The sequence below is a fragment of the Athene noctua genome, chromosome 16 (assembly GCF_965140245.1).
Source record: "Athene noctua chromosome 16, bAthNoc1.hap1.1, whole genome shotgun sequence".
Taxonomy (NCBI): Eukaryota; Metazoa; Chordata; class Aves; order Strigiformes; family Strigidae; genus Athene; species Athene noctua.
In genome coordinates, this window is record NC_134052.1 from 4,329,906 (window position 1) to 4,401,682 (window position 71,777).

At 43.7% G+C, this 71,777-nt stretch overlaps 2 protein-coding genes across 2 annotated transcripts; one reads left to right on the forward strand and one right to left on the reverse strand.

The window, feature by feature from the left end:
* Positions 1–5,031: 5,031 nt before the first annotated feature.
* Positions 5,032–34,422, reverse strand: ARHGAP40 (Rho GTPase activating protein 40). Its single transcript, XM_074920003.1, has 15 exons — positions 34,193–34,422; positions 24,648–24,850; positions 20,104–20,324; positions 16,909–16,984; positions 16,164–16,315; positions 15,386–15,551; positions 14,946–15,037; positions 14,737–14,814; positions 14,318–14,477; positions 13,469–13,551; positions 12,097–12,303; positions 11,701–11,841; positions 9,945–10,105; positions 8,874–8,929; positions 5,032–7,655 (listed from the first exon to the last, which is right to left on the reverse strand). The coding sequence occupies exons 1-15, from the start codon at positions 34,297–34,299 to the stop codon at positions 7,549–7,551; spliced, it is 2,010 nt and encodes a 669-aa protein (XP_074776104.1). The 5' UTR covers positions 34,300–34,422; the 3' UTR covers positions 5,032–7,548.
* A 20,532-nt stretch (positions 34,423–54,954) lies between these two features.
* Positions 54,955–66,166, forward strand: ACTR5 (actin related protein 5). Its single transcript, XM_074919860.1, has 9 exons — positions 54,955–55,604; positions 56,469–56,698; positions 57,542–57,711; positions 58,557–58,774; positions 59,114–59,296; positions 61,882–62,004; positions 62,505–62,644; positions 63,565–63,697; positions 65,080–66,166. The coding sequence occupies exons 1-9, from the start codon at positions 55,221–55,223 to the stop codon at positions 65,335–65,337; spliced, it is 1,839 nt and encodes a 612-aa protein (XP_074775961.1). The 5' UTR covers positions 54,955–55,220; the 3' UTR covers positions 65,338–66,166.
* Positions 66,167–71,777: the final 5,611 nt, after the last annotated feature.

The window sequence follows — 71,777 nt, forward strand, 5'->3', positions numbered from 1 at the left end:
GGGCTCTGAAACCTGACCACTTCTCCAGCCTGACCTGGAGATGCAGTAGCAGGACCACCCCCTTCTGTACTTTACTCTCTAAACAGGGCTCAGAGGGAAGACGGAACACCCTTCTCACCTGTAATAACCAACATGACACCAAGGAGGGCTCCCTGGAGATGCCTTTACATCAGGTCTGAAGGGAGCAATGAAATTTCCAGTCCTCATCCCATTTTGAGCCCCAACAAGACAAAAGGATGAAAAACAGCAGCTGAAAACACAAACAGAGCCTAGATTGTCCCAGGTTCATTTAACTCGTGAGTTTGCACCTACATGATGCTAAATCGAGGCCAACACCGTCTGCCATCTCTTTACGAGATGTAAAACCTAAGTGAATCCTTTGTCAGTAATGAATTCCTGTTTGCAATGCCTCTAAATTGAAGAAAATTAGTATTTCTTTTTCCTCTCGGAAAAGCAGCACGGTACCCCAATCGGGGTTGCTACGCAACCACCTCCTGCACATGGCTGATAACACTCACGGCATTATTTCCCCGCCTGACTGCACCGTCAGAACAAAGCCCAGCTAATGAAGCTTTCAAATGCTCTTGGCTCTGCCTTTGACGGTTCAACATGGGTTTTCCCTGCATGTATGCGACAGTTACAGCAACAACTTGCCGTCCCCTCCAGCCAGGGATGTCTCTGGAGCTGGGTGGAGGAAACGGCCAATGGAGAGCGATGGACAGGGTCGGAGAAGAGCAGCAAAACACCCGACAGATGAAACCAGCCTCCAAGATGGAGGGCAGCCACACACGCCACGAAACAAGGTGACAATGGTGAAACCCTCTGAAACATCGAGCCGCTGACATTACACACCAAGCCGGACGTTCTCCAGTACCCATTTATCCATCAGATGTAATACCCTTATCACAGCACAGCTGCTGCCTGCCTGCGGGTATGGGTACAGCAAGGATAAACCTTCCCACTGGTGTATGCAAAAAGGGACAGGACAAAGACAACTGTTCACGTTAAGCAGTTCCAGTCCCTTGAAGTACTTACAGACTACTTTTTTAACAATCTACAGAAATAAATTTGACTGTGATTTTTCTGACACAGCGTGTGTAGGCTAACCCCTCTTCTGCTAGATGAGTAGGTGTAGCAAGAACCACCATCACTGGCAAGGAGTGCCAGCTTCTGCTGTAGATGTCCTCCTCTAAGAGCAACCAGCTGACACTAGAACAGTCCCATTTTGTAACTGAGACACTCTCCCTCCATCACTGCCAGATCTGCCCTTCATAGAGTCAATCACAGGGACAGCCCCTTTCTCAGAGAAGGCACTTAGTTACCTTCCCCATTTCCATACTGATAGACAGAGCTAGTTTCTTCTTCTATAGCAGATCTACCCTTTATCAGTTAATTTCACAGGAGAACAGAATACACTGAAACGGAGAGCACCTCCTTTGCCCTCCAGTGTCTTACCTACTTAACAGGATCATTTCAGACACATGTGTGGATGCCACACAGCCCTGAAGTGACAGGGCAGTGAGGATGCAGTGACAACATGCAGAGTGGGCTTGCCAGAGTGCACAGACATACCTCAAAAGCTTCAACAGGGACAAATCCCTGTAGCTGAATGCTTTCTAGACAGCATGTGGCTCCAAGTGGTGTTTTCATTAGGAAACTACCATGAACTAAGTCAGGGCATGAATTCAAAGCCCAGTGACTATTCTGCACCCTGTGCTATTTCAACACACTCGGGACATGCTAAGTGAGGCTGAGAGATGCCAGAGTAAGGTGGGTGCCTGTCCAGAAATCCAGGGCAAAACTGCAGCTACAGAACAGTTATTTAAATTCCCTTCCTGTGTGAGCAACTGCTAGCAGGTATCAATTACCTGGAAGAACCGGGGACAGGTTCTTCCCACACCTGAGCTGGGCGGATTGGCTGTAAGGGCACAGACCCTCCGACAGCAACGTGGCACAAAGAGCAGCAGCTGAGGGAGTCGGCGCAGGCAACATCTGCCGACCAGAAGACAACCTGAGGAATTAACCTTGTTCTCAAAGAGGTTAAGTTCTGCAAACAACCAGGTAAGAGTCACAAGAGAGCACAGAACACAGGGAATCCAACCCACCCCTGCTCCAGGTTTAGGCTGCAACAAAACCACCCACCTGGCTATTCACCCGCCGTGACTCTGGCCTTGCTGGGCTAAGCTGAAGAAAGCACAGCGTGAGTGCTTTTCCTTGGAGACAAAATTATCTAACAAGAGACAATTATGTGACAATACCATTAAAAGCAGTGTGGGGGGGGAAAAAAAAAAAAAAAAAAGCTTTAAGCCTGTGTATCCTGAGGTCTGCAAAACCCCTTTCTCTACCTCTGTACTAAATAGGTCTCATTTAGCCCATTTGTTCTGTCCCAGCTAGGCAAAGTGAAAGTAGGGTTGATCGATTTGTTAATTACAGTAATTTTATCTTAAATACAGACAGCTGAGTGTTCATCAAGTCACAAATTCGCCTGTTAGTAAGAGACCTCCCCCCTGCTAAATAATTAGGGATAATAAGTGGCTCATAATAAATGCAACCCACAACAACGCGCTCCAAGAGCGCAACGTAGAATCAGGAGGGCTATTAGGGAAGCCCCAGGTCTATTTCTCCTTTTGAAGAAAACAACGCAATATCTTTAATTGTCTCTCTTGAAACCCTGAGCCAGCTCTGCTGGTTTGTTATAAGTAAAAGGCAATTATTCCACTTTAACTGCCTCTTGTGTCCAGAGAAGGCTTACTACTGAGACATCAGCACAGATAAAAGCAACTTTTTCTGCCTGCACTGACTAGGCACATACAAAAAGCTGAGAAAAGAGGTAACACAGGTTGGTACAACCGTGATCCTCGGGCCTTTTAAAACCATGGGTAAGGCTCAAAAGATTCAGTTTCAACACAAGTCACCAGCAGTCCATGCACAGCTTGGAGCAACATGAAGTACACTCGGTACCGAAAGCTCACGTCACCCTCTCAGCACAGAAAGGGCAGGCTAGGGAAAGCTGAAAGTAAGGGAAACCAGACTTTGGTTTTCAGCCTGCAAAGCACAGGAAACCACTGCAGCAGGTTTCTATTGCAGCCTGCCAAGAACAAGGTTTGGGATGAGTGAGGACAGCAGAGCTCGTGTGCTTCTGCATCTCTTCGAAACCCTGCAAAACAAAGAAACCACACAACCCGCACAGGTACACCTAAACCCTCCCTTTCTGTTGGTTTTCTGCCTTTATCCCCTAGTTACTCATTCAACTTCACCAGCCAAGGAAGTAGGGGCAGCCAAGAGGGTCAGATAGGTGAAAGCATCACCACTTCAAGTTCCCTTCCAAGGACTAAGGAAAAAAGGGATTTCCTCCCCTCATCCCCATTCTTTAGGCCAGCCTGCATGTAGAGCTAATAACAGAACATAGTGTGGGGAAAAAAGTTTCAACTCCTTGAGCACAGTGAACCCTGCCAGGTCGAGGTTGGGGGGAGAAGCACCTCAGCAGGTGAGGGCCCCCACTGTCCCCCGGACAAGGAACCAAGGACAGCCAGTGCAGAGCCTCTTTGAGAAAGAAAATGTTGTCATGACACCTAAAAAAAAAAAAAAAAAAGAGCACACAAGCCTGAGTTTGTAGGAAGTAGAGAGAACTAGGAAAGACTATAGGAACTGATCCTGCCATGGCCATTTCCTAGCTGGTAAGTCAGTGCAGCTGCAAATTTTCTTGTCTAATAACTTTAACTACAGCCTCTTATTTTTTTTCCCCAAGGAAAAGACATATGCAACCCTTGTGTGCAATCAAGACCAGAGAGGATTTGGAGAGGACTTTAAAGTTCCATTCTCTCAGCATACAAAAACGCAGATGTCGTATGTCTTGTTTACAACACTGGGGAGTGCACTAGGGGAAAGGAAAAGATTTAATCAAATGCAGCCACATTTTGTTTACAACAGTATTTGCTGTCATTTACTTACTTTGCTCTAAGAAGTGCATTTAGTTGTTTTCCTATGGCGTTTCCCTCCAAGAGCTGAAGCTTTGTGTGTTCCCATGAAGACCCTGTATTTCTGCAAATAGTTTTTCCTGAAGCAAATTGCTTATTTTTTAAACGTGTGGTATTCCAGTTCTACTTCATGCACAAATATGTTTAACCAGCATTTGCAAGATTCTTTTATGCTATGTCCTGTTATCTCAGCACACCCAACTCCAGGTTGCATACAGAATAAATACCGGGCTTTTGTTCTGAGCAGGGGAGATAGCTGTGAATGATCAATCAAAAAAAGCCCTTGGGGATGGGAGAGATTAGCACTTTGATACTACTGAAGATGAATGGGTGAAATGAGTTTGATAAGCTGGTGTTTTCCTCAGATAATTGCTCTGAAAGCTTTCTAAAGCTGCTTGGATCTTCCTCCCTTTCCTTTTGTTTCTGGATAGGATAGCAAGTCCTGCTTTTCTACCAGCAATACTGGACAGGCTGCTGCAGTTACTGTTTTTAAACAAGTAGCAGTGGATTTATGCCACATTTCATCACTGGCTATTGAACACTAGAATATTAATTATAATGTAACCAGAGATTCAGACTGGATTCCTATTCTTGGATAACTTGGCTGGTTCTCCCAGCATATACGTCATTGAGCACAGCTCAGCTGAGAAGGCCTGAAGGGGTGGGAAGGGGACTTCTCATGGGATATGGACATCCCTCCTCAAGCTTAACCTTTAACAGCACTGTTCTTCATTCAGAAGTCACTAATTCTTGGTGCTCACAAACAGACCTTCAGCCCCCTGCCAACCTTTCTCTGGGCTTTCTGTACTCAAACACTGACCTCCTCCTTCCTCCTGGATCTTTCACAGGATCCTCTGAAGAGGAACGTGTGAAGCTGTAACATGAAACTCCTGTCAAGCTCACTTAGAACCCAGGTGCATCCCTCTTCAAGTATGAGGCAAATCCTGCAGGCATTCACAGACATGGTGCCATTTGCCTTGTTAACTTATTTTCAGCCACTAATGAAACTGGAGCCAAGAGATAGTTACTATATTTTTATTGTTTTATTGAATAAATGAATTTTAAATACAGAATTAAAAATTTGTAAAAAAAGTTATTAAAAGCCAGTATTCAAAAGTAAGTTGCACATCAGTGACTGAAAAATTCATACTTACTTTCTGGTACAGATAGAAAAGAAAAATAAAAAAGCATATTCATCATCTGAAAAGAGATGTTTTGGTGTCTTTTTTTTACATTTCCTTTCATATTTGAGAACTGATATTTATATCTCATGAGAATCTCCCACCAACTTTGTTTTTCACAGCACTGATTCACATTGATTGTTGTTAAAAAAACCCCACTCATTTGTTTGCTACAGTAGTGATGTAGTGTTTCCCCCTCGTACGTATGGAAGCCAGTATTTTTAATAAAACATCCAGCATATGAGGAGTGGAAAAAAATGCAGCATTATGTGATTTGCAGGGATGCAATTTAGCTTACACAGCATCTTTGAGCAGGAACAGTCATCTCTCCCACAGATACCTTTATGTGTTAGGCATCTGTCAGGATATCATACCTCTGGCATTTGCTCTTTGCTAAGCTCCATCACTACAACAAAGATTTCCAGAAGTGATGAATAAATAGGTACCATTGATTTTTTTAATGCCCAATTTTAAAGCAGCCTGATCTTTCAAGAGACACAAATCACGCATCCTCAAAGACAAGAATCAGGGCTTTTTAGGCACAATTTAAACCCTATAAAACAGAGGTACTTCAAGAAGTCTTGACATTAGGGTTCTGGGTCAGGGTTGGGAGGTGGGTTTTTTGCAAGTTTCTATTACAGGTTCTTAAAAAGACAGCTATGATCCCTCCAGTCAGTGCATCTGCATCACTTCAACCGACATCAGAAGACACTCTCTAATATATGCATCATTTCAAGACACCAGCACCACACACAGTATTCACAACAAGTTAGTAGGAATATGGATTATGGCTCACCTGTTCCTCAAGGATCTTAACCACCAAGAGAATTTAACCACACAGGCAGCCAAACCACAGAATGAAGTGCCCTTACAACAGAAAGCAGGACTTTGAGATAATGAATAGGGATAGCTACACACCAGCCCAGGGAAAAAAAAAGCAGAGGAGGGAAAGTTCAGACTGTAATGGAAACAAATTCATTTAACAGAAGAAATAATACTGGAGATTGTCACTAGTGCAGCTAGGATTTAGCAAGTTAAATACTTTGAGTATACACTTGCAGGGCAGCCCTGCTTCTGCCACATGAATAAATATCCAACAGTGTTTTTAAACAGTATATAAAAAAAGATGTCAGGAATTTCAGAAATGATGCATGTTCCATCCCCTGTAACTGCATAGTAGGTTCCCTCATGTGAGGTATTTCAGCATCACCACAAAGGAAAAAAGTACTTCTGCACTCCTCTTCTACAAGGGCAGTCTCATTTGAGCCGAGGTCGTATGACGATTAGGCAGCGATGTGAGGTGCAAGCGCTCTGCTCTACCCTCGTCTCTCCAGACCACAGCAATCACACTGTGCTGTGTGGGATGAAAACGTGCAGTAAGAGCAGTAAAGGCTCGGTTCAGTACCGCTGTGTGACCGGACACAGGCACGGAACTCTTATTTCAGCCACTGCACATCTTGGGGGATTTTTGCTTTGTTGTTTTAAACAGACATGTTCACACTGAGCCTTCCAAAAGTCAGTTTAGTTCATGTGGCCAGGTCAGATTAGTAACCTCAAATTAACTTCAGAGTATTTCCTTGGTTATCTGTTGTCCAATATATGTCCTGTATACAGGCTGTCCAGAAAATAAATGCATGTTATACCCTCATCAATGGCAACTCGTTCATTTGTTTCTGCATTACCAGCAGAGCTGTACGGGACAGGCATCTCTCTGATCACACTGTACATTTGAAAGGCTGCTCTCCATCCCATACTTTTTTCCAAGGAAAGTTATTTTCTTGTGTTGCATGTATGTATTTAACTGTAGACATTAAATACAGGACATTGGCCTCAAATCCCATCTGGCCTTTTTGGAAGCATCCTTTTTAATTCTTCAAAGAACGTAACAGTATCATCAGTGAAACCCGGGATCACAACTTCTGATGATGTGCAACACCCAACAGTGGATCTTCCCAAAGGGATGTCGTTAGTACCACTGCAGCATTTGACTCCTCCAAAATGTGCATGTGATCAAAAGAAAGAGCAAATCCAGAAGAAACAGATGTCTTCTACCATCTTCAAGACAATGTTTCTTCTCTTACATTCTGTCTTTGCTGCACAGTCACTACAGCTTTGTTTGCAGGGTTTGTTTTGGGGCTTTGTCTAAGAATAATCATACCCCCTGCAAATTCTGCTACATAGTGATAATTGCTGCTTGTTATCAACACCCCTGTTAGCATGTAGGCTGGTGAATGCTCACAGCCAGCTGTCATGGAAGTTGTACATAAAGCTGTTTCTCCTTCGAAGACACAACCACTGTCCAGTCTGTGACTATCCTAGGAACACCTCAATAGCTTTTCCATGCCTTCCAAAAACTTCAAATCAAATACTTTATTTTGTTCATGCTTTCCTTAGAACATCCGAGGATGAGAGGGGTTTTGCTTAATTATCCACTCAGCATGGGGATTGATGTGGTACAAGTCTAAGAGGTAAGTGTCTGGGTCCAGGCAATGTTCACCTATCAAAATAAGAGATTGAGAGAAAAAGTGTTTCTTATATACTTAGACCTATTGTTGCTAGGTTTTGGGGTGGTTTTTTTCCACCCTAAAAACTGGTATCTGTTCACATTCATTTCAATATCACAACCATTCAGAAGTGTTTCCACAAATCTGGAAAAGTTCTGGTGAATGAGTGTGTGTTTCTTAAAACTAACTGAGCTCAGGCTTTGACCTTTGTGGAAAGGTACTCTAACACCCAATAACTTTAGCACTTGCAAACCATCATGAAATATGCTAGGGATCAAATCCAGAGACTGATTTTTTTTCCAGTAATAGAGCTTTTCTTCTACAGATGCTAAGAGATATACTAAGAGGCAGCCAAAGCACTCCAGTAACCAACAGTCTCCAGAAGCAGCTGCAGCAGGGCATAAGAATTCCTTTCTATTTTCAGAGACTCCTAATCTGCTGCTGTAATCATATTAAAGTCTCCTCTCCATCTGATGACATTTCCCTATTGACAAATGAAAATCAGTGACTAATGAACATCTCAAACCATAACTACATGGTTTGAGAAACTTCCCCCCAAGTTAGTACGGGTACTTTTTGTCAGAAAGTTGATGAAGGCAGACAGAATTCACACCTGGAGCAGGCAGTCATTAGTACAGATGCCATGGGCCAGCCTACCACACTTAGAGCCCAGATAAGAAGCACACGATTTAAAAATAGCGTCATAGGATGGAGTTTCCCTTTACTTAGATGAATGTATTTTATGGTTTTAAGTCCTACACTTAATTGCAAACGTGAACCTTTATCATTGAGGGGAGAGGGAGTTTAACATGGTACGTTTAACAGAATGGAAGCTTTGCTTGTTTAGAAGACAGACAAAGTTTTGCATGTTTCTGTTCTCAAGACCTCTGGAGTTTCCACTTTTCTTGACAGGAAGCTTCTGAATAATATCCATTAGAGTTAAGTATTTGTAGAAGTCCAGGCTTCAACCTTCTCACATACTTCCACTATAAAGGCTTTGTAGTGATGGCTGGAAGACACATGAACCATCAACCCAAGAGCTTTGACAGGTGCCGTTTGCTGTGGGTGAGGTTAACCCACACTTGTTTATCTGTCTTCTAACTTTTGGAACCCCCTCCAAATCTCATTCTTTTTACAACTCCCTCCTAAGACAAGTTATGCATAAAAAATGGTTATCAGACTCCTTATTTTCAGTTACCATCCAGACTTACCAATATTGCCTCCCACTTCATACAGGAGCAAGTTTGTGCACTCCATTGAGTTGTTGCTGCAGAAAGAAAAACACACTGAAGTTAATAAAGCTCTGTGAAAGGCAGGTTAGGTAGTTTAGTAATATTTGTTCAAAAAAAATGCTTATGTTTCAGAGGCCAGCAATGGTCAAGGAAGATACAGGCCGTATTACAGAGACCTTGCTGATCTTCCTGAACGGTGCAGCTGTTGAAAAGGACACCCGAAATTGGAAAAAAGAAAACAAGGCAGGTATTTCTCACAGGTGGCAAGAAGCACACTATACGCAAGCACTAACTTTTCAATAGGAAGACAACAGGCATAAATACCAAAGTTCCCTGGCAGCATTCCTCCACAACTGATGGCCTGTTCATGAGAAGCTCATCTGCAGGAAGACACTGGCAGCTGCAGTAGCTTGTCAGTGAGATACCAGCTGACCCATATTCAGCCAACCTCCCATCCACCCTTCTTGTCTAGACATCGGCTGCCCAGGGACACAGTCAGGAGAGGCTGAACATTTACCTATTAAATATGGTCTGCAGGCATGGCGACAGAGGGGGCCAGAATTTATTCTGTTAATTTTTTAGGTTATTTCATCAACTCACCACTGGAGCATAAGAGGGAGTTGCAGAGCTTATTTTAGGAAATCCCTACATTAAGATATGCATGTCTGAAATGCTACTCCAGGCAAATAGTTTGCACAGGTGATGTTTTTCTCCAGGAGTGCTAGAGAGAGTTTGTTTTGCAGGGTCAATGTTATTCCACTTTCCCTTCCCTTCAGCAAGGCTGCTAAAGTTCACTTGTCACCCAGCAGCCTGGAGGGGACTACTGACCTCCTGAGAGCCTGAGCACAGTGATGAAATCACTCAGTTCAACTAACATTCGCTTGCCCCATCCAACACACTATGGCCAAAGCATAGAATAGAGGAGCAGAGAACAGTCTCCTAGTCGCTCACTGTGCTGCCACATCAGCTCTGCCAGGAGACAGAAAACAGCAACTAGACCACCTACTACTTTTTTTCCTTTCTCCTTAAAGCAGAGAAAAAGCCATTTACCACTTGAGGAGGTTGACAGTGTTAACAATATTCCAGCCATTCTGGCACAGGTTCTTCTGAAATTGCCTCAAGACATCAGCAACTCTGGTTGCATTGTTCAAATGCACCTCTAGAGAATCCTTCAGGAGAAGCGAAGCATGGACTTTCACAATCTTGGAAGGCTGAACAAGACAGGCAAAAAGAATAAAGTGCTTAAAGAAAGACGTTATCAGCTAAAACATCAAGTTTCAAAATAGATAGGAGAGTGTGAAGAATGAAACCTATCTAGCCAGCTGTTCACAGAATTTAGGTTTGTTTCCTATCCCCCACACACTACAGACTGGAAGCTTACAGAAAGCATCAAGGTGAGCATTGGAAACCAATCATTAGTGTTTCCGTCTGTGGCTGGAGAGAAAAGCACCCCTCTCCATCAGGGTGCACTGGTGCTCTCTGCTGTTCAAATACAGCACCGCCACTACAAGCACCACAAGCTTTGATGAAGATAGGGTTTGTCAGAATTCTAACAAACTGTTTTGCACAGGTCTGATAGACTTCTCTGGAATTCATTTAAATTACTGAAAAAGGAGCTTAGACAGTTGAATTGCAGACTACTGAGTTTCAGAAAGTTAGTTTCGAAAACATTCCAGTGCTATTTTCTCAATACTGTTTTTATCAACTCCCTTGTGAATTAACTTCTTAGAACTTTTGCAGAGAACACTGAACTGTGCTACCAGGGTCTGATCTACCGCAAGTTAATTTTGCAATCCCAAATCCTCTGCACAAACAGCACAGAACACCAAGACAGTGCTAACGGTACTTCCTAAGCATCAAGCCACCTGTTTGACTGCCTAAACAGTAGTTGCCCTCTCTGAAATAACAGCACCTTCAACGGTGCCATCACACCTTAAGAAGCCAAATTTTAGGCAGATGTCATCACAGTATCCCAAAGGTGGGGATGTACTAGCTTGTGAGAACACAAACTCTTCTTCAGGTATGCAGATTTAAGCTTTTAATGCACTGTTGCTACTTCAGACTTCATCTAGCTCATGTCCTTAAAGCATCCCAGTTGCAGCACCACTGCTACCCAATACTTAAAATCCATCACTGAATGATGTAATGCAGCTTCTACAGATCTACATTTATTCAATTAACAGTGGCAACAAAAAAAAAACGCAAAATGATTCCAAAGATCTTTTCCCAACTTTGATCCTCAAGTAGATCTGGTAGTAACATGTTTAAAAATCTCAGCCTGCAGCAACACAAGAATAAGTAGAGCCATTTCATTTATCAGGGAACTTCTTTCCTTTTAAGTGGCAAGAACCTCGTCCTCAAACCCTCCTGTACAGATCAGCAGCATTATGGAGCAAAAAGAAAATTGGATGCAAAACGTGCATTTATGCTCCTGTAATAGCCTAAATTTTTGCTTTAAGTTCATGAAAATAAGTCTGCCTTTATCACAGCAGACACACCAGTCTAAACACAAGACACCGAAAGCCATGGGAATTCTGTTCTTCATGTGAGGTAAAGACCAGCATTTCTGCTCCTGGTCTCTTCCCCCCTTGCCTGCAACCATGCAGCATCTTAAACAAATTATTTGTTATTGGGATCAGTTCTTGCCACAACCTGGCCAAAAGGGTCTGGGAAACTTTCTTGTTGTTCTGCAGATTTTTCTCCATGTTTCTCTTTAAAGACCATCACTCCTTACAGTTATCCAAGTTCTCATGAAAGCATTTGACAACATTATGAAAGAGCTTGTTTTTTTCAAGCCCTAACTCACCTCTGTCTGGTTCTTTTCCACCTTGTCTTTATCAGCATGAATCTTCCGCAATAAATTTTTAATTCGCTTGTCACAGAACTGGTACCTTTTGCTATTGCTCTCATTCAGCTTCCTCACTTGAGCCACCAGAAAAGAGGAGACCTGGGCAGGGGAGAAGGAATTAAATCAAGCAGAGATGAGGTTGCCATTTAAGAACCTAAGCATCCCTCTATGAAGCTCCTTAAATAGACCAAATATTTACATACCTTCAAAACAGGTAATCCTGAAATCAGCCAGAGGTTCTGCCTGCAGACATTTAACTCCTCTGAAATTCCCAAGACTATCCCTTCCCCTATTCCAATTCTAACCAGAACAAGACACTGCTACACCACACCGCAAAGCACCTGCACAACTTACCGTCCAGAGCAAATCCTGGTAATGGATCATCATCCGCACAACATCAGCCGCCCCCTCTGCCAGCTGTTTCTCCTTTCCTTCGGGGATCTTGTTTGGCAGCCCCTTGTGCATGAAGAGGTTCGGGGCCATGACTGTGGAAACGTTCCAGAGGTTCATTTTGTTGTTGTTTTCCTTGGCGACCACTTTGCTGAGAAACTCAAGTAGAGCCTAAAGAAAGAGGAGGAGACTTAAGACATCCACTACTAACAATGCTTAGAAACTACCGTGGCAATTGCTGATGAGATCATTTAATTAACATTTTTTCTTTATATCCATGAGCAAATCTTATTTCTCCAGTCAGGAAGTTCAGTGACCAATTTCTAATACTAGGATAGCAACAAATAACCATACCAGGCAGAGAGATAGTTTGTCCAGCATTCATGCATCAGGAGACACAGTCTGTGTGGGAAGCAGATGAGCTCTTACTCCTTGGCAGGTGGCATTTTACAAAATCCAGTCATAAAAGCTATAGAATCCAAAGACTACCCCCTCTTTACCCAGTAACCCCCTCTAGCTTTTCCCAGATGTGGAAAAATAAATGCTTTTGGATTATCTCTTCTGCCTCACACCTCCACCAAAGCCATGATGCACAACAGAACATCTTTGGCTGGATTATGTATTCCAGCACTTTAAATGAAGTTTTCAGAGTGCTAAGTCAGCCTTGCCTCTATCACCTGGAAGCTGAACTACTCAGAAGAAGAGAAAAAAAAAAAGCAGCAGCAACCACCACAGTTCTCATAAAGCACAGAAAGGCAGAGGTTGTGCACTGCCTGCAAAGCTGATCTCAGCAGCATTTATTCTTTCAAAAAGTAGTAGGTGAAAGGATTTGAAATTAATTCTGATTAGAAAAGGGTAGGAAGTTATAAGCTTAGTAGCTTTTTTTATCGTTTTAAAATTGAAATTATCTTTCACAGATGATGACAATACCACAAACCTTGAATCAAAAGACTTGAATTTCTTTCCCTATACCTTCACATGCCCACGAAGTGGGCGAGTGAAAGTGAGACCTATACACACTTTCACTTGCATAGCGAAGCGCTTTAACATGCTGAAGAAAAACATGTTTCTAAACAAGATGATCCAAGACCACACGGATTCCTACTGCTCTTATAATAAATTTTTACCCAAAAGGCAGACTGTGCTTACAGCTTACATTCACTGCACAGCCTTAAGGTTTTGTCTGCTCTCCTCATCATGGCTTTTCGTTCCCCAGTCAGTGACATAAACCTAAATATCACGATGTATGTTATTTACAGAAGCTGATAAAGTGTCCTCGAATAAAAACCTGGAACGAGATTGTGTTTTTCTGGTTAAATCCAGAACAGGCAGTTACCTTTAGAGTGTTTCTGTTAGGCTCTGGCAGGATCAGGATCAGGAGGTTTAGAGCTTGCAACCTTTGTTTCAGGTCTGGAATATCTAGAGAGGGAGAGCGACAACAAAACAGAAGATTCAGGTTTCTGACTGTTCTTTCTGAGCATGAGAATCCCCCAAGGTATAAGGCTATTACTTATTACAGCGTTTGTCATCTAGGACTTGAGACTTTGTTTTACAGAAGTAAATCAAGCTCATACTGCCCTTAATAAGCAAACTACCTATGTTCGAGAAGACTGGATGATTTGCTTCGGAGTACCCAGTCTATCAGCAAGTCACTGAAGTTGCCTTTGAAGGACAACAGAAGACCCCATTATTCTCCATTTCTTGAATAAAAGTTGCGCACTTAAACAGTTAGCTGAACACATTCAAACTGTCTGTTGAGGCACAAACCTCAAAACAAGGTGCTTGCAGAACACTGCATTGCCTGCAGTGTAGCCAAGACCATGCCCCCTGGCCCAGCTGCCACCGCTCAGCCTGCATGTCATTATTTATCAGGTTGTCCTAATTCATGGTAACAACCCTGCAGCCTCAAATGACACAATAAAATTTAAGACCCCAGGACGGTGTTCCTACACAAAGATGTATGCAACCAAGCACCAGTGACTATGACTCTCGGGCTGATATATGACAGTACATATAGCACCCAGCACACAGAGTCTGACCACAGTTCACATCGTTCTCTGAATTCCCATGGAATCCACAGGCTCCCAACACACCTGACAGGAGAGTCCAAGACCAGCAGAGGTTTGAAAAAAACCCCCAAGCACAACCAGCAAACTAATGCTAAACAGCCAAAGCAAGGACTCACTTTGTACAGCAGCAAAGGCAGGGAGGTACTCTGCTGTCAGCAGTGGGGCTGGCAGCTCTCTTATGAATCTTTTCAGCAGCCCAGACACATCGTTCTGGTGGACTTCATCCCAGCGGAAGAGGCCAGTATAGAAGTCTCTTTCTAGCTTCTGTTCCAGACTCTATTAAAAAAATGAAATTTATTACATGCGTTAATAAGCAAATACAAGGGAAATTCTGCAGCTGAACACTAGAAGGGCAACCCATCAAGTTAAGAGTGCAGAGACCCTCACAGCAGACACTCCCAGATTTCCCAGCAATGGACATTTCTAGTTGTACTGGGAAGACAGGCAAGACAATTCAGGTTAATCAGATACTTGCTTCAGTAACATGCTCCCTGATCATCTCTGACACATTCGAACACTACTAAAGAGATCATACCTTGATTCTGGTCTGGGACCCAGAAACTCTCAAAATGCCCTCTGTTTCAAGTCCTCTCTTTTCCAGGCAGGACAGCAGCTATTAAAGAGGGGAAAAAAAGACAGCTCTTAGGCATAGAGGATGAGAAGTCAGCCCTTCCTTATCACAGGCCTCAAAGGCTTTCTGACTCAATGGATCAGAGGTTTGCATGAAACCAGAAGAGAACTTACTGACTGCAGTAACAGAGGGACCTTGGTGTTGGGGAGCAGTTTTTGGTCATTTTCCAACAGAGTGTTGAGTGGAACTCCGAAGAGTCTTTTCTCTACAACAGAAACAACATGTTATAATCTGTACCACCACTAATACAGGTGTAAAGGGTATATCCCCCACTGCAGACTAAGATGGCACATTTTGTAAGGATAAATACTGGAGAAAAAGAGAGGAACAGTTAAACAGAACCAGTGCATTTGACAGTCAGACAAAGGTGGTGCTAGGTCTTGATGTCATGATCCAGTGATTTCCAGAAGAAATTCTGATCAAGGAAAACACACCTGTCACAAGGTTTCTTATCGCAGACCCTCTCTGTTCTAATATTTCAAAACACTAACATATGAGAACATCAGTTTAAAAAAAATTTCACCAAAAAAAGTTAAGATGACATACAACTAACCTGTTGTTTTCAGTTTTGCTGCTTTGTTTCTCTTCAGCTCAAAGCCCAAAATATCACAGAGCGCTGTTAGTTCAATAAGTGCCAGTGTGGGGATCTTCTTCATGTCTTGAGCAGATAAATCTCCAATCCTGGTCACTCCTAGTCTGCCCTTAGGGATCTTAAATTTCTAAGGGAAAACACACACACCCAAAAGGTTCAGTGCAAGTTACCACTACTAATCCCTCTAGTTATTTTTATCATTCTTTACCATAACCAGCAATGTATTCATTCTGCTGTTTTCAACACCAAATACCCAAAACTACTCCTACTCAGCCCACAGTTGAATAAATTTATTTTCCCTTGCCAGTACTGCTCTTTAATCATATTGGATATCCCAATTTATCTAAATTAAAGACAGCCTGACACCCACTCTAATCTACTTGAACCTCGGAAGCAGTCCAGTACATTTGCAGAGAAGAAAACTGTTAGAATTACAAGTAAGAAAGTCCAGTTATTCTTTTCAGTGGAAACAACACAGATCTGTATCAAAATAGCAAGCTTCACACATAAGCCCTACTTCTTTTGACCCTCCACAACACAATGTTATCCTTGGCCAACACTGCAAGGATAACAGCACTACCTGTCCAAAAATAGCTACCTAGTATAGACCCACTGCAACACTATCCACAGAGGACATTTCCAAGAACCGATCAAACATTTGAACCAAGTGTCTTGTTTCCTCATCAACAAGAAGAGGTTAGTAAGTTCTAACAGGAAAAATAAATCCTTCAGTTCTTACAGTTAGGGCACTTCCATCATTTAACTTCCTAGATTCAGACAGGAATGATCCCTTGAGCAGGACAGCTGCTTGCTCCGAATAGGCAACATCCATGTTGAACATCTCCTCTTTTCCAGGGTTTCGAACTGTGAAGGAGTAATCCTGGGTTTCTGCTACAGAGGAAAATTTGTCTTAAATTTCAGAAAGCCAGAAGGATGAAGCCTCAAAAACAAGTGTGCTAAAAAAGCAGTGTGAGACAAATTTGGGTACCATCTTTTTAAAAAAATCCTTCATTAACATTTGAAAACAGTGTTCTCACAGCATGGTCCCGAAACTAATCAGTAGGGTAAGATTAAAGCCATAACAATCCCACTACAATCACCAGATCACAGGTAAACAGGAGCATGGCCTTAAATCAAAGGACATATCTATGGCTAACTTCTCTTTACCCAACTGCGTATGGTGTTTATAGGATTTCATCATATGAATTTTGCTAGACTGATTTTATTTGCATCTTCTAGCTGTTTTCTTAAAGAGTTACGGTTATCGGTTTGAGTGGCAATTCCTAACAACACTTGAGCCTGGAAAAGTTTACTAAATCCACAACCGTGAATAACCATGTATTTAAAAAAGCCCCCCAAAAAACCCCCAACAAACCACAAATAAGGCCAATGTTTCAGAGCCCAGATTACTTCTCTTACAGTTCCAGCCCTACTTCAGATCCTATTTCCTGTTCAGCCCTACTCTGCATTTAAAAACTCCTTACTTCTTTGTACATTTGAAGTCCGTAGATTGTGCCACAACTGATCCGGGCTGGACTCCTCTTTTTTTGCTGCTGTCTCCTGAAAAATAAACCAAAATATGTTTACCTACACAAAACAGAAGTTATTATAAGACAACCCAATTCTGGCAGAAAACACACACCCCTGACATTGTCTGTTAGTCTATGAAAATGTTCCTCAAGCTCAGAGCTACAAGACTGTTCTAAAATTAAGAATCATAATTAGAGGATTTGGTAGGCAGGTTGAAATTAGATTATTATCTCACAGACAGTATTTGTGATAAATTTCCAGATCACTGGGCCAGTTCTTCCTTTCACACAATCATTAGCCAATTTCCCCCCTTTCAAAGCTGCGTGGGATCTACCCATTGCCTGTGATCACGAGATCTTTCATGAGAAAGAACACACCAAGTAGACATTAGCACCTAGAACCTTCCTTTCATGGGCTTCATAGTGAGAGAAGCGAATCTTTAAAAGTATAAGGAGGCATTTAGCAGACAATTCTGTTAATAAAAATCTTACTTTTGCTAGAACTAGTTACAATATAGGAAAGCTTATTATTCTATTATCAAAAGTTAGCAAATTTCCAAGAACATGCCTTTGACATGGAGTTGTGGACCGTGGACTGAAAGTTAAAAGGAACCTGTGCAAAGTCAGTGTAAACAGACAAAACAGTTCATCTGCACAGAAGCTGTATTATATCTTTAGAGTGGGCGCACAACTGATGGGCTTGCTACGAAAGCAGAACCAATTTTTTTAGCACCTGTATACAAATCACAGGTCATGCAGTGAATAATGCCAGAGCACCTTCAGATCCAGCTGCTGTATAAACAGGCCATACTGAACAGTAAAGCAGGGGAAATACATGGAAAGGTTCTGATAGAAATGCCAACAACTTTGATGCTTGAGAGTAGGTCATGACAGAGGTGGACAGGAGGAAAACTGCAAATCCATCTTGAAACACTGATAGAAATAAAAATCCAAGCGACTGACAAACCACTGCCTGCATTCTTACTGCCTGAACTGCTTCCACTCAACTCACAGCTGAACTGAATTAGCTTTAAGCTCAGTTTGCTGAACATAGATTTTCCACAGGTAGAGCCCATCCAAAAGTTCTGTTCCCAGTGTACCGAGAGCAGTCAGTAGTGGAAAGCATCCAAAACCTGACTGAGCAGTAAAGGCACAGATATTGTAGCTGGGTTCCAAACCAGGAATTTATGAGCCTTGGGGAAAAAAAACCTTCGCCTTTCCACATTTCTGTTTCCTTGCTTACAAAGTGGAGGTTTCAAATATCCTTTTGTGCAATAAAGGATTTTTGCTACATGCCTTGAACGAGTGTTATAGCAACATCAGGCATGCTGTGGCATATGGTTCCTGCATATGTCCTTCAGAGCCCCAAAACTGGGCTTGGACCTGGGACAACACAGCAAACCAGTATGGAAAATTAACCACAAAGCCTGCTTCCCTCTGGGATTGCTCCAGAAATTACTCAAGGGTAAAGGAATACTACTGCTCAGTGCCTATATCCAGTGTCATAGCCTAACAGCTCAAAAATTTACCATTTTACATAGAAATCCATCCTCATTTGCCTAAACTGAGCATCTATCACTTCTCATGAAGTAAGAGAGCCAACACCACCCCTTGGTGGTGTAAAAGGCAAGCATAGAGATTAAGCTGATGGCCATTCAGCAAAGAAGGAATAAACAGTCAAACAGCCTCATGTAAAATACATTTTCTTACTATCTTTAATTAAAAAGAGAGGAAAATAAAACACCACTGTTTTTTGTTTCAGTGACCTCCAGTAAAAACTGTAGATCTCAGAGACAACTGCAAAGCTTAAAAAAAAGTTTAAAAAAATTGAGCCAAAGAAAATACTAATAATTCCAGCAGAGTTATTGGAAAAAGAGTTCAGTGATCTTGCCCGAAGTAATGAGACAAAATGTTTCACGTCTAATCAAACTAAGGCTACTTTAAAAGACAATATTAGCATCTTTGTACATGACTTCATTAAACAAAAATGTCATTTTAAAACATCAGATTGGATCTCAGTTGCCTATCAAATGCAAATACTAGCAACCTAGTGAGTGGACACATAAGATTTTAAGAGCTCAAAAATCTCTGTTCTTATACAATAGGAAGTAAAATTATCTTAAGAGCTATAATAGGCTTCTATGCAATCTGCAAGTTTAAGAACTTGCTGAATTTCAACTGAGGCACCTAAAACAACCCTGCAGTATTACTGCTTCCAGAAATGTCTTCTTTTTGTCACCCATTCAAGGAGGAATGCAAGTAATGCTCTGCAAAAGAGAAAAAACCATGACACTGTCTTTCCCAGTGCAATTCACAGTAAGGAAGCAATCTGCACCTCATCACTGGGCAGTTACGAAAACAAAACCACAGAAGTTTCCAGTGATGTTGCAGACTGCTAGTGTCACTCTCTTAAGGCATTCAAGGGATTATTTGTGTATAATTCATCTCATTATAGTAAAAGAAGCCTCAAAGAGGCTCAGGCTGAGGAAAAGGAGTAATCAGTTCCAGAAGAGAACAAGGGTCCCATGTTACTGAAAAAGGTAGATCTTGGTCTACCTTGTCTGACGACACAATTGACCAAGTAGAAAATGTCACAAGGAGCCCTGATTGAGATACATTCCAGCAGCCTCTAGAAAAAATAAGGATACTGTACCTTGCAGCCACAACCAAAAGAGGAACAGCACAGCACAAAAGCAGCTGAAAACCTAGTGGTTATGTATTCTCCAGTAAAGAAGAAGAAAAAAAAGGCAGTGGCCAGTTTTTCTCCATAATTACCAGCTGTACAAGGCTCAGTTCTGATAAACTGAATATACAAGGTTCTCTCTTTTTTTGGTTAATAATGATTTAACATGTCACTGGAATAAAGGAAACACAAGAGGGCTCCAAATGATACCAGCGCTCCACCAGGCTGCCCTGCCGCAGGCACTACACAAGCGTCTTCCAGCAGTCTCTGGGAAGCTTACAGATCTGCAGGTTTTGCAGCAACTTCTCAATGCTGCAAGCTGGATGCAGAATTCCAACTATCTCGGCTCCATTTGACCTCAAGAGAAGAAGTCATCTCTTTGGAAATGAGAGTAGCCCTAGACCCAGAAAGCCAAGTCAGCTACCACAACACAAAGTCTTTCAGGAGATCCCACTAAATCAACTTACCTCAGAACTGACCACCCCAAAAATGTCTCGGACATCACGCACAGGATGCTTGTTCTTCCTCCTCCGAGACCGGGAGTAGGTATCCAGCCGCCGCTGCACAGCAGCAGCCTGGGTCCTGGTCAGGGTGGAGAGCAGCACGATGTTGTCCTTCTCCGAGGCACCGTCCCCGAGGAGGTCAGACAGACCCGCGTCCTGGAGCCACTCAGCCTCAGCTTCCCCCTCTGCGAGGCAAGGGATGAGAAGAGAGAGTGAGAAGAGCAGGGCTAACAGCAATATGAGTGCTTGTAACACTTCACAGACAGAAAAGCAGGCACCTGAGCCATCCCCCTTCTGGGTCATCACTGGGGGGAAGCCACTGCTATTCTCAAAATCTTAGTCCTTTTCCCAGGTACCCAGCTCAATATCAGGGCGAAAGTGGAGGAGACAAAGCACTTCAGGCAGCTGTAACTGCCCACATACTCTTTCCTCCTCACCCTAGGTGAGGAAAAAGAAGAAAAAAATAAGGAGGCACGGACCCTGCCAGGAACACAGGCTCCCTCAGAAGCCGGGGCACAAGTGTGACTCTGCACGGTATTCAGCCCAAGGATTGCAACAAGAACTGAACCCAGTGGGGGCTTTCACAGGACACGGGAGGAAAGTCAGGTGCATCTGTCTTTACATGGACTGCCTCTGCAAGGGGAGCTCTGGCAGCAGGCAACAGCACACAGCAAACTGAACGAATGGCAGTGCCTCCCTGGAGCACACCCGACCCTCCAACAGCTTTGAGAACGGACAAAAGATCTGTGAAAAGCCACAACATACAACACTGCACATTTGGCTTTTGAAATCTTCCCAATTATATGGCTATTTATTTTAATTTTTATTTATCTATATCCATGCCTATGTATCAACAACTTTTTTTTCTTAAATATCCAGACACTGATCTGGTAGATTCAAAAGTATTTTGTTTAGTATACTTGTAGAACTATGTGTATGCATCATCCCTACTCTTTATCTTTTGAAGTGAAATGGTATCCATACAGCCATTCAATAAAAGCAAAAATGTTATTCTTACTCTGTGCATTCGCTTTATGTCTGTGCCTATTCAAAATCACTAAAATTAAAGATCATTCCAGTTCCAGAATGAAGTGTGAGAAGCCTGGAGACAGCACAGCAGCATTACTCAAACAAGCTCAATTCCACTTCATTCTTCACTATATATAAGTTGCACTTCAAACACAGAAGACAATTTTTTCCTTATAGGATGCACCCTTTGTGCAAGTGAGAAAGTGCCCTGAGCAAGGCAGCGACTTGAAATCCAAGGATAAAAGAAGCAATTTAACAGGTAGCTTCAACTTTAATACAGTGAACACCACAAAGCCTTTATCTTTTCAGTACTATTTACCACATTCATTCACTGTAGGCAGCTCCAGCACAGCTCTACGAAAAGTTATACTAGGAAAAACAAAAATCACAGCTGAACTGAGTGAAACAGAACAGTTCATTCCCCTCTTCTTTTCCTGTTTAAACTGTTATCTCTGCAGTTATCGCAGCTGCTCAGGCAAAGTTTTATTATTGCTGCATTAATAATAAAAAAGCCATGCAGCTCTTCTTGAGAGATTAAATAATTTAATTTTTCTGGGGAAACTTCCGTGTTCATGTAACTTGCAAAAACATATTGGGACGCCATCAAAACTCTTTTCAGCCTTTGGAGCATACTCTTTGTGTTCTTAGGTGCTGTAATGAAACAGAACTTTTTCAGCATCACACCACAACAAATGGAGTTGGACTTGAAGTGAAGTATTTCCTTTAACAAATCGTCTAGCATACTGGCTAGCTTTCCTGCATGGTCTTAAGTTCTGGTCTTTTCCCATGTCTAGTTCTACAGAAGCTTACAGGTAAGAACATCCCCCCAGTACTGCTCACAGTCTCGTGGTCCCATGACGACTCCTCACTGTATAGCTATTTGTCCTACATCCGTCCTTTGACAACAGCACAGCATGCAGAAAAACCTGGTTTATTTTGTCTTTGGGAACTAAAGGAAGTTAAGTGTATTGCTTGCAAATCTTGAAAATACCCAATTCCAGTCATAACAGGAAACTAATCTAATACACAATACTAAACAGCAGGCCCTAAATCGGACATCCGTGTGAGCCTACTGCCCCATCTGATGCCAAAGCACCGTATCTTAATTTCTCTACTTAATATTTTTGGCCCAGTTATGTTTGCCAGTAATGCAAAAGGAAAAGAGTAAAATAGGTTATTTACAGGGAGAAAAGGCAAATCAGAGAGAAACAGGTCAGAGCTGAGAGGTCCACAGAAGCTGAGCTGCAGGTTTAAGCCTGAGGAGCTGCTAAGATTTGTCTTGTGAGTTCCAGAAAAGCAGTATTTCAGGGGGGCACAACTAGGAATAAATTTGCAAAACTAAAGAACGTCAGTTTCAAAATCTTACTTGAAACATAAGCTAGTCAAAACCAGAATTCATAATAAAGCATTTAGTTTCTAAAAAGTTAAAGGACAGCTACAGCATCCTGCCATCTCAGACTAAACATTAAGCAGAACTTCCTATATAGTTTTCGAAGGCAGAGAAGAACCACTCTTTGAAGACACTTCTCAGATGTGATTACATGCTACAAGGATGCTATCAGATATTTCCGTGGCACTACCGCACAGAGTGCGTAACGTTATCGGTCTGCTGTACTGTCAGACCTTGGAGAGAGCTGGATAAACAGCAGGCAGCATGGAAAGGACAACGCTGCTTGTATTTCAAGAAAAAGCTGCTTTCTGCTCCCTTTAACTGTTAGTGAAGCACAAGTATCATCAGCACCTTTCAGCTGACCCAGTTCTGCAGTTACATGCTGGCCTCCCATTAACACCAGGTCACAAGCAGCGTCCCATTACACCACCCTTACACAGGGCTTGAACAGGAGACAAGTGTACGCCGACCGGGTCAGCATTTTTGCAATGTCTTATCTACTCGTAGCCTTCACGCTGTCCCTGTACTGCAATTACAATCAGCTATTTGACAGGTTGAGCCAGGCTGTCTCCAGGAGCCCCGAAGCCTCCGTGCTGCATTGCCACCTCACGGTGCTCCGACCATCAGTTGCAGAGACATGAAAGCCAAGAGGCACCAGCCAAATCCTGCACCCACACCACGTGAAGCTTCCTCTCACCACTAACGCTTCCAGCACAATGCTGATTTGACTAAACTCCTTCGCAGAAGGCACCAGGAGGCCAAGCATGCCACACCTCCCTCCCCAGTCTGCTGGGAAGGCTTCAGTACTCAGAGCTTTATTTCAGGTTTGTCTGGTTTCAATAGCCAATTAAGTAGTCAGCTCTTGCCTGCTATATTAATATACAGCATTAAAAGACACTTTTCCTTGTGTCCCTCCTTACACACAGTAATCAAACTGCCTCTGGCATATCAGTCTTTTGGATACCCCAGACAGCCTTTCATCTCATGGCATGGCCTCTTTTCCAGAGTCTCCTTCCTGGCACGCTCATTTTCTGAGTCACTTTTACATCTCTTCCAGTTCTAAAAAAAAAAAAAACCAACTTATGACCTTCATGTTCACTGTGTCTTGCCTACCGTGGCAGACATGGATGCTGATCTTCCCACCCTGTTCTCCCAAGCCCCCTCTACACACCCAGGACAGCTATTTACCCTTCCCAAGCATCGTACCACACTGGGACTTTCACTCAAACATTTCCCCATTACACACATGGATCCTTCTCAGTATCAGGCCAGCACAGCAGCTGTAGGCTGTACAGGCTGCAAACCCGACCATTCAAGAGGATGTACTGCCAACTAAATCACACGCTTCAAAAAGGGCCCCAAAAACGTGTGATCCCAATCTGTGGGATCGCTGGGTGCTTATCACAGTTCACCATCCTTCCAACAGCCCAGGATGTACCTCCCATGTCAAAAGGGCAATCAGTCCAGGTTCCAGTTACCCCAAAATACCGGATAACAGCAGTGCTACAGAAAGCCCATTAGAAACACCCCATGCATATGAAGCAGTCTTCAAAAGAAAGAGAGGGGGAAAAAAAAGTATATAAGAAAAACCTTGTGTGGATGGACTCACATCATTCTGAATGTTTATTATGGTTTCTTGAAGAGTGAATCAGAAGGAGAAAAATCTGCCTTCCACAAAAGCAGCTCTCATAAAAGCCACTATGATGAAGTCCCATAACCACGTACACAAACAAGCCTTCCAAAACACCATCAGCTATCACAGCATGTTTACCATACAGCCACCTGCACAGGGAGAGAGGGCCCCCACACTTAGTGGGGGCTGTTTGAAAAAATCTGGAGCCTTGAACTTACTCCTGCCTGACCTTTAAAGTCAGCTTTGTTTCAGAAGCTGAAGCCAAGCCAGGACAGCACTCCCCTTCTGCAGGGTATTATCTACCACCCAGTGAAAAAAATTTATATATCTCTGAGTTAACCGGTAATATTCCAACCATATTGCAACACGCTTCTAATTCATTCAGGTGCATAAGCAAATTCTCTCTCTAAGATGTTAATCTCCCTCCCCTCACTCCCAACATTTTTGACAACTTACCCTCCTGTGTTTTGACATCTGCAAGGCTGCATTCCTCTTGTTCGCCTTCAGTGCTCTGTTTAATGTTCTCTACTTCCAGCCAAAAACTGTCCATTGACAAGTTGTCCAAAGACTCTATCCTGGAATTCGTGCCCTCTGACACCGGGGATGGCAAAGGACTCCTCGGAGGAAGCTGGCTCATTCTGCAAGGGCAATTTCTGGTACTGAGAAGGGAAGAGATAAGGAGAGATTAAACTGTATGTATTCAGAGATGGCATGCATCGGTCTTCATTGATTAATGACTGCAATAAAAGCCAAACAGAGGTAAGTGCTAGACTTCCTTTGGTTAGTGTTTAGCAATAACAGACAAGGTTGCAATCAAATCGCCTAGAGTAGGAGAAAAACTGCTGTCCAAACACGCGAGAGGATCAACACAAGTTTTCCAATGCTGTCCTTCCAGTGACCTCTGAGACACCACCTACCACTCCCACACTTGCTTCCAAGACTCCCCTGCAAACTTGCACAGATACCCTCCACGTTCACAGAACACAAAAATGTTTCAAGTTTGGCACATGTGCTCTGACAATCTGGCACACGCCACAAGTCCGACAACTCCCAGCCACAGCGACTGAACCCAGCAGGCTTGTCCTCTGCGTGCAAAAGCTGGCACAGCTCCATCTCCTGCACTTCAGCTCACGCAATAAACAACTCCAATGTTTGAGGCCCCCTTTTCCTGCCCAGACCAGGCTTTTCAGCTGCGAATCAGAACAAGTGTCCCAGGAAACCCAAACATACAGAATTTTCTTGTTTCCCTGTTTTTCCCTGAAATTTCCCTGTTGATTAATTCATGGACAGCCAAAATTCCAGACTGGCCTTGTTCAGCTTTCAACCTCTCTGCAGAAAGTTGTGAGGGTCTCATCAGTTCGTAAAATAATGCCTCTTTTAAAATTAGTTTTAATTCACTTCAAAAGTGCAAGCCATTTAAACTCTGTTGTATATCTTTTACAAAGACTTAAAAAAAAAAAAGAGGGATAAGTGGAACCTACTTGTGAAAACACCTCAATGGTTCAACTTACAAACACAAAAATTAAAGAGGCTGCATATGAATACAAAAATTAAAGAGACTGCATATGAATACAAAAATTAAAGAGACTGCATATGAATACAAAAATTAAAGAGACTGCATACTACACTAACTCAGGATGGTTTGAAGACACCTGGGAACACCTACCACCGCCAAACACAGACTGGAATTGCTTTCTAGTCTCATGACAAAAAAAAAAAAAAAAAAAAAAGAAAAAAAAAAGAAAAAAGTAGATCAAATCTTGTGCCTTGAAAACCACAACAACAAACCAACCACCAAATGCAATTTAGCCTCCCAACTCTGGAAAGGCTTAGTTATAGATGGCAAAATACCTGGAAAGTTTTAGCTCCCTTCATTCCAGAAAGCCATTATTAGCAGTTTTGGCATTAACTTCTGTTCTAAGAAGCATTTCAAGTCATAAAAGACTTAATTTGAAGATCTACCAAGAGGCCTATGTTGCAGGGTATTCTGCACTTGGATTTACACATGTGCATGCATATTATGCTCATACCTTTCTAATACGCACATAGGCAGCCCTTCTCTTCTAAAGGTCAGGACTAAAGCTATAACCATCATTCCAGGAACATCTGGAGCCAGCAACAGCATTGAGAACAAAAATAAGAAGGATTTTGTTTGTTTGTTTTACAGGAACACAAAAGTGAAAGATTGAAAAGAGCTATTAAACCACCCAGCCCACCCCTGACAAGGGCAAAGGTCATCTGCTTGTTTAGCACTATCCCCACCTTTCCTACCTCTGGATATCCAAATAACAAGCCTCCAGTTGAGATACCACTTAAAGCCTGGCAGAGCACTTAAATAGTCAATCTAAGTTTTTTAAAACTTTTTTTTTTACCTTGATAGTTCATGCCCATCTCTCTCAGTTCTACTACAGCTACCATCCCAAATCATTATTTCCCCTTTCAACTTTTTACTTTTATCTTCACCCACTGGGAGTTAAAAATGTAGATCACACCCCTCACATTAACTCTTCTTTAGTAGTCCTCTCCATTTTCTCACATTTGCTGACAGCCTTCTCGTAAGAGGATTAAACAAAGCCACCTAGCTAGCATCAAAAATACTGTTTAATACCTTGCCATGACATCTCACTAGAATTCTACTACAGGCCAGTCAACAGAAATAATCATTTGCAACATGAAACTAGAAGGAGGATTTTACATTACCTTGAGGGACTTGGTTTTGGCCATATCAGTGCCAGAAACACCGGCAGCCAAACTTGCACTAAAGAGCAGTCCCCCAGCGCACACCACCACACAGGCTAAGGAACCATCTTACAAGATCTCCTAATTGCTCTACTAGAGGCATTCAGCAGGCACACAACTACTCTTCTTGCCCTAAGTTACTGCCCTGTACTACTGTGAGATCTAGGCTATAAGGACCAAGGCAGCTCTGAAATGTACCTTTCCTTTGTGTTCATCTTGATTTATGGAATACACCTTTCCTTCATGTTCAGCTTGGTTTAGAGCTGGCTCATATAACATCCCAGAAACCTCCATGGACTCACACCAAAACAGAATTTAGGTTTACAGATCCAGCAGAACCTACCCTAGACCCGAGCAGCAGCTTGCACCCAGCACATGCGCTCTGCAGCAAGCCTGTGTCACACATAGCTATGACAATCCCTTCCCCACACCTGCCACAGGCCTGCCTGGAAAAAAACCAAAATTTTAAGCCAACATAAATAGTCTTCAAAAGGGTGACTCTTGACTTAGATGTTCTGCATGATTTACCCAGGTAACAGATCCTGAATGCAAGTTTCAGTCCAGGAGATACTACGACCGAGTGGAGTAATACTTACCTAAGGCATTAGGGCATATTCCTGGTACACACCTGAGAACCATCACAACATCCTTACAGTTCAGGTTTCAGGCTATAGCCTTGCCAGCAGCTATTTTTGATCCAGCAGCACCTTCCGTTCCTAGCAAGACAAGAGTACTGGTGCAAGGATATAGTTTTGCCAGACAACGGCCAACTGCTGAACCCCTACCACACTCTAACTTGTGCTTTCATACCACCCACAGTTATTTTCCTTCTTTTCACAGCTGGAAATACAGACGATCTAGTAGGGCTTGCATAAAAAGCTCTACCACCAGTCACATTATTTGCCTAATCTAGGAGTGTCATACTAGCACTATTTGTGTGTCAAACAGCTGAAAAGCCATCCTAATTTTTCTCTCAACAACCCCATGGACTGATGCACTAACTATTTCACCAAGGTGCAGGATGCCAATGTCACACAGCAGTTCTACACAGCAGCAGCAGGATCCAAAGCCCAGCTCTACAAGTCCTAAACTAGTGCTGCTGTTACTGTCTCACAGGACAACACCAAATCAAATTCAGGCCTTTAAATTTAGAAAATGTTTTGTTTTCTGGTCTAAATATTTTTTTCTTGAACACAGTGCTTTACAAATCCAACTACTCAGGTGGAAGGTTAATTTTAGATTCAGTTCACCTAAAAGACTGTTCTTCCTCCCTGCATTCCCAAGTCAGCAGAGGGCAATGAGTGACGTATAAACACAGCAACAGTTTAGATTGAAAGTGTAGATTGTTGGCTTAAAATGTTAATCACTCAGTTGTAACTGGGCAAAGATTAGGTAGAATAATCAAGTTCACCCACGCTGTCAATGTAACAAAAACCTTAAGATTATAAAGTTTTAAAAATTAACCCAACAAAAAGCAAACTTGCATAAAGACCTAGTTAAGGGCAACCATAAAGGAATGACCATCCTAATGCAACCTTCTCCTCTTGTTTAAGAGCAGAGCCAGTTTTAAAGGGGCTCAAGATTCATTCAGCTGACTTGCCTAACACCTTCAGTCTAACCCTGACTTAACAGTATTAATGACACAGTTATGAGAAATTAGACTGCCATATAGAGTTCCTTTTTTTATTACCTTTTCTATAAATCCCCTCCATGTAAAGCATTGGCAGCCCTTAGCAAGATCAGCACACCTGCAAAATCTGACTCCGAGTGATGGTGGCTCACCAAACCTGGGCTAGAATATGCAGTCTCTAGAGTAGGTTTTGATCTGTTCCTAGATACTGTCAACACAGGGCAAATAAACTGTAAACACTCATGCAACTCTTGGCCCTCTTGAATATCAAAATAAAATAAACACTGTTGCTATGCATTTGCTCATGCCATGCTTGAATCACTCCTGCTCGAGAGCTTCTCAAAGGATCTGTAGCTGCCTAGACCACTGCTTGCTCAACATCCTTCCCTCCTTGAAATACCTATCTAACAGATGAATAAAGAGGCTCCTTCTCAAGCATTTCAAAGAGAACAGGAGGCAACAAGTGTAAGCCAAGAAAATGGAATTCCTTTAATACTGTTTCCAGAAAAAACTATGAGAAAAACTATGAGAAAAAGGCAACAAGAACAGAAGAACTAAGTTACACAAGGCAGTCCTCCCACACAAGCAGCACCTAGATTTAGACATTTCCAAAGATCTGGAGCAAGTACAAAGGCACACATGAAACAAAGAAACAGATGGAAGGAGTCTGAACTAACCTCAAGAGCAAGTTAGGAGCACACCAAGTACCATAGCAATTCAGACCACTATCATGAAACACAAGTGCTTTTGAAAGAAAGACAAAGTATGTGAGAAATTATTCTATCAACTGGTTACAGTATTTTGACAGATAAAGACACTAAGTCAGAGAACAGAAATGTATTAATGTCACAACACACACATCTTACCAGCTCTCAATTTACTTCAAGGTCAAAAAACAAATGATGGGTACAAAAGAACAAGATTAAAAGAAATTAACAAAAAAAAAAAAAATTCATGCAGGAGAAAGTCCCTCTTCAGATTGCTTCGAAGTTCCTGCCCTAAGCAAACAGTTTAAACCAATGAAGAGCTGTGTTGTTAATTCTGAAGAGAAAGATTCCCCTAAAGATCAGCCCACCACAGGCTTTCTTGTTTAAAATCATGTAGTAGGATAAAAGCATCCAGAAACAACATATAGGAGTATTTGAAAAACTGGAGAAAATCCTGAAGCAGTAAGTTACATATCTATCTATCTATCTATCTATCTATCTATCTATCTATCTATCTATCTATCTAATACAGATATAGCCATAGATATTTTGCTTACTGAAAGTATTGGAAGTTTAAACCTCAATTTTTCAAAGATATCAATGTTATTATAAGGTCCTTGTATGGAAGAACTCAATCTATTTATTATCAAAATCTTAGATGAAATATGCATAAACAGCTATTTCATTCAGACACACAGAACCACACAAAACTCTATTCCCAACACTAATAGCAAATTTATCCAGGAAATGCCTTGTGGACAAAAGCTCCACAACTTTTCTACCAAAGGTCTAAACCAAAAGAAAGCTCTACTGCAAACCTTTGAAGTCTGGTTTTGTTAGATTTACAATTCCCCAAATATTATACTACAAACACCACAGAGTACCAATTCCTCCCTTCTCCCCACAACAAGAAAAGCACTACTGAAGTTTACTCTTAGGAGAAAATGAAAAGCATATGGCTGGTTCAAATTCCTTGGACCAGACCATAAAGCAAAGACAGACTAATTATCAAATTCCTGTGGCAGCGATGAACAATAACTTACCCAATATACTCTTACCATGCTTTACTTTCCCTGGCTTAACTAAATCGAAGCAACTAAAGAGCCAGAATTAAAGCAATCTTAGAAGCAGGCTGCCACTGCTGACATACGTCTTTGCGTCTCTCTGACCATAGGGGATTTGCTCATATACCTAGTAGTTTCACTGAAAGCATCCCCTACGAGAAGTTACAGTGCCTTTAGCCCAGGCTATTTTATACAGCACTGCTGCCAACCGCCACTTATGTTCGCATTAAGGCATTTTATCGAGGACTTCGCACCCGTGGAACAGCACACTTGAAGGTCTGTCTCTATAGCACCAGCAAGAATAACGAAGATGTCACTACTACAATTTCCTAATAAGATTACAGCTTGTTTTCAGTAACACAGCAATCAGTTCATCAAGATCTTCCATTATGCAAGCAGCTTGGGGAGCAGCGTCATTTAAGGTTGTTTTGAAGAAGCCTGTTCTGCAAGTGATAAAGAGGACGTGCCAGAGAGCTCCGCATGTGTGGAGTAATTCATACCAGCTCCAGCTTTCCCCCACTCCAACAACAACAAGGCACTCCCCAACTCCTGTCCTGGCATCCCTACTGACACCAGAAAGACAAAACAGCGAACCTTTGCCCAGTGCTACGGGGAATGAAAGATGAATCCTGACACATTTGTGTAACGTACTGCACCTCCATCACTTTCTGTGCTGGACCCAAACTCCAGAGATGACCTCCACCACAGGACTGGGAGTTTTAAATAACTGATACTGTCAGGTTATATTTAAATAAACTTAAATAACTTATATTTGCAGGTTAGAATTTACCTGACAATAAGTGTTTCTATCACCGTATTTAAGGGCAAAGAAACTGCATCCCAACATCTGTCTCAGGCCTTCACCAGGAGCAGGCCTGTCTCCACTCTGTCTAGTAAGGGTCTAAATAAGCAAGCTAAGGAATAGTCAAATTTGCCTGTAATTACAGATATGCCTGGAGGTGTCTCAGACCGAAACCCAGAGCAGAACAAACACCAGATTGATGAGCCCATGTAGATACAACCAAATTAAAAATATTCAAAGCCACGTTTAGTTTAGTCTATTAGCTGGGTGTCTGTCCCATCGCACTAGGGTTTGTTTTGGCCTCCAAAGACATAAGCCATGTTCTCTGTATGTATTTTTTGTTTCACTGCAAGGTCACTGCATACAAGCCCGTAGTTCACTTGCCCCGTGCTAGCATGGTAACCCAAACAGGAAAGGGCTTTCATTGACACAGAAATCCAGCTGCAAGAAAGGGGTACCTGGCCAAAACAAAGCTTTAGGAGTACTGCAATCTTCAATGAAATTGTGAATCGATAAGCCCGATCTACTGGATGATTCTACAAGAATCGTCAGTTAGAAGGTGGCACTCTCATCCCTATTTCCACCCTCACACACTCCACTGAATCCACGTGCATTTAAACACGCAAGCAGCTTTGTCCACTCAGCAGCCACAAAGATCCCGTCTGACATTCAAGTTCCACCCTCCAGCACGACACCAGGATGCCAAAACCCACAGACCAGTTCGCACGGGGTTGCCATCCCCCCAGACCAGCAGCACAGGCTACAGACAGGAGCTCCCGCACACTTGCTCTCCCCGCCACCCCTCCTCGGCAGGGGAGCTGCCCTGGGCTTGCTCCAGCCGCCGCGAGGCTGAGCCTGTGCTCCGCATCCCCACGAAGCAGCTGGCACAGACCGACAGCCCTGTAGCGACTTGGCTGTCACAGCCCTGTAGCGCTCGCTGCCAGGGATTTTGCCAGAATGAGTCAATACCTCCCAGTTACTAAACGCATCCTCAAAACATGCTACCGTTATGTCAGATGAGACACCCTTACTTTACTTCCATCGCTGCTGTGACTTCAGGCAAGATGTTAAACCCCTGCACACCTCAGCTGCCCAACTTAGGGTCAAAGGGGGTGCGGAACCACATGGCTTTCAGATGAAAGGCTGCTAGTATGTTTGAATCCTTTACAAAAAGGCTGTGAATTTTTGTGTGATCACTCAATGCCAAGGCTTCTTACAAAAGCACAGATTCACACACACTAAATATTTGCCCTACAAGTTCTTTAGTGATGAATTTAGAGTACATCAGGACTATAGAACTCATTCTCATTTCTTGTTGTAGCCCATTCTAGCACCCATACCTACACCAGAGCTGAGAACAGCAATTCTAAGTGATTGCTCAGATGTATGGGAACAGGCAAGAGACTGTTAAGAGGTCACAAGAGTAAACTGCTGACCAGCACAAAGTAAGGAGTGGTTGAGAGATGTGGTGGAATCAAGCTATGCTTCATGCATGAGAGGTTTAGGGATGCAGGAAGATGGGAAGAACAGTCATAAGCTCCTTGCTTGGGCTTCTCAGGTAAGACAAAGTGCTTACATTGCCATGAGAAGCCTGGCCTTGGTTGAGATTTATAAATAATTCTATAATTAATAACTGGAGTGCTGCCTGCAAGCCCAGGGCCACTGAGCCCAGCCACAAGCCACCTCAGGTACCACAAGCTTTACAGCTCTGAGAGGAGGAGCATGAGGGAGAGAGAGCCAGCAATGGCTTTTCCTCAGCAGTGCTTTGGAGGCACATCACTGCTACCGGGTAAGCCCAAGTGTCTTAATGGGAACCCAACGAGCATGCCACAGTCACTGCTGCAAAAATAAACAGTCATTATAGTCAATTAATTAGAAGACCAGGATGGCTGGCGTATCATTGCCTTATTGTATAGGCATGTTTTAGGTTAGCCCTGGCAGAGAGGCTTAGTTACACATACAGGACATGCTTCACCTGCCAGTGCAGCCTGAATGAACAGATACCAACTGCCACTTGCTATGAGTTAAGTGTTGTGGTCAAAGTTAGTGAGCAAATTCAGGGTTCCTGCCATAGCACTTCTTCAGACCTGACCACAGAGGTGTTCTGGCACCAGTACAGACACTGGAACTCAACTAACTTGTCTAACGAAAACCCGAAGTTGTTACTAAATATTTTGATTTTTATCAAAGAATACTCAAGGTGCTAATCTAGTTCTCTTACACATAGGTAATTTTAAAATAATTTAATATATTACTCCTGTCACTCCCACTAAGATTTTTTTTTTTTTGTAGCTCTCAAATTTTGCCTGTGATCTTTTAAAGATTTCCTTTCTTGCTTCTACATACAAGGTCAAAGCAGACTAGGAAAAATAAATCAGAAACATGAAAACGTGAGCTATGACTAGAAATAAAATCACTTGAATACATTCACACAAAACCAACAGGTTAAGATTACTGCAGCAGGGAGTTCTGAAACTTGGTGCAGCTTCTAAGCTGATGCAAATACATGTTAGATGAAGTTTTAAGTCATTTAATGTCATTTAGGAGAAACACTGTACTCTGTGTGTGCAAGTAAAGCAGATCGATTTTCAGTTGTATCCTTTAGTATGTGGGCTTTGCACAGCATATATCTGAAGTGCTTACCCTTATGGGATTTTACAAATCACTGAACAGCCCTCAAAGCTCACCGGCTGCCAGGGCAGCGTTATTTCTGAGTCACAAGGAAACACGCAGTCTGCATCTCACCCTGCCAGGCACGCACGCACCCCCGGGTCCCACTCCCACTGCTTGCTGCACTCATTCCAGTTACAGAGTTAATACCAAAAAACCCCAAACCAAGGGGGTGGGGTGTTAAAAGGTTTCCTTTTAGGACCAAGGCAGTCGAAGACAGGGGTGTCCTTTTTAAAGAGCATATTATATGTATCCTCTTTAAAGAGCATATTATAGCCTGCTCACCTCTAGAAATTTACCCTGTTTCCACCTGTCCTGCCCCAGGTGCTGCCCTGCCCTCGGGGTGGAGGGGGGCAGCGATCACCCCTACCCACCGCCACGCTCCGTACCTGCCGAGCCGGGCACAGCGCGCTGGCCAGACTGGTGCCAGCACGCCCCGGGCGCTGGGGGTCCCACTGCTGGCCACCCCCGGGCCACGTGTGCCACGCTTGTCCATGTCCAGCTGGGGAGGAGCGCGGCCGTCAGTCCACCCGCGCCCCTCCGCTGTCGAGTCGAGGAGCGGCTGCGAGCCGCGTGGCTGATAAGGAAGAGCCACTCCTCATCACCCGCAAGGTGCCAGCCGGGCGGCCGGGAGCATCCTCCCCTCCCTCCCCACATCCACCCGCCCGCGGAAGCCGAGCAGAAGTGGCAGCAAATCCACCTGCGCCTGCCCGGGAGCGGTGCCCGGGGCTGAGCCGCCCACGGCTGGGACGCGGGCTGAAGGACACGGCCCACAGCCAGCACCCAGCGCCCACGGCAAGCAGAAAATAGCAAGGAGTTATTTCGAAGCCTGGACTGAAGCTAAGGCTTGCTAAACATTAACTCAAGCCTCAGCGGCGTGAAGAAGTAACTCCCAAAAGGAGCACTGGAAAGGAGGAGTCAAACGGTGTATTTGCTCCTCGAAACTTCTCTGAAGTAAGAGAACATCAAGAAGAGCACAAAAGATCTCCTGGGGGACTCAGGGGAGGCAGCAAAAAACCTGAATGCTTATTAAAAAAAGCAAATTCAGCATTTCCTCCCGTAGCTGAGCAGTGAGTAAATCCCAGCTGGATGTCAGACGCTGGTGTTGAAAGAGCAGCGTAAACCCGTAACACCCACAGAGAATATTTTGCAAGATCCAGATCCTTTAAAATCTCAACAAGAAGCAACACACAAGCAAGCTAAGGGTTAAAGCAATCCGATTCCCCAGGACCATCGTAACAGGTTTCGTTCGTTCTTTGTTATTCCCTCCACTAAACCTCCTTTCACAGTGTTTCTGTAACTTCCCTCTCCTCTTAACATTTACTCTCCTAATCCTGAAGTTAAAGGGACAAACCAGTCATTTATTTAAAGTTTCCTTAACAAAGACATGTAAAGCTTCTCCAGCACAGGTAATAACCCTGCTCTTCTTTTCCAATATTCCCAGTAAAACTGGATCTATGGCTCAGCCTGCTCCGCCTGCAACGGCTTAAAGGGCAGCACCAGCTATTTTAGAGACAATCCCTCATAAAAGCATGCAAAGAGGCCATCTCAGTTTTGTTCCCTCCCCATGAAGGCAGCTATTTTTCCAGCCACTTTCACCCCACCTTGCGAACATGCAGCCGATCTGCTGCAGGAGGAACGCTGCCCGACTGCCCAAACGTCAGCCCCCGGGCAGGTGGAGGGAGGGTATTTGGTCCGGGATGCTTAAAACTCCCCAAGCTAAGTATGCAAAAACAATCATGGGAATTTCCCCCCACACCCCCAACTTTCTCTCCTTTCTCCCAATTCTTGCAAAAGTTTATTCCTCTCCCCAAAATTTTAGACGCTGGGAAGCAAACCAAGGGGACAGCCCCCCAGGGAGGAGGAACCTCCCGGCCGAAGGTGGGTCTTTCTCCAGGTGACTGAATGTGCCCGTGGGAAAGCTCCTGTGTATGGTGGGAGCTAGAGCTGGCTTCTCTTGGCTCACTCCTCTTCCCAGAAAACCCACAGGCTTTGCATATACATCGTGTATGTTTCTTACTTAGCTTATTCACTACAAGTGGTCCTTATGAGAATCATAAGGGATCGATTTCAAAACTCAAGTTATCCATATAGCTCCCTCCTCCACCAGCTCCAAACCAAGATAAACCACAGAATGTACCAGTGTGTGAAATCCACAGTTAGAACCAAAGCCCATCCATGAGCCACAGCTTTTACAACAGCACTGAACTATACACAGGCGGCGTATTAGCACAGAATGGTTTTGGTTGCAAGGACCCTACAGATCATCCAGTTCCACCCCCTCTGCCATGGGCAGGGACACCTTCCACTAGCCCAGGTTGCCCAAAGCCCCGTCCAGCCTGGCCTTGAACCCTTCCAGGGAGGGGGCAGCCACAGCTTCTCTGGGCAACCTGTGCCAGGGCCTCACCACCCTCATGGTAAAGAATTTCTTCTTTATATCTAATTATATGCATTCATCCAATAATAAAGACTCTAGCAATGTGCAAAAAGCAAATCAAAACAATTCTGATGCTTTCATTCAGGTATACAGACAACAGTTGCTGCAAAGCTACATCAGACACACAAACCGCCCAGGGTTTGAGACACAGGAGGGAAGAGCAAGGAGGGATGACAACAAAAACATCTATGAGAAGAGATGAGGCCGCTCTAAGCTTTGCTGTGTTTACAAACTCAGGAAAGCATTAATTCTCCCCAGGGAGCACCCAGCCTTTCCAAGAAGCTTGCCACCGAGCACACCTTGCCCCGAAACAAGCGGTTGGGTTTCAGGGCATTACTTCTCTGTGCAACAGCACATCTGAACTGCCATTACTGCAAATAGCTGGGCACAACAGGCCACAACTACGTTTCTTTTACCCCTCAGCTATGTTCCTTCTTATGACATTTCTTTTAATAACTTCTGCTTGTCCTCTTTGACCAGCAGATTTTCAGACAGGCTGACAGTCAAGTCACTCATACGAGTGAGCTTCATCATTGCAGGTTTCCAATGCAGCAATAACAATTCAGCCAGGCACATTGCACACTGAGGTGAACTTAAAGTATTCAGAATGAAAACAGGATTCTTTAACAGTACATTCAGCTTTGATTACTCATATAAAGCAGCACACCAGCATTACTGAAAGTTTAAGATCTCTGTGGATAATAATAACTGCACTACCATCTACAGCCTTTCATGTATTCACTCCTGTCTGGACTCTGGTTATTCATGAAATTTGAGAGGAATAATCAGCAAGTTCATTTCCTAGCTTGTGAGAAAAGAGATGGAGGAATAGGATACGAGGCCAGCTGAGTCTGCATTTTCAGATGGAGTGAACCAGGATAAATATTCCAACTCCAGCTTCAAGCTCTCCAGCATGTTTCATGCTCCAGGACAATCTTCCTGGCGTCATTAGAGATGGACCAAGCTCACAAGGACGAGATCATCTGGATCACAGGAGCTGAATCTTACTCAAATATGGAGACAAAGGGACATACCAATGCTCTCAGCAGCCAATTAGTTCAAATGAATCACTGGTACAGACCCAGCACTGCTATCGTCACAGCTTCAGTGCATGAGTTATTTCTGAAGATATCTACACGTCCTGCCAAGCTGACATGACTTGGCTCGCTCAGTAAACCTGATTTTTTTCAGGACCAAAAAGGAGAGGCAAAAACATCCAACACACTTTTGGATAATTGGGAATTTCAGCTGGTCAAAACATGTGCAGGCTGGAGACCTGAAGACAACAGGAATCCTCTGCCAGACCACAGGGACCCCACAGCTGGGAGACCTGCCTCTGAACACTGCCTGACAGGGCTCCGCATCAGTGCCTTCAGGTCGGCTTGAACACAATGTTCATGAGCTGCATCGCAAGATCTTATGCAGCATTACATTTTTCAAGCATCCCCTAAGTAATCTGTTACCGTAAAAATCAAATGCAAGTGAAAGACACTGCAATGTAAAGTAGAGTGGAAAAACCTGAACAGAGATGAAATCTCTAACATGCGATTCTTTTTTCTCCTGCAGGTTTATTCTTACAGACTATGTAACATTAGGAAAGCCTGAAAATTTATCCCCGCTCCACCCCATCACATACCAAGAAAATCCTCAAGTAGCGTTACCTATCCATCACGTGGACCCATTAAGAGGAAGAGATTATTACAGTTTCTGGAGTCACTGAGGCGGTGAGATTATCCAAGTCCCAGCTTGTTCCCAGTCTGCCAGGGAGGCAGCACCCAGGCTGTGGCCTGGGGCCAAGAACTAAGTTGCAATCACGTCTGGGTAACAGGCACCAGCTCCAGCAGCCGCCCCACAATGCCGGCTGGCTCTGCTCTGTCCTGAGCTGGGACATCAAACAAGCATCTCTCAGCTCAACAGCTGTGAAGAAACAGCCACAGCAACACTCAGACCCTGCAAAGTGCTTCCGCCCGTGACTTTACTTCACAAGACAAAACCTAATTTGTCATCCTACTGGGAGAGATACAGGCATGCCACGGGAGCTGGGGTATCAACCCAGTGCAAGTGGAGAGGTAAAGCATCCCCTTCCCCAACTGCCCAACATCACCCCTTGGCTCTCTCTGCTCCACCCACGCTTAGGGTGGCTCAGACCCCGCAGTGAACTGTCAGACCTCGATTACTGTAAAACCCAACCTGACTGCAGCCACAATCTCTATGTCAGAGCACATAATCTGCTTTACTGCACCCAGGAGTTGTAACAAACAAAGGATTAAGACTTCAGGCAGTGGACAAACAGCAACAACAGATGCTTCCTAAACTGAGACTGTTTGTATGCAGATGGCTATTAATCTCACATTTAAGAAAAAAGAAAAAAAACATTGGGCAAAGGAGGAGCCACTGATATCTGGCGGGATGCGATGCTGTAGTGGAGTGGGACTAGACAGCTGCCAGTCAAAGACAGAGGCACTTCATCACGTTATCATCAGAAGCAGCAGCTCTGAGCAGAGATCGCCAGACACGGGCCAGTGGCTGGGTACATGGCTGCTTCCCTCTGCCCACCCTGTTCAATGCTGTCATGGCTTGGGGGAGGGAAGGAGGAGGGGGAAAAAAAAATAAAAATCATACACTCTTTAGACACAGATGTAGATTTAGATAAGTGAACTGCAAAGTTACTTAAACCTAATTGCTACTGTAAATGTAGTTTAAAACACCCAAAACATTTCCACTGCTCAAGGAAGAGATTTAACAATAGGAGGAAGCACTAAGACACAGCAGCTATTCTTAATACTCAAAAACACTTATTCTGATGAATAACCAAGACTTACTAATTTAAATTGAGTATGTTTCTGCCTCCTGGGCATTTTCAGACTGTATAAAATTAGAAGTCTTAGTGGGTTTCTAAGGATGACCTTGTTTACCTCCCTATTCAAACACGTGCCCGAGATCTACTGGGTGCTGTGCCTTGCCAAGCCCTGTCTTCCTTGCTGGACACTAAAGGCAGGAAGAAGTGACAGGCACCAGATTAATAACCACCAAGCTGCTTGTTCACTTCCTTCAAACACAGGGACCTTTTACCACTGCAACCAGCTGACAATGTGCTATACATCACTTCTAAGGTGTGATAGAAGAGAGGCAGATGGGGCGAAGGACCAGCAGTCAGTTCCCTCTCTGGCTGCAGTGAGTAACCAGCACCTCATGCCAGTCCAGCTACGTCAGCTGAGCTCACACGGGACTGGAGCCCACGCTGCAGAACTTCCCTCAGCACCACCTTCACGGAGCACTTTGCATCTCCTTAATTTTCATAGAGAAAGAATATGCAAAAGCTCAAATTCCCAAGCTCTCGTCCCAGCCCATTTCACAATCCCCATTTTGACTTTTGCAAGTTGGATTTTCTGTTGCCTTCAGGGAAATGGATGAGGCAACAGAGCTACAGATAGGAAGAGTGTCAGAAACGGACTATTTTACTCTGCTGCCCCAGGTCTCAGCCGAAAGATGTGATGGATTAGGTTGTCATCTTGTTTATTTCCTGCACCATAATCACACGCAGCAGGATAGGCTCCATGGGCTGAACTCACCATGAGTCAGTGTGTTTTCGGGCATCCCACAGGAGTTACTGCCCAAAGAACGCCAAACATCCACTCCTGGCAGAAGAGAACTCATGCACATGGCACGGCCCCACCATCAGTGCAAAGCAAATGGTTCACCGCTACCAAGGTTATGAGACAGCTAAACAATAGCTACTGATAGCTTGACTCATAAGCTAGAGTTTTAGCAAGGATGGTAAAACAAGGGGAGGAGAAAAGCAGGAGTGACCTGATCAACTAAGCTATTTATTAGAAGTGAAACACCTGAAGACCAGAGCATGGACTAAAACCAAATGCAGTCTTCAAAGCAATGTCTCACTTAGGGGTTTTTTGGATAGATTTTAGCATCTCACAGTTTTAAAAATGTCCTCGGAAATTTTTGTATTGGGTCAGACTAGCTGAAACTACTTCAGAGATTAGGCTGGAACCCCCTCTGCGTTACTGAAGCATCTCTTGTTGAATGATTACAATAAAAACTAAATCCACTTACTAAAATACTCCAAATTCAAGATCCAGAGAAAAATATTACCAAATAGGTCCCCACACACTGTCCCTACACACGTGGATATAGGGCATTTACTTGGGAGTGAAATGCCACCGTGCAATCTGTGGGTAGGGCATCCATCAGCCTCTGAACAGGGGAACAGAACAATACCCCACTCCCAAAGGGAGGAACATTTTTACAGATCCCAATTGCTCAATCAATTATTTACAAAATAAAAAGAAAATTTAATACAGAAGTCGCAGAAGTTCTTATTTAGCAGTCAGGCAACAGTAAGTGCCAATTATTCCACTCATAAGCAACAGTTACGCTTGTACTCAAAAGTGCCAACATTTATCTTAACAGGCTTCTGTTCTGTTCTATTTTGTCATCTGGTAACAGGTCCATCAGCAGGAATCCAAACTCCTCTGTGTGTGGACAGATTACAAGTGGCCCATAATTTATATTTATGAGCATTGTCCTCATTTGTCCTCTAGAAGAGAATGAGAACAGAAACAGAACTGGGCTGCTGCTTTAAAGGCTCAGAAGTTGGGGTTTTTCAAAAAAAAGTCAGCTGTCACTATTTTTGCTATGCTGGCAACCTGCTCTGAAGTCACCACACACAGCTTGTTTGTACTAGTTTCGTCTATAAACGATACAACAGCTGGAACAAAACTGCTTGAGATGCTGAACCTGATTGCACAATACAGCTCAACGCTCTTACAGAGCTATTAGTAGCCAAGAGTTTGTTAACTCATTAGGAGAGGACTTGTTTTTCCAAATTATTCATGACAAAGTTTAATTACACAAGTCTTCATGAAAACCAGAATCGGAAGATTGCAGGCATCATTGAGGATTTAGAGGACAGTAAGGGGATGGAAGAGCTTGCTATAGACATTTCCAAACAGCTTTGTAGTGGGGGATTTAAAGGAAGAAGAACACAGGGCAGGTGAGGCTAGCAGTGCAAGATCATCTCAAAGGTCGGTCAGACACTACAGTAGTGCCCATAAATCCCCACATGCTGTTTACTCTTGTATAAAACCCCACCGCTCTAACTGCAGGGCCAAAGAGGAGATCAGACATATGAAGTATCAGGTATCAACGTCAAGTGATGTTGCAAGGCAGATTTTTATTCTTCAGTTAGGACCCAGTGTGCAAGTTCAGAGACATATGGTGCTGTTGCAAAGACAAAAAAAAGACAGCACACAGATCACCCACTGAATAAGCACAGTGAATCCAACAAGCAAAACAATTCAGCTCAGACTCGCAAGTGAGTTGAAAACTACAAAGAGTACATAAAAGTCCACCTAAAGACATATACACAAGCAGATGAACTACAGCAACAATGTTTTTACCTCACAGCTCCGCAAGTCTGATGAACTCTTAAAACCAAACTGACATTCAGGACTATACATTTTAACCAGGCTGGTCTAAGCAACCAAACTTCTGTACCATGGACATTTTCTGACACGGGCATCACTTGACTGTGGCTGCTGACTTGGCCCCTGCTCAGGTTTTGGCCCAACACACAGCTCATGCTGATAGAGCTCAGCCTGGTCTATGCTGGGAGCAGCATCACTGGGGTAAAGCAAGAGCTACACATATGCCAGATACTGAAGAGAGTTAAAGGTAAGACCTCCTGTCCTTGCAGCTGTGCAAAAGCAACTGATGGGCAGTTTCCGGTAAGACTGAAACTCTTCAGAATTAACTGGAACAACCCACAGGAATGGTAGAAACCAAATTTCCATGATGGAAGGTGTAAGTACATCACCTTGCCCAAGAAGCTTTCAAGCTGACGCATCTGCAGTGCTGAGGCTCCCAGGTTTCCCCTGTGGTACTGGGACACCTGCACCGTGACAGAGGAGGAAGGATGAGCATTCTCACCATCAGCTGGGAAATGGGCTTCCTCATAAACACATGAGTTGGTGAATTTGTGAATTAACGAAGTAATGAATTAGACAATTAACAAATTACACCAGCCCACTGAAAAGTGACTGAGCCCTTGTTTGATTTTTACTTAATGAGCTCATGTAACAAAGTTGGATTCACAGGATACACCCTCCTGTAACTGAGAGGTCCAGATGAACCATGACACTTGACTCAGTACTATTGGCAGAAAAAGTACTTGGATAGGGTTAAATGATATTCATAGATCCCCAGCTAGCAACCAAGCAGCAGCTTCTTGACTAGTTTGTCTTTACCATCTGCTTTGTTGACACTGACAATGAGATAATGCTAATCCATTACAAAATTGCACAGATCTGACTCACAGAGTTCACAGGAAAACCTTAAAGTAGTAATTCCTTGGTCTTACTTACAGATTTGCCCCATGGTTCAGTTTTCTTCCAGCTAACACATCACTGCAGCTAGAATAAGCTTCGCAAAAAGCCATTCTCCAAAAAGCTTTTTCCAGAACACATGCTGGTATTTAATAAAGCTTTGAATTCTCCCAACTGACCTGGCAGCTCCACACTCTTTCTGGCCTGCAAACATCCGGCTGCTTCACTCGTGCTTTACACTGGCCAAGAGCGCGTAGGAAGCACGAAGTGAATGAACTCTGAAACTCCTGGATTAGGGATATCATTAGAAGGACTGCTCCCAGGAGGTATCCTTCCTCTCCCATTAGTCAAAGGAAACACTGCATCTAAATACAGCTGTTACCTTTATCTACTTTACCCTTCTTATGCACAAGCTGGAACGAGTCCAGGATTCTGGAATATTTGACCAAAACAACAGTATCTCAGATCAGCTGCAGGGATGTATATACTGCAGCCTCATGTCTACCTTCCGCTATGAGGCATGCAAGGATTTCCTTTCACTGTGTTAGCCCTGATGTTTTCAAACACTAACATTGTCTGAGCTTTACCTTGACCGAGAAAAACAACTTTCATCAGCAAAACTGTATTTATTCGTTGCCTAAAGAGGATATCCTTCCAGTTCCATTATATATTGGCCACCTGCTATGGACCTTGCAAGAATTACAGCTCCTGGTCACTCAAGAGCTTACACACACTCTCAAAGAAAGAAATACTGCTTTCAATTCCAGTGTTGGTCACTTGGTTAGGGTTGTCAGGAATATGATCAATGGAGATCAAAGGAGAAATGGGTGTTCAAGCACTGGCAGCATGCTCAGTTGTGTACATACAGACACTGAGAAATCTGAGCTCCCAGGACTCCAGCATAACTGTTAATTTGGCAGCACTGGTGAAAAAGTTTTGAGAGCAGTTGAACAGCAACCACCACCAGCAAGACAGCCTCATGCTCAAGCTTCAGAGCTGTCACACAAAAGCCATCTTCCCAAACCAGCAGTGCCATGGAACAGCCCTTCAAATGCCCCAGCACCCCAACAGGCAGACCTCTTTTCCTCATCTCTCTGCATGCTCTCCACAGCCACCACAGGCTAAGCCCAGTGAAGGTCCAAGAACTGAATGAAGATCAAGGAAAAATACATCTGTTATGCCATCCCCTCCAGGAAACAGGCACTCAACTAATTCATAAATGAGACCCTCCAGAGAGAAGAGTGCAGAGGCAAGGGAGTGAAGAGTGCTCTGCATTGGTGCCGTTCCACTGTTCCTTGGTTACAACAATGTCTCTCCCATGCTTCATTAGGTGGCCCAGGCAGGGATAACTGAGAAGTATAAAACGGTAACTATCGGTCGCTGCTTCACCCATGCACAGCCTGCCCTCTATGGTACCGCTGGACCATCAGTGTAAAACGGTCGAGCAGGCTCCTGCTGCTGCCCTCACCACCTCCCAATATACACAGAACAGCAGCATGCATCAGTACCAACCTCCACTGCTAACAAAGTCCACCATTCTAGAAGGAACCTTCTGGAAAAGGGCAAAACAGGTCAAATGGATAAGTACACTAGTGCCAGAAAATCAACACACAGGAATTCAGGCACTAAAAGTGTGCTTGGCTCTGAGCTGTTTACTGAAACCCTCAGGTCTCAGCTTATTGTTGCATTCAGGGTCATTTCCTACGCTCAGGCTCCACCATATGATGGAAGTATGTATGTTCACACGGACATCTCACAGACCATAAGCCACACTATTCAACTCGAGTAGCCAGGAACATTGCAAGATACCATAGGTGACAAAATTTCCTATGATATAAAAACTAAACAACTCTCAGACAGCTAGTGAATTAATAATAGGCTTGCCAGACATTAAGCAAGAAGATTCAGTCGTGAAACTTTTGCCTCTAAAAATTTAAAAGGACATGAAAGAAAAAACAGAATATTGTTTATATTAAAGAGTCTCCCAGTGGGGGTTGCCCTATTATTTTTCTGTATGACAACAGTGAGGTTGCCTTCATACCTAGCTTGCACAGAGGATTTAGTGGGATAGATCCTCATTTTTACAAGAGACCTGAATTTTGCAGCCAGCACTAGCAGCCCTGGGGCTGATGGAATAAGCTGTGCAGATGGAAACAATTATTTAGGAAGGGAAGGACTTCTACATGTATGGAGCAACATCTCACTAAAACTGAAGCCTCCCACCGACACATTCCAGACTCCTGGAGTAATCGACTTTGGGGAATATGCTTTAAGCTACATCAGTTTTTGTATTTCTTTCTCCAGACTTCTTTGCAATCACAAAACATACTCCCCTGCAAACTGATCTAACGGTCTTACCAAATGGCAACAAATAACAGAAAGTATTATAGACACCTGAATCTAAAACCTATTTAGAGACTTTTCAGGCAACAAATCCTGATTTCAGACAAGCTTTTCACTATGCAACACACCTGGAAGGACTTACCCACACGATTAACAACGTTGCAGTGAATCACTTCTACTTAAAATCCATGGCATAAAATAATGAATAAACTATACAGGCCATATTTGATATGCAGAATATCAAATCGAAGTGCCTTATATAACTCAAAACCATGTTTTTTAGAAAGGAACAGCATTATAGAAAGGAATAGCACTAATTGATTAGAAATATCTAATTAAGGATAGTCCTTTCAAGCCAGCTGCATAAAGAATATTTCATATAATATGTTGCAGGAGAAAAATAACTCCATCGGGTTTCAATTAAGACTCACTGCCATATGGATTTTCCATCTGCAGCAGGAAGGCTCAAACACCATGTCACAACTAAGACATTTTTATGTCTCCAACTGAAAGCACTTAAACTGCTTGGAATAGACACATATGGGCCATAACATCCCCAATTAAGCAAACATTTTGCTGAACTGAGAGCCTAAAAGACACATGAAGCGAGAACATCGTGCTTGCTTGGTCATGCATTGTAGCCTCTAACTTTTAAAGGATAAAAGATGCTAAGAGTGTATAGCATGTACTCTTGTAACCTTTAGTGCCCTCCTCACCCTGCCAAAGCAGAAGACCCCAGCACAAGTCTCACAGTGGCTTTTAACAAGGCACTAAGGAGGTGGGGGGTCCTTTGCTCCCAACAGACAGAGGGCACTGCTCTCTGGAGCAGTTTACACACACTATCACAAGGCACATGTGGAGGGCTCCTCAGATCACCACCTCACCCAACCTCCTCCTTAAAGCTGGGTCAAAACAGAAGTCAGAGGAGGGTGCTGAAGCCGTTGGCCAGCCGGGTCTCGTAAAGGGCTGAGGTGCCACAACCTCTGTGGGCCCCTGTACTCAGGGGATACTGATATCCTTAGGGGATATTTTCCCCTAAGGTAAGCTGAACCCCCACCCATTGCAATTTATAAAGTTTTGACAAGTTGACATGATTCTCCATCCAACTAATCAAAGATGCTATGAACTGGAAAACAACATTTACAGGTTATCCCTTTCAGCATCAAAACCACCATCTCAAAATCCATGTCTTGATCAAACCAAGAACTGTGCTGCTGCCGTTGCAACCTCTTGGGGCACAAGGGACCATAAGCCAAATCTTCAGAATTATTTTTCTACATGCAGCTGGACCCAAGAACCCCGATTCCTCTTTACTAAAAACAGATGTCGGCCAAGTTAAATCATCCCATGACTCCTCCAGGAGAAGGATGTAAACAGCCACAGCTCACCCAGCTGTCACCAAGAGAGGCCCCACTGACAACTCAGGGATCCCAACATGCTGCAAGACCTTATCCCAAAATGCTTTGACATACTATGTTCAGACATGTTTATCGCTTAAATCCAACAAAACATGTTAGGTCACTTGAGTTTACACTAGATTAGAGTTTGGTTCTTTTACCAACTTCTAGAGTTTTGAGCTCAGAGAAGGAAGAAACCAATACCTACGTTTCTCAATGTACAATGCTTCTCAAAGTTTAACAAACCCCATCCCAAATGCTTTACAAATAAGTAAATTTATATTTTTTATTTACTTTATATTTACTTAAATTTATATTTACTTATGCTTTACAAATAAGTAAATTTATTTATACTTTACAAATAAAGTAAATGCTTTACAAATAAGAGTGAAAAAAAAGATTAAGTGATGTGCAAAAGGTTATTAAAAAATTTACAGTACAGTTTGGTATATAGAAATGCAGGCTTCTGCCTCCCAGGAGGCTTAACCTCAGGCAAAAGAAACTACCAGAGAGAAACTATCACTAAAAAGCTGTGCTCAAAGTGTTCAATCCAGGTTTTAGTATCAAATTTTTGCAACTAAGAAAACTACATACTTGCTACAACATCAAAGCATCATGGGATGGAGGTGCATATGAGAAACAATGCTTTGCTCCAGGGGAACAAGAGACCTTAACAGGTGAATTAAATCCAAAACTACAGAAGAACCTTGATTTAAAAAAAAAAAAAAAAAAAAAAAAAATCTATTTGCAGTCACTGCAAACAATCACACTGGAAGGAGTTCTACTACAATATCCAAGTCTGCAAGCTATAATGCTCCTGCTGATGACCAGAAAACAGCTTTTGCACACAACAGCAAAGGGGAAATTAAAGCACAAATTCACTGATGCTGTGCAAGCGCTTGCAGACTACAAGGCAGTTGAGAGGTCATGGTACTTTCACACTGTGAACTCCAAATGCTCAGCAAAGCCAGGCACAGGAGCAGGCCTTACAGCTAGATTCAGCAAGGTGGACCACAACATCAAGTCTACGGCGTTCAAACTGAGTGCCCAGATCTGCAGGTCTGGGCCCATTCTCCAGGACAGGTCCACACATCACCAACCTCCTGCAAGAATCACGGACCCACAGCTGAGCCCATTCCATACTACTCTTAGCAAAATCCACACACAAAAGTTTTATTCTTAACAGACAAATATTTAGTCGTGTATTATTTCTCATAGCTCAGCGACAGGAAACCCAGGTATAAACCACTACGGCCATCAGCATAGCTGTGGCACTGGGGAACTCTGCAGGAAGAATCCTCAAAGTGGGTTTCTCAGGCAGGTTTTGCATGCTGGCACCAGCCTCCCCGCTATTACAGTCCACAGCCAGCCTGGCCAAGCTAAAGCTATTCCGAGCATATTTACACAGACTAAAAAACCACCCAACACCAGGCTTTAAAACATCCCCATGCAATATAAGAAGCAGCAATATTCTACTAGACCTTTAGATACTTTACCTACTCTCCCCAGTTCATCTACTTCTTTGCAGCGATGATCTCAGTAAAACGTTTCTAACTTGAATTACAGAGTTTTGGCAACTGCCTCAAGACACTACGGTTTTTTATTGAACTGAGATTAACAGAAAGTCCAACATAATCAAGTAGCCTAAATAAGCGAGATCCCACAGAGACAGGAGGCACCACCAGCGATTCAGCTGCAAGGTTTAAGTTCTTCTTGCCAACGTGTTTTTAAGTGCGCACAGACTAGGTGGAAAAGGAGAATAACCTTGAGACTACCAGAAAACGTTCTTCTCCTTGGCTCAGGGAAGAGAGCTTTGAGGTGTCAGTAGAGGGGCCGCAGCTGAAACAATAACCCCACTCCCCAACGAGCAGAAGCCAAATTCTGCAGAAAAAGGAGCAATTCCGCACCGAATCCCGTTACAGCACCTCAAGCGACAGAAACCCCCCAGCCCTGGGGCGCAGCAGCATCAGCCTACCTGTCCGGGTCCGCGCTGCACACCCCGGCGGCCGAGCCGGCGGCGCGGGGAGACGCGGGGCGGCGCGGAGCGGGCAGACCGGGCTCTCCCGGCGGGGCCTCTCCCGACGGCCGCCCGCCCGCAGCCCAGCAGCCACCGCCGGGCCAGCGGCGGAGCGCAGCGGCCAGCCCAGCGTCCCCCTCCCTCCGCAGGCGGGAGGCGAGCGCTGCCCGGGGCGGGGGAGCCCCCGCTCGGCCCGGCCCCTGCGCGGGCTCCGGGGGAGGCGGGGCCGGGGAGGGGCCGCTGCCCGCGCCTGCCCCCGCGCCCGTAACCGGTCCCTCAGCATCTGCCGCCAGCCGCCGCCCCGGGCCCCGCCTGCCCGCGGGACACCCCGAGACTACCCCCGGGAGCAGTGCCCCGGCCCCGGGTCGCCCTCGGGGAGAGGTGGGGGGGACGGAGATTTCCTCGGAAAACAGCTGAAGAACGGCAAATAGTAACTTTTTTTTGTGTTTCCTAAATAAAGGAGCTGCAAAAATAAAAACGTGGACAAATAAGTTTTATTTAAGAGTACTGCTCTGGACAAATATTTGGATATGTAGAGTTCAGGGGATGGAGAGGGAAAGACTAGTAAACATAAAACAAACTTCATAATGAACGTGGGCGAGTGTAACTGTCACACAGGCTGCCCACATGGGACTCCGGGGAAGACACAGAGACATTTTTCTCAAACAGCAACGTGCTCTTTGGGATGTGACCTCCTAATTCAGGTCCTCTTTAAAAAAGAGAGAGGTTGTTGACTGTGTGCATGAACAACAGGAGCAAACAGCTGTTCTGTTCACAGCCCAAAGGCTGGATAAACCCTTAGGCCACAAAATTATGGCTCATCCCAGTCTCACCAACTGGTTAAATCAAGCTGTCCGTGGGCTGTAACCTTACATCAGCCTGTCAGCAGTGCTGAAAAAGCATATCCTGAACACAAAGTAAGGAAATGCACGCTCAGTATCTGCTGAGGGCTTAATTATTTGCTGTGAATTGGACGTAGGCTTGTTTTGTTTGTTAGACCCAAGTGTTGAAAAATTGTTTCCTTTATGTTGAGAACTGACAAGCTGGAGATCAGAAGAGTGCTAATTGCATATGGATAAAATAATCACTGGGCTGTACTGCATTTAAGCTCCAGTAACAACCACTACTGAGAGCTATGACCTTGGTCTTTTTTGAAATCAGAGAGTAGTAGTGGTGAACAGAGATTATCACTGGTGCCAGTGTAGTGCTTCATCCTTATAAAAAAGGAACCAATTCATCTGTAAATTGGGAGGGGAGCAGAGTAGACACCCAAGCGCTGGACAAGAGGCTGGCTGCTGTCATCCATTTAACAACCAGCTAGTCAATACTCTTCACTCTGAAAGTGGCTGGTGTGACCCAAGTGCACGTTGCCTTAGTCCTGAGTGTCCTTTTCAGAGAAGTAACCTCTCTGCCATGCTGCAGTAGCTCTTGCTGATGCTGAGCAGGATTGTTGCTGATGGTTGTGGGACTACCTGCTTTATTCCTACCCCGCGGTGGTTCTCTGAGCTTCATCGCTCTGCTCCAGCTTTCTCCCCAAGACTGAAGCCAACAGCCCTCTGCTCTCCAGCCTCAGGGAACCCAGGATTTTCACAACTTTTCCACCCAGCAAAACAAACAGCTGAGCCATGTAAACAACCAGAGAGGATGGCAGCAGTTGAATCCTCAGGACATTGGAGATCTGGAGCAACTGGCAGACAAAGTTCCAGGTGAGAGAAGATATCGTGGTGCACAACAGCTGGTGAAGAAAAGAAGGAACAAAATTGTCATGGCAATGATGTTTTCAAGAGAGGTTCAATTTTCAGTAGGATATAAATGGTTTGAGACCACAAGTGCTTGTTCCCTTCCCTCATCCACCCAACACAACTAGCAAGTCTTTCAGTGTAAGTATTATGTCCTACAAGAGACAAGTTTAAACCCCAGTTCTTCAGACTGCTGTGTGCAAATCAATATTTGTATATGTGAAGAGCTGTAGGAGAACCAAATGGTACCTTAGACAAGACCAAGCTCATTCTTAGCATTGTTTCCCTAGACTCTGAATATCAACAATGAAAAGAAAAACGTTACTACATTGACTAGGTGGTGTTAATGTCAAAAATACTTTGACTTGAGATATTACTGATTCCATGCTAATGTTCAGCTTCGGGGTGTGTTAGTCAAACCATGATTTAAGTGATACCAGTCCTTAGCTATTCTAGCCTAACAAAGGTTACTGCTCCAGCAAAACTTGTGGAAGTAAACATGAGTGAGTACCTCAGCTGCTGCATTTCAAAAATCCCAGCAATGTAAATGTGTGGACAGGACTGTGAATAGTGACAGTGGAGGCACAAACGAGCTTTCCTTTCTGAGCCCCTTCTGCAAAGGAACATAAAGTCAAGGCACAGGGAAAGAGAAGACATATAAGACACCAAGCTCTTCCACTGATTCAAATATATCTTTTGAGATTTGTATCATATAAAGCCTGAGCGGATTGGGACTGCTGCATTTGCAAAGAGACTTCTGGCTTCAGCTCACGGAGCAAGTGAAATGTCCAATTTTTAGTCACATTGTACTGTAAGAAATCTGAAGCAGATTTTAAAAATACATGAGCCATACATACCAGGAGAGTTCCTATATACAGTTGAGCTAAACTTCTTAGCTTAGAGGAATAGGTAGCAATTTTCACTGGTTCAAATGCAGTTATCGAGGACTTTTAAGATATGTATACATACCTTTAAACATATATACACACACACATATTTATACAGTACCCTCATGTGATGGTTATTCTGTACAATTTTGTGTTACCTTTACCTTGTCTACAACAGAGGAGTCACTCCAAACAGGGAAGACAGAAAAAAACACCTCTTGTTAGTCATTAACCAAGCAGAAACCAATCTTGCAGCTTTCTATTACCCAAGAGGCCAGGGAATCAGGCAGAGGTGAAGAAAGAAAAAATCAGAGCTTAGGCACAAAAGCAGTAGATATGCGAAGAGATAGTCTGGTCATGCTACTCACCATCATAATGTTACATAAATTGCTCTTCTCAGCATGGGAATGTCTCGTCTTCTGGTTCTGAGATGAGCTGTCTGAGATTACAGAAAAATTACTTTGCTTTTGGCTTTTTAGATTTGAACTTGTATAAGCAGGTTTGGGCATTGGTTTTCCCACAGATCCGCTAGTTTGCATCTCCTCTTGCATTTCCGTATGGGAGGCATCATTCTGGTTTTCTTCCTCTGTTGGTTCATCCTCAAATTTAGAATCAGGTTCATCAGAAGATTGGTTTCTTATTTCTTCTGCGCTGGGCATCTGTGCTAGAAATACGTTTTAAAAGAACATGCAAATAATCTTTCCAGGACTTCTCCATAACTACAAGCCTTGCACGTTCCATCTGGGAGTAAGGCAAGGCTCTTCTGATATTTTTCAGCTGAAATAAAGGATTTCTAAACCCAACTAGGCAACAAGAGGCTTGTATAAGTGTTTGGTTTTAACCAATTAGCTCTTAATCAGCAACTATATTAATGGAGGAGCTGAAACACACCCCACTACAGTGCCTGCTATAAACTAGCCTTAAATAAGTGGGTATGACTGAATGAGTTTGGAAGATACTAAAGAATGGTTTTATTTTTTTTTCTTGAGAGTGATTGAGAAACACTTTAATGCTCTAATACTATGAACACACTAGTATGTAAAAATTCAGTAATGTGTCCAGTCTTATTAATTAAAATGGAATTTAGAGCATTTGTAGAAATTTTTAGAGACCTGGTACTAAAAACAGACACTATATGGCCAGAAATTTTAAAGGTAAATGTAGCAAGTATAACCTGAAAATCTCATTTGAAGCATCAAGGGATTCTAGAGTTACTCTGTCCAGGCAAAAAGCTGACACTCAAGTGTTAAGTACATGGCACAGGCACCTTTTACCTATGTAAAATAGATTTTTTTATTCTTCTTTTCAAACCTCAGCAGTAAGCCATGCCTATGCTGCTCAGGGTGGCTTGTGTAATTGTCACAACCTCTTATAACCTGCGCTTTTTAATTACTGTGCTTGGTTACCCACGAGAGTGCACTTGAGTGTGTGGAGAGAAGATACTTTACTACTGAAGCACGCAGAGGCTGTTATGAGCTTAGCTGTGTGCTAAGACTGCAAAATGGGGAGCTGAAAGTAAAAAATTCAGCACGTGCACACATGCAGGGCAGGAAAGGAGGGAGAAAGAAGTACAAGGCTTTGCTGTGGTGAGTACCTCCTGGTCCTCTGAGCTCTGTAGGTTTCACTGTTGCTGCTCTTATGGGATCTATTATAGGACGAACAACCACGTTATTAGGTAAGAACAGAGGCACCAAATAGAAGTAAAAGCTTACTGAAGTAAAACTGTTCTTCTTTTCCTTCCTACAGCTGTTCGGCAAAGACAGAATCACTGCTTTTGAACTTATGATTGATTCCTCAGCTGGGATTGCTTATGCTCCAGCATTAGAGCAAACTAGCAAGGTTTTATCCTCAGGAGTAGATCAACAAGCCTATTATTAGCCTAAACCAAAGCCTGTTATCGGTTACTGACATGTTAGAAATAGGAATCAGTGATGGACTGGAAAGAGGAGCAAAATACATAAATGAAAATGCATGTCTTGCTTCCTTAAAATTTTTCTGACAGCCTAAGCATTGACAAAAGAATTCCTTAACAGCTCCCCCAGTAACATCCTGCCCCCCCAAAAAAAAGAAGTGTAAAAGAACTATAATGCCAGAGTTTGAAAGTGTACAGAATTAGAGGGTTAGGTTTGCTTTCTGGGTAATTTTTTAATAAAAAAATCACAAAAATTACTTGTCCTTTCCTTTCTTAAATCACCTCTGAGAAAAAGGGAGAGGGTAAGGAAGAACAGCAGGCAACAGTTTGTTGTCTTATAAGCATTTTTAACAGAAAAGCCTAATAATTGGTGATTGGTTTTCTATATGCTACCAACAGTACTAAACACCCCTTTAGTTTCCTTCTCTGACAAGTAGCATTAGCCTAAAAATAGCTAGCAGAGTGCTTTAAAGATGAAGCTAATAGATAAAGCCTTTATACAGGAGCATTTTATCTGACCAACTGCAGAACTTACCTTCATTAAGTAGAAGCTGTAGCCAGATAATCATTATGATCAACAGTATTACAAATGGCAAACAAAACCAGAAGAAAAGAAGAGGAAAGGTCAGCTCATTCACCAATGGAACCAGAGGATACCTCATGGCTTGCTTCAGGTTACACTAAGTTTAGAACAGCTTGCCTGCTCCGCTTTACTAACTATCTTTTAATAACTCTCACTGCGTCACTCCGTTAATCACAAGAAGACGGCTGATATACTCACCATGGTTAGCAAAAGGGACAGCCCTGTGCTATGCAGGGAGGGGCTAATAAGGATTAAATATGGGATAAGAACAACTGAGAAAACATCTGATTTGATGGTCCTTCCTTCAGCTGCTATTTAAAGGATAAATACAAGTTAGGAAGCTTTCAAGTCTTACGTTAAAACAATAGTTAAAGGTATGTTTATGTCTGCAGATACAGGGGAGATAACCTAGCACTTCAGCCACTTTGAAACTGGGTAGCCAAGGTTGCTTTTGAGAAATCTGTAAAACAGAATCAACCCTGCAGAGATGTGTAGATGGTGACTAGCTAAAAATTACCTCTCACAGGCTCACTTATTTGACATGAAGCTTATTTGACAAGTATGTCCCCTATTAATATGGACTCTACTTTTAGGCTACTGCCTATGTTTCCATCTATTAGTTAACCTGTTAGGAAAAGAAACCTTTGTATTTTAATTGACTTTCCATCTCCCCTCCAAGAAAGGCAAGCCAGCATGTTCCATAGGATACGTGTCTAAATGGATGTTTAAAATAATGGAGTTCACTAGCTATCAAAGTAGAAACAGATATGTGACTTTGGTAACTTGACATTCATCACACTGTGTTTCTCCTTCAGTAAAATAAAACCATTATCTATTGCGTACCTCACGGGGGGTTGTCTGGCCAAGTTAATTTTTTGCGTAACTCTCGGTAAACCTTAGAAGAGAGCTGCTATGTAAGTGCACGTTGTGAACGACTGCATGTATTTAATGTTCTTGCTTGTGTGCATGTGTTTATATAGTAACAGCCCCTTGCAATTAGCCTTTTAATCCCAAAATCTAAATGAACTTTGTAAATTCTTATTAATTCATGTTAGTAACACCCCTGTGTGATAAAAGAACGCTATTATCCTTACTTTGTGCATTGCATAAACAAGTGAGAAAAGCCGTTAAGCGATGACCTGAGCTTCAAGGATGCTAAATGCTTGCAGTCCCCATTTCACACAGTGACTTTCACAGACGCAGAGACAGGAGTGGCGGGAAGGTGCAGGATCCCGCTGTGACCTCTTCAGTGGTAACGGTGAAGTGTTTCTCTCAGTCCCCGACTCGCTCACTCTCCGCCCAGACGGGCTAGCGTCTAGGTTTGGCGAGTAGCCCGTCCTCCTCCCCGCAGCCATGGTGGGACGGCTCCCACCTGCGTGCCCGTCCCCAGGGGCAGGGCGCGGGGCCGTGGAAGAGGCGAGGGCGTCTCGGCCACGGCTGCCACCCCTTTTCCGGCGAGGAGGCCGCACCCCGAGCGGGGGGGAGGCCCCGGGGAAGCACACGCGGTGTATGTGACCGCCCGGGGCGGCCGGCGCAGGCCAGGCCGCGCGTTTCCACTTCCACGCGGGTCACGGACGCTGGGGAGGTCCCAAGGTCAAGCCGGAGGGGCAGAGGGCGCGGGTGTCCCTCCCGAGAGGGGAGCTGGGGGGGGTCAGGCTCTCCCCACCCCGCGGCCCGGTGGCGGCTGCAGCTCCGCCGAGCGGCCCGGAACGGGGGCGGGTGCCCGCGCTGCCGGCCGGAGGGACCCGCCGAGGGCGCAAGATGGCGGCGGCCTCGCGGGTGTTCGCCTTCCGCGACGCGCGCTGGGCCCCCGACCCGGTGCTGGAGCCGAGCGCGGCCGTGCGGACGCCGCAGCCGGTGCCGCTGGTGATCGACAACGGCTCCTTCCAGACGCGGGCGGGCTGGGCCTCCCCCGACCCCGCCGTCCCCGCCGAGCCGCTGCTGCGGTTCCGCTCGCTGGCGGCGCGCAGCCGCGGGGCCCGCGGCGGGGCCGGCGCCGAGACGCAGGTGGGCAACGACCTGGGGAGCCCCGAGCCGCTGCGCTGGCTGCTCCGCTCGCCCTTCGACCGCAACGTGGCCGTGCAGCTGGAGCTGCAGGAGCTGCTCCTCGACCACGTCTTCCAGCGCCTCGGCGTCGCCTCGCAGGTCCCGCGGGCGGGGAGCTGGGGAGGGGGGGATGCGCCGGGAATACCGGGCCCGGGCCTTGAGGGGGGCTTGCGCGGAGGTTGTGCCTGGGTGCCTCGTGGGAACGGGGGGTCCAGCGTCGCCCTGGGTTGTGCTGGGGCGTTGGGTTGTGCCCCTCGGCCTGGGGGACGAGCCCTGTGTAGCATGCGGTGGGGACCCTGGCCGGGCTGGGTGCGCCCCAGGGGTGTCTTTTCAACCTCGCTATTCTCTTAATTTCTTTATAGTTTTGTGGTAAAACGGAGGTGCGAGGGATTTGGACTGCAGCATCTTCCCAGGCTGCGGCTGAGCGCCAGCGCCCAGGATCAGTTTTGAGAAGGCCATTAAATATTTATTAGTTTCGTATAGTGCTCTTAGTAGTAGTGCTTCTTGGCTGCTTGTTTTGTATACCCAGCTGAGAGTTGCTTCTCAGACCATGAAGCCTTTTGTCTGTGACAAACTGACAACATCAGTTTGAAAGCTTTACCTGATGCTGAACTAAACGTCAGCAGTTTTCACTCTCACTTCACCTCTTCATGGCATAGATTTTGGTTACTAAGATTTTTAGTATTTCGTATATGCTGTTAAAAATCCATTCTCCTCCACCCTTGGGAGTTTGTTCTTTGGTTGAATTAACGTTGGAAGCTCTGCTGTAGACAGGACTTCTTTTTTACCCCCTTAAGCACTAGCTATAATTTAACTTATGAGATTATAGCCTGCACATAAAGTGCCTTCTCATTGCTGTTTTGGAGGAGTTCTTGCTGATGTTCAAAAGAAAAAGCAAGGATAAGTATCCCTGGATTTACCCTTCATCCTTTTATTATTTTTCTTTTCTCTTGTCTCTTACAGGGTTGTGTTGATCATCCAATTGTTTTGACAGAAGCTGTGTGCAATCCTCTGTATTCGAGACAAATGATGTCAGAGCTCCTCTTTGAATGTTATCAAGTGCCAAAAGTGTCCTATGGTGTAGATAGCTTGTACAGTTTTTACCACAACAGAAAGCAGAACTGGCCCTGCAGTGGTTTGGTAATATCTTCAGGTTATCAGTGTACGCACATTTTGCCAGTCTTGGACGGCAGGTGAGTTCCTGGTGTGGGAAGTTTGGTGCAGCCTCTCTTTGTCAGGCTTTGACTTAACGATGCAAATATGCATTCCTCTAGCGTTCAGTATTCCAGCTCCTGCAGTATCAGGTCTTAATTTATACTGACAAGTTAAAACTAGGTCTGCAGAGTTTGCTAAGTTCTGTTGAACTTTGAATTGAAGAAGCAGTGCTGTTCTTGTACATCCTGTATTTTTAGTTACTATTCATGCATAGATCTGTATTTTCAAAAGTAGGAGGGGATATTTGCCCCAAGTAAGATCTGGCATTAAAAAACATAGGTTTTAAAGGAGCTTTGGGACAAAAGAAAGCACTCTGTGAGATTTCTGCAGTTCCTGAGGCTTTTACCATTCTGATTATGCTGCTATGTTGCTCTACTCTTTTTTTTTTTTTTTTTTTAATCCTGCAGGAAATGGCTTTATTATATCTGGTAGATGCTTCAAATTTTCAAGGGTTGCACTTGGCTTACTGTGAAATGTTACAAAGGTTAAGGAACTACTTCTAGCTCACTAACCATCACTTCCCTTCCTGAAATAAAACATTTCCTTACCATAGCCAAAATTATTTAAAGCTTGGTTTTCTTAAAACAGAACAGAGTCTTTCAGAAAGTATCTGCAGGAAACGAAGTAGTGATTATGCTTGTTGTTGGAGAAAAGGCAGTGTGTTAGATTCTCTGGTAACTGAGTCTTTAAATATTTATCTGTGAATATTCATCTGTCTACTTGACCATCTCAGAAATTAAATAATACTGTGAAAAGTAGGTCTATTTTACTCTGAACTTGTGGATTTCTCCAGTCTCAATTGTGTCTCATTGTGTTTTCAGATTGGATGCTAAAAACTGCAAACGTATTAATCTTGGAGGGTGTCAAGCAGCTGTGTATCTCCAACGCCTCCTTCAGCTGAAATACCCAGGACATTTTGCTGCCATCACTCTCAGTCGCATGGAGGAAATACTGCACGAGCATAGCTACATTGCAGAGGATTATATAGAAGGTAGAACCAGCTGTAATTTACCACTAGATAGCGTTCATCCTCATCCAAATTTAGTTTTGTCCTCTATATCCCGTGTTCTCAAGTTGGCTGGGATTCTGGCAGAGATACTCTTTCTTTTGCTTTCTTTATAGCTGTCTTTCTGTAATCCATGGGAAATGATTGACAACAGTTTTAAATTTAACATTAAGATAGAAACAAAATGAAATTACAAAAATAAAGTCTGTATTAATGCAGATTTCTCTGTGAATAAAAATTGGGGTTATTTCAGAGGAAAAGAATTTTAAATGAATTTATTTTATTGGTTACTTTATACTGCCAACAAAACATTAAATTGGTTAGGATGATTATATGCATCTGGCCATGTTTCTTACGTGCCTTAAGGTTTCCAGAATTTCAGAGGACACTTCTTATGACTTTTTGTGAATTAAAGAAGTTAAAACTCCCATGGGGAATGTTATCTTAAGTAGTGGCCAAAGAAAAGGTGTTTTCTTAAATTTGTCCCTTACAAAAGGGCCTGCAGGAGTCCTGTGATGTGTGAGAACTCTCCCTTACCTCTGGAAGAGAGAAGAGACATTTGTGTGCACTTCCCACTTCTTAGTACTTTGTGTTTCTTGCATGCTGGAGATCAGAGCACAAAGAACCATGTGCACCACGTATGAGACTGGAAGCTGGTGCTCTGAGAGGGTAGCTAAATATGGGGACAGCTGCCAAGAGGTGACAGAATCCCAGGCTAGACTCTTGTTGTCATCTTTCTTCTCAGTCTGAACGTAGCATGGATTGCGTACGACATGCGAATCAGTGTTTTCTGCCTGGCATAACAGTTATTTTGCTTTCAAAACATTCAGAGCTACACAAGTGGCGGTCCCCAGAGTACTATGAGAACAACATGCACAAGATGCAGCTGCCTTTCTCTAACAAACTGTTGGGGAGCACTCTGACATCAGAGGAAAAGCAGGAGAGACGGCAGCAGCAATTACGTCGACTTCAAGAACTCAATGCACGTCGCCGAGAAGAGAAGCTGCAACTTGACCAAGAGAGGCTGGACAGGTTACTATACGTACAGGTAATCAAGGCAAAGTTTTCTGTGTGATCTTCTGGGAGGAGGGCAGGCTGCTCCTGGATCTTTTTCAGAGGGTCATGCATCACTGTAAAGAGGCTACGACTGTCCTGTGTGTTTTCTGATAGGAGTTTTTTAAGGTGACTTGCAAGATAAAAGGGAGAGATTATTGATGCAGAGGATGCTTTTAGATTCTGAACAATACTTTTGTGAAATATTTTGAATGCTGCTGAAGCATGCACATCATAATATTTAGTAATAAAGGCAAAGTGTCTGTATGCACACAACTGAAAAATAGTTATTAGCCTCCATTGTTCACCACAACTAACTCTGATCTGTCTGTAGGAACTTTTAGAAGATGGTCAAATGGATCAATTCCACAAAGCTTTGGTCGAGCTGAACATGGACTCTGCAGAAGAACTTCAGTCTTACATCAACAAATTGAGTCTGTCTGTTGAACAAACGAAGCAGAAAATCCTACAGGCAGAAGTCAATATTGAAGTAGATGTTGTGGACAGCAAGCCAGAGGTATAATGCTTTCACCAAGTTAATCTTCTTTTTATCTCTGAGAGAATGAAGTTTCTATACTTGAAAATGTGCCCCTTCAGACTTTTTTGATGAACTAAGTTTTTCCTTTAACACTGCAACTCATTGTTAATTTGGCAGCTGCTTCTCTCTTGCAGCTATAGAAAGTGACAGTTTTGATTTTACAGAGTATGCCTGAAATCAGTAACCCTTCTTGTGCTGTTCTGCATTGTGCTCTGGGCCATATCTTAGAGTTTGATTCCATATAGTTCCAAGCATAATCTCTAGGTTTCCTGACAGTAGTTGAAGTATAGTTATATGAAATAGTAAGTTTCCTTAAAAATTTCTTGCACATCTTTAAGAAGTTGAAGAGGAAAAAAGAAAATAGCCTTAGTGGGTCAGAGAGGGTACCACTGCTTCCCTTTGTACTTACTCGTGGCAGCATATGCCAGCCACTGTCCTTACTTAAATTGGACTTGCTTAGAGGTTGTAAATGCAGCAGTTAACATAGTGATTTTGTTCACACTTTAAACCAACCTCTAACTCTGTTTTTGCATTAATTTGGGACAAATAAGTGGGCCTGTATGTTAAAGATTATCTTTTTTTTCAGTGTCTGACAATTAAATGACATGGAGTTTTTAAGTACTTAACCCTCAAGCAGTTACAATTCTAAAGCAACCATCCTTAAATGTCAGTAGCCTTCTATTAAAGATAGAGAAGAGCCTGTAGAGCTTTTTGTTAAAAACAGTATTTGTTTTCCTTTCTGTTCTTCCCTTTCAGGTGCAGAGAACTTTATGGTAAACAATTAACCCTTTGCCTTCATTTTGGCTATCTTTTTTTGGTGCAGTTAAGCAGCATGTCCTATTTTGTTTACTTAACAATGAAAGATTAATTGCTACACTTGGGTGCTGGAGTTGTCTTGAGGATGAGAAGCTTATTTGCCCGCTCTGCCAGACTAATACAGGCACAGCACATAACAGCAGCTTCTAAGAGATGTTCTAAGACTGTGCGTTAACTTGTAATTGCCTTTCAAGTCACATCAGATAGAGCTTTTCTAGTTATATCCGTCTTTGCTCAGGAGAAGGTAGAGAGAAAAAGAAAAAAAATGAGAGCATAGAGGAGGGTGGTGCCAGATACAGGAGTGCTTGTGTCAAGTATGGAACTTGAGATATAGCCAAAACTAGCAGGTGAGCCAGTACCTGGGTGTTTTATTTTGTTTATCATTATCAGTAAAGTCTGTGTAAGAATGAGAATGTCTGCATTTGAGTGAAATTGAAGTAGGTGAGGTCTTTACCATTGTGGTAAAGAATCTTTCTGCCTTCTGTCAGAATAAATTGTTCTAGAAAAATGCTAATTGAAAGATTGTTAGCTTCTTGTGATTTTGCTCAGTGGTTGTGCCCAAGTTCCAACATGTCTGTCTTGGATCTCACACTCCTTTTTTACTAGGTGTAGTCTCGGACCTTGGAATGAATCCCCAAACCTTTTTGTTTGGTCTGTGCTTTGTGAGAGCACCTACTATCACCAAATCCATCTGTGAAGATAGGCCATCCCTCTGTGGCTGTGTAAAGGAGTCAAAGAACTAATTATGTTGTCCTAGGGTCTGTGCCAAGCCTTCAGCTGAGTTCTGTGTTTCTTTCTGTTGCCTTTTTTTAAGACATAAAAATAAATGGATTTAACAAAGATTAGATGTTGGTGATAACTTCAGGTGACAACAGGTTGTTTGCTGTGACAATGAACACTGCTTAAACTTCAGTTTGAGTAATTGCTTGGGTTTTATGTGGATGTAAGCTAGATACTTAAGAATGTTTAAATGATCTAGCTTTATCTCATCCTGGTATGCTTGCTAGATGTTGCAACAAATGTTTCAAATTTAAAATAACAGAAACAAATCTTTAGCACCAGAATTGCAAAGGTAGCATTGTAACACAAAAATAAAGGAGGTAATTAAAAAAGGTGCTCCTACTTCACAACAGTGAAGTACTCCAGGATTTTGAATGATGCTTTTCAGGAGGAAGGAGATGTTGAAACACCTTCACATCTGTGTAAAATATAAGGGCTTTTGGTATACCCCGTGTGCAAATGCTAGGTGGTTGAAACTGTCAATAGTTGTGTGGCAGGTTTGTAGCTAGCAAATACTTGTTTTCCTCTCCCACACGAGCAAGGCAGGGAATTTATTGGTAATTATAGAGCAGGTAGAGGTGCTAGGAGTGCACCAAGTTTTAAACAGTTTAAAAAGTTTTTTTTAGTAAGTTTTAGTATGTTGTTATGTTTAGGACATGGCTGGCTAGAATCCTAGCAGTCAGACTGTTGACTAAGGCCTTTAATACCTCAGCTGGTGTCATGATAAATTTATTGAAAGTGTTTGATTTTCATGCTTTGAGTGAATGTCTGTCTTCTGTTTTCTGTGTTGTTCACCATTTTGACTTTTGTCTTCAGTGCTGGAGAACAGCATGCTTGGTTTCAGGCATGTTAAAAAGTTGAGATTTGAGGAGATGGGTGTTGAATTTTCCAAATGTGTCACCAGAATTAAGACATATGTGTGCCTAGCACCAAGCTAACTGACCATAATACACCTTCTGTGTTTCCAGACTCCTGATTTGGATCCATTAGGCAGTGAACAGTCACTGGAGGATGTGGAAAGTATTAATGAGTTTGAACCTTTATTTGCTGAGGAACAGCCTGAAGTTGAGAAGCCTGTTGCTGCAGTGCAGGTTTGATTTTTGTATCTCCACGTTGTGCCAGAGGTTGCTGCTGTGATTTTTCCACATGCGAATGTTTGCCTGCTCTTGGAAGAGATACTTAAACTGTCTGAACAGGACATTAAGAGAGAAGTCCTCCCGCAATCTTAGCTGATGTTTTAGAACATGAATATACCCACTTGGCTCACTCTGCAGGCAGTGCCTGTTGTAGCAGTGCCATGTTATTAGGGAAAAATGTCCTCAAATTTTTTTTGTGTGTCACCCATAGCCTAATATCGCATCCCAGTGGACACAGGTTTTCAACTTGTGAGGATGAGCCTCAGGATTGTGTGGTACCACACAGAATAACATATAGGAAAACTCCATCTTCCTTGGCCTTTTGGAACCTTTCTCTGTGAAAGCATTACAACCTTTTTTTTTATACAGAATTGTTTGCAAACCTTGCATGTTCTAGAACATTACTGTTCTTTAACATAAATTTCCCACCACTTTTCAATCTCATCTTTTTAAAGCCCGTGTTTAACCTGGCAGAGTACCACCAGCTTTTCCTTGGCACTGAAAGAATCAGGGCTCCAGAGATTGTCTTCCAGCCCTCCCTGATAGGAGAAGACCAGGCTGGTGTAGCAGAAACCATGCAATATGTCCTCGAGAGGTGAGTTTACAAAGCTACTTGGCACTTACTTCAAAGAAGCTAACCTTGTTTTGATACCAGCTTTTGCAATACTGGTTACTTAACAATAATTTGAGAAAATATGTTTGAATAGTTCTTTCTGGTGGGGTTGAGCATTTCAGGTTAGACGTGTCTTCCTGTTCTGTAAACCATCTGTAACTCTCCTTGTTTTAAGTCAGTGGTCTCGAAACTTTTTTGATTGATTAACCCGTCAGTAAAAAATTTTTGAGCACACAGCTCCAATATTTGTAAGTTACATACAGGAAGTACTAAATTGATATATTACATTTTTAAACCTACACAAAAATAGAAATTAAAAAAGGATGAGATGAAGGTTAAATAACCCCTGTTTGTTTGATTTATTTATTTATTAATGGTAGAAAAAATATCTTCTCCCTGCCCCCCAATGGATTGTCTTGCACACACCACACTTTGGAGAGCCCTGGTCCAACTTGTTATAGAGAGAAACAACAAACACTTATGAATATCTATCCCATGAAACAATGAGCTGGCAGTCTCTGGTTTTGCAAGACCTAAATCAGGGGTGACATTTTTGTTATAGTATAGGCACACTTGCTGGACAACTGTTTCCAGACAACTTAGCATTAAGGAAATGTCACCCCTGAATTGTTTGAACATATGAGATTGCGTTTATTAAATTTAAGAATTCCATCTCTACTGAGTTGTTGATTTATGGGGTGCAGTGCACAGAGTGCTTTAAGGATTTTCTTCCGTCACCCCTTGATTTTTCAGAAAAATGACCTCAGGTTTTCATACTAGGAAAGTGAGGGAGGTTTCTCAAAGTGAATCCTGAAGACAGGGTGTCAGTATTGCCCATAGCAGTTCAATTCATAGGACAGATGTCCTTGAGGAAGACTGAAATTGTTTTTTGTTCCTGGTAGGTATCCAAAGGAACAACAAGCTATTCTTGTCCAGAATGTTTTTCTCACTGGTGGAAATACAATGTACCCTGGACTGAAAGCCAGAGTCCAGAAGGAGCTCCTTGAAATGAGGCCATTCCAGTCATCTTTTCAGGTACCTGTATTGACATGATATTTGCATGAACAGCCTGTTCGTCTGTGCTCAGAAGTAATTTGAGTTGGGAGAGGTACAGAGCGAGTGTACTTAGAGCGTGGGAATGGAGAGTGGTTTATGACAAGACACTGCAAACAGCTTTTCTGACCTGAGAAGATGAAATTTACAGATACAGTTGTTCTTTATGAAGACATTAGAGAGAGTAGGCTAGATACTTTGGAAAGGGAAAACCTCCTTCAGCTAAAACACCATGCACACACAAGCATGTTTGGCTAGAAATTTGCGGGTTGTTTTCTTAAGATTGGGACAGTTGCTATCTGGAACAAGTGACTTCTGTTAGGAGTAGTTGCTGGGAGAAAATGTTCGCTTCAAAATGTCACCAAAAAAAGTGACGTGTTCAATTTGTTAGATGTAATGACTGTCTGGGACAGCAGCAAAAGAGATTCAGTATCTGTGATCCTTTGCAACCTTTTCAGTAGCGAGCACAGTACAAGCTGGGCAAGTCCCAGAGTCTGCCAGTGCATTTTGTAACGAGAGTTGCAAGGGTCTCCTTTGCTGTTCAGAAACCACCTTGTCTCCTCAAATCTACTGTCGTCTGGAACAGAAAATCAGGTGGTAAACTTGGGGAGAAAAGAAAAATGCAAGTATAATCTTGTGATTCCGCAGCCTTTGTTTTGTGCAGGTACTGTATGTAGCTCTGAGCCAGATGTGACTGACAGAAACTTAGTTACAGACATATACTTGGTAGTTTTAGGAAGGATATTGCTTGCAAAGTTTTGAGTGTGTAACTTGGGTCTGTGAGAATAAAATGAGCGTGTTTTCTTCTGATGGTAATGCTGTGGCTTGTAACTGAATAAGACCTTCTTTCTTTCCATTAAAATATGGTCCATGTCACTTCACAGATATCGCACGTGGGATTTACATGGTGTCTAGACTGGTGAGCCCATAGCTGAACCAGGAAAGCAGTTCATGCTAGAGTAATAGGAGTGTTTTTTTCCCCACACACTGCAATTTTTTTAGCCTACAGTATTCCTCCCTGCTACTTCAAGCAGGGAGGAAGTTTAATTGGAGCACTTGATACTTGTTTTGCAGTACCACCAACTCTTCCAGCATTGGCTTCCAGCTGTGAGGGCTGTTGGTTGTGAATGTGGCACACCCATGTGCTTTCTCAACCTCTAGAAACAAAAGCAGGTTCACTGAGAATTGATCTCAAGGTGAAAACACGCTTAAACCCGTTCCTACCATTACTCTTCCCCACTGAATAATCAGCTCAAACTTCTGAAATTCAGTTGTCTGTGTCATGTACCACTGTAATGAGGGTAAAAATGGCTTTCCTCTCCTGTGTTGAATTGATATTGTTGTTCTATTTTCCTTCCATCCAGGTTCACCTTGCTTCCAGTCCTGTTTTAGATGCCTGGTATGGGGCTAGGGATTGGGCAGTGGAATACATGGCCCGTGAGGAAGGCTGGATAACCAGAAAAGACTATGAAGAAAAAGGGGGAGAATACCTCAAGGAACACTGTGCTTCAAATGTCTATGTCCCTATTCGCCTTCCAAAGCAGGCGCCACGGACAGCAGAGGCATTAGCACCCAGCAGAGCGCTGGCATCCAGCGCGGGCAATCCTTGTGAGCAGGCGTAGTGCCGCACCTTCGGCACAGACCCTCGGATGGGGAGAGCAGTGCAGAGAAAACAAGAGTGATTGGTGTGCAGAATGGGCTGTGCATGGAGCGCAGGCCTCAGCTTAGTCTTGCTGGCTTTCAGAGAGCACCAAGCACCTCATCCAGTCACTTGAGCGAGGAGGATGAGTCGTGCTGGGGCGGCCGCTGGCCTGGTCGTAGCACCCGCGAGGCTTCGTGCTGCTGGTGCCAGCACAGGCGCGTGCATCCGCAAGGAGGAGCACAACGGAAGTGTGCTCCAGAGAAAACCATCGTCGTATAAACTTCCATAGTAAGGCTGAGGGGTTTTTGAGAGTATGTTTTACAGCCTTTTTAAATTGAATTAAAGCGTGCTGGGTTTATAGGGCTGGGCCAGGGCTTGTGCCGAGCGGCTCAGCCCAGCAGGCGTCTCCCTCGGGCGGCAGCTGGTGGCGGGAGGTGGTGCTGAGGCCAGGGGCTGACCCCCGCCTGTCCTCCGGGGCCTCCTGCACTCCCCTGTTGTTTAATTTCCTTCCTGAGACACGCTTTCTGCTAAACCACCGCAGAACAAACAGTAGGATTTCAGATACTTTCTGATTTTGTTTATATCAGTGATATTATTATGTCTTGGGTGGAACTGGAGACCTGGTCATGGAAAGCGCTGCTGAGCCGTAAAGACAGAACCCTCTGTAAAGCTCAGTCCTGAAAGAGTGACTGCCACATCTTGTGCAGTCCTTAAGTGCTTTTACAGGAGTGTGGCTGAGCAAGGCAGCTCTTGACTGATGGGGCTTTTTTATCAAAAGTTGTTTTAGCAATAAAACAAACTTTTTGCTTTGCCACTAACTTACGTGTTTCAATGATTTACCTCTTTAAAGAGTACAGCAATGAGGATATATTTAATTGGTTGTGCCTTGCTGAAAAATGCAGGTTTGCAGCCAGGCCCCTGTCCTGCTACACAACATACTCTAGCTTAATTCTGATTGGGGATTCAGGTGCTGCACTGAACAACTTGCTATTGCTTTCCAAAAAGAATAATCAATATTAAATGCTGAATTGAAATATAAGCACATTCCATTACTTTGGCAAAAGCTTTAAACTATTAGGCTGGAAAAGGTAAGACTATGGGGAAAATATCAGACTAGTATAAAGAAGGTGAGGAGATGGTGGCTTACTGGCCCCAGGGGCTGCAGAGCATCAACGTAATTTGTCATCTGGCAGAGGCAAAACAAAGGACATGAGGTGCTTGTTGATGCAGAAGTGAGGAGTTTGTTGCCGCAGGATGGCAACATTTCTGGATTCAAAAAGTATTACCCATTTCTATGATTTAAAAACAGGAAAATCTGCTATCAAACACGGAGGTCTTGACACCTGTGTGTAGGAGGTCTTGCTGTGGTGTATTCCTCCACAACTGTATGAGGAAGGTGTTGTTACAGACCTGCTCCTGCGGTGCCCAGCACTGGCCACTCTCAGGTGGGGTACAAGTCTTGGTGGACTTTTGGCGGGGTCTTAACAGGCTGCTGAGCAGGGAAGGAGGAGGATAAAGGAGCTTGTTGCCTTAAGGTAACCTCAAGTTTGGACTATTGATCCTATCCCTATCTGCCTGGAGCATACTAATTTGCAAGACCATTAAGGCAATTCTATAGGTGGTAAAGAATGTGGAAGAACATGCTGTGCTGAAACATGGCAAAGTCACACCCCACCTAGGTGTCTTTTCTGATCTTGTTCTTGTCAGTGACCTGGAGAATATGATGTCCCATTGCTATTTGACCCCTTTCTGACACATCTTTAGCTATCATGGCAGAGTGGGTACTCAAGATACAGAAATTTATTCTCCTACTTGGTGTTGTTTGCTAAATAGATAAGAGGGTCTTGTGCATAAAACTGTTCCAGAATGAAGGTCTAAAAGGGTATCTGTTATGGATGGTTATATTACTTTTAAATGTTTGGCCAAATGGTGCCAGCCACTTCGCTTGCATTAATTCAAAGCAGAGCTGCCTAATTCTGTACAGATCAGCTGCATAAACAGCTTCAAGGAAGCATAATTTTATAATCTCCTCAACATTAGCCATTAATTTGTTACTTTATCCCCACAATAGCTGGAGTAACTAAGGAACTTGGACAACGTGATCACAGTCACAGGCTGTTCTGAGTGTGCTGGTGGGCATTCAGTTGCTTGGAGTAGCACCATGAAAAGCGTGAACGTTGTGAAACAGGATTAATGTTACCATTTAAATTCAGTTCCGTGATACAATTTGCTGTGGTGCTAAATGAGCATTGGTGCTGGCAGGAGAAAAATGGAAAGAGTGTGTGGTGATGAGGGCAGGAGGACACAGTGGCGTTGACAGTAGTGTTGGTCAGAGTCCTTGTAGAGCTCCACCACTGTGACACTTGTGACAAGGTTTTCTCATACCCACGTGCAGAATTTGGTGGTTTTTCATATAATCAGTGTTCACCAAACCCAGAAGGCGTTTGCACAATTTCTTCTGTGGCTTATGCCACCTGAGAGGGGAGCAGGCCGGTAATGCACCTGTTTGGCTCCTTGTTAATGGGACTTCTGGTTGTGTGAGGAGCAGTAGGAGGAATTGTTATGATGAGAAAATTGTTTACTGAAAAAAAAGAGATCCTTCTCTGGACAAGAAACTTGAACTGACACTGTGAGGGCCTTTGCCAAGTGGTTGTAGGGCTGCTGTTGAGTGTGCTGCTGTGCAGGCAGCCTCAGCATCTGTAGCGTGTTTGTCCTGGTGGATCTCCTGCAAGCTGACAAATTGCCAGTTCAGAGATAGTCAAGTGGTTTCCATTTGGTCCTCTGTATATTAAGTTCAAAGCAACCTGTAACCTTATTATACAATACAGTTATCACCTAATTCAGGTCAAAGAATACAAAAAGTACAAGTTGCAATTTAACAAGCTTGGTGAGCTTGGTCTACTTAATCTAAAGGAGAGCTCAAACTGGGTTCTACCTTTCACGGGGTCCCTAAGACCTGCTCCGAGTGGAAACACCACGTCAGTGAGAAGCCCTGGAGACTAAACATAGATCACGTGTTTAATGTCCCAGATTTCCGTTTGAGCTGTATATGAGCCTTGCTTTTCGTCTTCAAGGCTTCTTGTGTTTCCTGTGCCATAGCAACTTCAAACACTAACTGTTCTTTGCTAAATCTCCGTTAGGACACCGAGATTAGAACTCTTTGCTCCAGTTATTAATCTCCGAAACACTTAATGCACTGTGTAAGACAGCATTTCAGAAGAAAGAGAAGATAGCCATGAACTGTCACTTAAAATTTAGGATTATCCCCTCCAGAGACAGCCTGCAATGATCCTCTAGCAGCCAGTCATAAACCAGAAGTTTTGAAGCTTGTGTGGGATGAGCAGGGGAGGGGAGAATGCTGTAATGGATTTAACATTATCCCCAAAGTCATATGGTGGGATTTCCACCCCGGTTTGATACGTCAGGCACAGAGCAGCTGTGCCGATTCCCATTGCTCACTCCCACTGCTTTGTGCAGATAGCAGGCTGGTCCCTGAGCATCAGCTTCAACAAAACTTCTCAGTTTTAAATGGCTCAAACCCCCAGCATGGTTTCCCAAGAGTTCTTTAGGCTCCTTTCGCTGTTTTTAGGTACTCAGTTTCCTATATTTAGTTGACAAACACCTTTTCCCATCCTTGTTCATCACATGAGCCAAGCCCTATCTCTTAGGGCAGCAAAGTGCCTGAGTTTCAAGTTTCTGTTTTGTTTTGGTGTTTTTTTAGTTGTATTGGGTTTTTTACGTCCTTAGGGATCTTTTCTTCCTTTTTTTTTGATCACTGGGCTTGGTTTCCATTTCCTAATGCAGCAGAGACCATGACAAGAGACCATGCACTGAGAGTCAGGAGACCAGGATCCATTTGTGTTTGCTCACGACAAGCCATGGCTGTTGGCTCTGACCTCAGTTCTGTGCCTGAGCATCTGCAACAGCAAAGCTGAGAATGGTGCTTGCAGAGGGTTTTGTAGAGTGCATAATTACTGTAGAAGACAGTAAGGGTGGTGGGAAGGCTGGAAAGGGCTTTGTGGGGAAGGAGGGGAGGTCAACTAAAATCATGGAGAATAGGTCCATCTGTGCTTAATGCACAGTTGAGTCAAGTAAAAGGTCTTCAAACTACTCATTGCCTGAAGCTGGAAGAAGTATATGGATGGTAAGAATCCCTCCATGCAGGTATGCTTTTAGTCTTAAGCAATTGCTATTGATCACTGTCAGAATATGAAGTAAGCTGGATTCATGGACTGACTTGGAAGCTTTTATGCTCTTAAAATTCCTGGGTTTAAGAAGGACAGTAGTTTTTAGCTTTTTATTTATTTCAGGACTGAGGTGAAGTATGAAGCAGCTTCTCCCCTCCTCTGTCAGGAAGTGGATGTGCTGTGCTGATAGGGAGAGAATCTTTTACGTTGCCAGTGAGATTCTGTGAAGGTGTCCAGTTCCTGTGCTCCAGTGGCCATAGTCAGGCTGTTACACCTAGAGGAAGCTCGGTGTGCTGCTCTTGGCAAGTCTGGCTGGACAAATGAGCTTTACAACATGCTGGGTAAAAGTGTGACTTCATTCAAACCTATGTCAAATGGGTTCCAGAGGAGAAGACACCTTTGGAAAGCATCTAAGCTCATGTTTGAACTACTTGAGAACATGGTGGATGATAGAGAATTGGACAGCAGGAAGACCGGGATACACTGGGTGCCTTACTTGGTGGATGGTGGAGCTCTGGGTGGGAGAAGTTTTGAGGGGTGATGGCAACCCGCACGCCCAACAGCCTCATAGCTGCATGGTGGCACGTGGGGGTGGCACACAGGGCTCCTGTGTAGGCACTTTCCTGAGTGCCCTGTTGCTCAGGAGGGGTAGGAGGCTGGTGGCTGCAGCTGAGGCCGATTTTCTGCATTTTCTCTGAACTATAACCCTATTATAAATTATAACCCTGTAACTTCACTTCCTGGAGCGTCCTCCGTGCCCCTAAATGGCTCCGTACACACAGTGGAAAAACTGTCCCATAGGAGCCTGGGAGGCTGGGGACTCGCTGCTTTGCCTGAGGCTTGCTTGGAGGTGTGTTCGAGTGTGTGCAAAGAGGTTTTGGGTAGTCTTACCTTTCCAGTAAGGATTTTAATGTGGAGAATTTGTTCTTCAGGGTGTTCTTGCTCTCTTCAAAGGACAGTAGTAAGAAATAAGAACTACTAGCCTGCCTTGCTGACACTTGTTTCTGCATTTGAACAGCAGCCCAACTGCATCCAGATAAGAAACAGCCTCTTGGGCTGATCTTCCTGCCCTGCTTTGTGGGCTGGCAGGGACTTTCACAGAGCTCCTCCACGCAATTTTAGAAATAACTTCAGTTGCTGCTAGAATGGCCAGAAGCCCCCTGTGGCACGTGGGCCCCTGTTCCTTGTGGGAACTCCCCTGTCACCCCTCTCACCTTGAGCACCAGCTGCCTTCTAGCGTTTTGTCTGCTACGCTTAGATAAATCCACCGCATCTAGAAGCCGTCAACTAATACTCCGTCAGTGCTCCAGAGGCAAAATACCTTAAAAAAGGTCCCAAACAGTGAGATATCCACAGTGACATGCCCTTGGGACCCCACCATGCATAGGAGGAAGGTTGTCACAAGGGGGATGCCATCTGCGAGAGCTAGGTCTGAGCTATTAGTAAGCTACTTGCATAACACCTTGCATAGCTTGTCTAGTGTTAGGAAAAGCACCTCTGATTGCTGGATGTGGCGGTTCTGGGTGTTTTTTGTCATCTTTAAACTTAGTTTTGTGTCCCTTGGTTTAAGCATTTGCATTAGCATGATGCTTCTGGCTGGCATGGCTTCTCAGCACTGGGAAATATATTTCAGATCCTGATCCTTACATCACTTTTTCTTTTTCCACACTGTAGCTTGGTTAAAATATATCCCACTCCTCCTCTCACCCCAGATTCCTGCCACATACCTGGCATTCCTTCATCCTTAATGAAATGAAGGAGTGGGGGATTTCACCCTCCTGGAATTTTAGAGGAATATTAAGTGGGTTTTTCATGAAAAGCCCCATTTAGGGTACAAATCTCCCCCCAAAATAGTCCCCACATGGCAAACCTTGCTTTTGCTGGTAGTGGTGAACAGAGTTTTTAATTCCTTGTTTGGGCCTTGTTGTCAGTATTGGCATTGATGGAGATCGCATTGGAGCAAGCTCCTGCTGTTGTGGATGAGGCAGAGGAGACTTGTATCTCTGCAAAGGTAGTGGAACTCCTGGGCTGTTGGCACTTGGAAGTTTTACCAGTCACTGCAATATGGACAGACTCTTCATATAGACAAGGTGATGTAAAGGTTGTTCAGTCAAAATAGTTTTCTGCCAGGCTCAGTCATTAATTTACCCTAATAATCATAAAGCTGCATGGAATCAAAGGTTCCTCCAGCCTGGTCCTGGTAGTGACCTCCAGGAGATGTCGAGGGAGGAGT

Excerpts from the sequence above, each read along its gene's own strand:
- ACTR5 (XM_074919860.1), top strand. The coding sequence starts at position 55,221 with ATGGCGGCGGCCTCGCGGGTGTTCGCCTTCCGCGACGCGCGCTGGGCC. Across the intron at positions 57,712-58,556 it reads TGCAGAGGATTATATAGAAG|AGCTACACAAGTGGCGGTCC; the intron begins GTAGAACCAGCT and ends CAAAACATTCAG. Across the intron at positions 58,775-59,113 it reads ACAGGTTACTATACGTACAG|GAACTTTTAGAAGATGGTCA; the intron begins GTAATCAAGGCA and ends ATCTGTCTGTAG.
- ARHGAP40 (XM_074920003.1), bottom strand. The coding sequence starts at position 34,299 with ATGGACAAGCGTGGCACACGTGGCCCGGGGGTGGCCAGCAGTGGGACC. Across the intron at positions 16,316-16,908 it reads GACTTCAAATGTACAAAGAA|CAGAAACCCAGGATTACTCC; the intron begins GTAAGGAGTTTT and ends TTTCCTCTGTAG. Across the intron at positions 15,038-15,385 it reads AGCAAAACTGAAAACAACAG|AGAAAAGACTCTTCGGAGTT; the intron begins GTTAGTTGTATG and ends TTTCTGTTGTAG.